The sequence below is a fragment of the Staurois parvus genome, unplaced genomic scaffold (genome assembly GCF_062004578.1).
Source record: "Staurois parvus isolate SC_StPar_1 unplaced genomic scaffold, SC_StPar_1.0 ptg000287l, whole genome shotgun sequence".
Classification (NCBI taxonomy): Eukaryota; Metazoa; Chordata; class Amphibia; order Anura; family Ranidae; genus Staurois; species Staurois parvus.
In genome coordinates, this window is record NW_028318083.1 from 7,914,356 (window position 1) to 7,986,444 (window position 72,089).

General features: G+C 39.5%; 1 protein-coding gene across 1 annotated transcript; it reads right to left on the bottom strand.

Moving 5' to 3' along the window:
* Positions 1-34,735: 34,735 nt before the first annotated feature.
* LOC149458355 (uncharacterized) lies at positions 34,736-47,372 on the bottom strand. Its single transcript, XM_089682148.1, has 5 exons — positions 47,196-47,372; positions 41,350-41,626; positions 37,864-38,085; positions 36,079-36,227; positions 34,736-34,993 (listed from the first exon to the last, which is right to left on the bottom strand). The coding sequence occupies exons 1-5, from the start codon at positions 47,370-47,372 to the stop codon at positions 34,736-34,738; spliced, it is 1,083 nt and encodes a 360-aa protein (XP_089538274.1).
* Positions 47,373-72,089: the final 24,717 nt, after the last annotated feature.

Consider the following 72,089-nt stretch of genomic DNA (forward strand, 5'->3'; position numbering starts at 1 on the left):
ATATAAGTCACAATAGAAGTCTGTTGAACATAATACTACACAAAAATTAGATGTTGCCATGGTTTAATTGCACATAACATGTAAACATTCACAGTGCAGGGAGATAAAAGTATGTGAACCTTTGGACTTAATAACTGGTTGACCCTCCTTTGGCAGCAATAACTTCAACCAAACATTTCCTGTAGTTGCAGATCAGACCTGCACAATGATCTGGAGTAATTTTGGACCACTCCTCTTCACAAAACTGTTTCAGTGTAGCAATATTCTTGGGATGTCTGTTGTGAATCGCTCTCTTAAGGTCATGCCACAGCATTTCAATCGGGTTGAGGTCGGGACTCTGACTGGGCCACTCCAGAAGGCATATTCTGTGCTGTTGCAGCCATTGTTTTGTTGAATTACTTGTATGCTTTGGGTCATTGTCCTGTTGCATCACCCATCCTCTGCGGAGCTTCAGTTGGCGGACAGATGGTCGTACGTTTTCCTGCAAAATGTCTTGATAAACTCTGGAATTCATTTTCCCATCAATGACAACAATCCGTCCAGGCCCTGAGGCAGCAATGCAGCCCCAAACCATGATCTCCCTCCGCCATGTTTTACAGTGGGGATGAGGTTTTGATGTTGGTGTGCTGATTTGGCCAGTATGGGAGGAAAAATTGACTAAGATTTATGGAATTTTGGGAAGTGTATGTAGAAAGTTTATGTACCTGTTTTGGAATATATATTGTAACACTTCATCATCCTTTCAATGTGTTTTACAATGCAGAAACATTTTTAGGAACTACAAAATAAATATGTAATTTTTATTTGATATAATTGGTTTCAAACATTGTTCTGTGCCTGAAAAGTTCCACACATTATAAATGTTTTGGTCCGAGTGTTGGATATAGAGATGTTGGTACTCCGTTTAATAAGTTTGGTACCTCCTACCATTTATATTAATATTATAAATCTTTAAATAAAATACTGGGAATTGGGTTTGGGGAATGTAGGACTGTGGTTTTTGAATGTTTTTTACACTCTCTTTTTACATTTTAATAAATTTTTACATAAATTCAGCTTGGTACTGCAAAAAAGAAGTTCACAAACTATACTATAAAGTTAAAGGTCAAACGTTCCAGTGAGTGATTAAAGGATAGCACTGATGTGGAGGACACAAGGTGATTGTTGTTTTTTTTTTTTTTTTTCAAGAGGAACAAAGGGTACATCAAAGTCATTGTTGAAAAGGACTAATTAAGATACTTTTTTCTTTTGTTGAATTTTCATTTTGAATCATTGTAACAAGTGGGCTAAATGTTTATGTATATTTTTTTAATTAAAAATGTGTACTATATATAATAAGGTTTATGCACTTTTTAGTATTTAGATTTCCAACACTAACTGAGCTATAATTACTATTTTCATAGAATGGGATCAGCTCCACAAAATCATCATAATTTTTAATGATGATGTTATCATAATATTTACTTGGGGGTACTGATTAGTCTTCATATATATGTTATTAATTTGACATTAAAGGTGATTTTTTTCTCCTTAACTTGGAGTACCCTTAATACTTTTATGTTTTTTCTACTATATGTTCTTGAAGTCCTGGGCACCAAATGTTTTAAAGGTGAGTTGGAACTTGAAACAGTTATTTGTGAGTTGGACCTGCCTCCCTTAATCTTACTGTAGTGTTTTGTCTTGCTATAAAAATGTCTTGTTACAAAATATTTTTGATGCTTGGCTGTGTTGCTATCACAACCTAGGAAAAAAATTGTTAAGAAAAAAAGCTCACCTTTGGAACAGCGTTATGCTTTTCTGTGGTGATGTTGAAGCATAAATTTAGAAAAAGTGTTCTTTGAAATTGTCCACATCCACAAGTCTGAGAATCCATGATGTTTTAAAACCCTACTAAATATTAATGACAAGTAAAAAATAAATATCTAAATACATACTGTACAGTATATACAGTTGCAAGAAAAAGTATGTGAACCCCTTGGGATTACGTGGAGTTTTGCATGAATTGGGCATAAAATGTGCCCTGAACGTCATCTAAGTCACAACAATAGAAGAACACAATCTGCTGAACATAATACTACACAAACATTAGATGTTGCCATGGGTTAATTGCACATAACATGTAAACATTCACAGTGCAGGGAGGAAAAAGAATGTGAGGCCCTAGCTTAATGACTTCTCCCAGAGCTAATTGGAGCCAGGAGTGAGCCAACCTTGACTCCAATCAGTGTGATGATATTGGATGTGTTGCTGACAGCTGTCCTGCCTTTAAAAAACACACACCTGTTTTGGCTTTACTGGTTTCAAGAAGCACTGTCTGATGTGAACCATGCCTCACAGAAAAGAGCTCTCAGAAGACCTACGATCAAGAATTGTTGACTTGCATGAAGCTGGAAAGGGTTACAAAAGTATCTCCAAAAGCCTTGATGTTCATGTGTCCACGCTAAGACAGATTGTCTACAAATGGAGAGAGTTTAGCACTGTTGCTACTCTCCCTAGGCGTGGTCGTCCTGTAAAAATGACTGCAAGAGCACAGCTCAGAATGCTGCATGAGGTAAAGAAGAATCCCAGAGTGTCAGCTAAAGACCTACAGAAATCTCTGGCACATGCTAACATTTTTGTTGACACATCTACAATAAGGAAAACATTAAACAAGAATGGAGTACATGGGAGGACACCACGGAGGAAGCCATTGCTATCCAAAAAGAATATTGCAGCACGTTTGAAGTTTGCAAAAGAGCGCCTGGATTTTCCACAGCACTACTGGCAAAATATACTGTGGACAGATGAAACCAAGATTGAGTTGTTTGGGAAGAACACACAACACTATGTGTGGAGAAAAAAAGGCACAGCACACCAACATCAAAACCTCATCCCCACTGTAAAACATGGCGGAGGGAGCATCATGGTTTGGGGCTGCTTTGCTGCCTCAGGGCCTGGACGGATTGTTGTCATTGATGGGAAAATGAATTCCAGAGTTTATCAAGACTTTTGCAGGAAAACGTACGACCATCTGTCCGCCAACTGAAGCTCCGCAGAGGATGGGTGATGCAACAGGACAATGACCCAAAGCATACAAGTAATTCAATAAAACAATGGCTGCAACGGCACAGAATATGCCTTCTGGAGTGGCCCAGTCAGAGTCCTGACCTCAACCCGATTGAAATGCTGTGGCATGACCTTAAGAGAGAAATTCAAACCAGACATCCCAAGACTACTGCTACACTGAAACAGTTTTGTGAAGAGGAGTGGTCCAAAATTACTCCAGATCGTTGTGCGGGTCTGATCTGCAACTACAGGAAACGTTTGGTTGAGGTTATTGCTGCCAAAGGAGGGTCAACCAGTTATTAAGTCCAAAGGTTCACATACTTTTTCCTCCCTGCACTGTGAATGTTTACATGTTATGTGCAATTAAACCATGGCAACATCTAATGTTTGTGTAGTATTATGTTCAGCAGACTGTGTTCTTCTATTGTTGTGACTCAGATGACGTTCAGAGCACATTTTATGCCCAACTCATGCAAAACTCCACATAATCTCAAGGGGTTCACATACTTTTTCTTGCAACTGTACATATTTAATCAAATCAAACAGAAGTGAATATATATAAGAACTTGATAAGAAGTATTTTAATCAGCTCTTCCAAAATTCAACCGTATAACAGTCATGCAAATTCATCAAAATTAATTTGTAAAAAAAAAAATAATTGTGTGAATATTCTGTAATGACAGCAGTAGCTTGGTTGTCCATCAAGCCCTCAGCTTGTCATTGCGTTTACCTAAATACGGATATTCACTGAGTCAGAGAAGTGGGTCCCAAATAACAGTGGAGATCTGGCAAGGGACCATGTTCCAATTCAACCACAACTGCCAAATAAATTGTAGGTAGAATTGCTCTTCAATATATATTGAAAATATTTTTTCATAAAGCTGAACAAATATAAATATCGCATGTAACACAAAAATGCAATTTTGCTTTATGTTAAACTGTGGCAAGACGAAGCCAATACTTAATGTACTAATGTTGAAAGAAAATGAGTTATGATACAAGGAAGAACTTGTTAAAGATGTTCTTGTGTGTAAACCCACCAGATACAAGAATAATAGTATTGTCTTCTCGAGTCTCAAGTAGCCCATTTATCTATGTTTTGCAAATTAACAAAATGACTCTGGCTCTCAAGCTGTGATAATGGAAGCTATATAGGTTTTTTTACACAATGTGCCAATGCAATTTTCATAAATACTTAGTCCTTTCTGTTTTACAAGCAGCAGGGGTTTTTATTAGTCATCACAGGTGCCAGCTTTGGCACTAGACAAAACACAGATCTCTTCTGTTAAGCTGTCTGTAGCCATTGTACTTTCAGTATTAATCTGCTTATGATACTGCATTAGGTGTTTTGGAAAATACTTGTTTTAGTTCAAGAAAAGAAAACAAATATAATACAAAATATAAGTGTTATGATACCATAAAAATGTATATGGTATCATATAAATAAAATTTATTTAGATATTTCATTAACAGTTTACCATTTTTTTTATGTTTCAGCAAAATTTTCTTTCTTGTCATGGATTGTAGGATTGCAAAATGTACTAAAATGTGCACTTTAAAAAGCAACGTCAAACTTTTTTTTTTTAAATTCTGTCTATAAAACACAAATGACAATTATCTACACCACATGTGTCAAACACAAAGCCCACGGTCCGAATCCAGCCCACCAGGGCACTTCATGTGGCTCTTGCACCTCTCCTGCAGCTGTGGCACCCCCATTGTCTCCACCCACATCTTGTCTCAGCAGTCGGCAGCAGAAAGGAGGACAGAACTCTTACAGATCCTGTGCATCTCTCTGCTGCTTCAGCACCTGCTCACCTCCGCCTCCCCTGGTCTCAGCATTCAGCAGACGCTGGCAGCTGGCTCCAGCCCTCCTCTGGTCCCCCTCCAGAACCTGCACTTTCTGTTCCCCAGCTTCTTCCTGGCAGCAGCACAAGGTAAGGGGGATGCATTGTGACATAAGGGTGAGTGGGGGACTCTTGACTTCTGATGGTGGGGTGGGGTTATTAACATCTGATGTAAGGTGGGGTGGGGTGCTCTGAACATCTGCTTATAATCATTATGAGAATAATACAATTCCATGGGAGTTGAAAGGAGGGTCATACACCACAAGAAAATTTATTGAAGACTGCTCAGACAGAACACCATGGCAGAACCATGTTTTATCTGGCTCCAACAGAGTTTCTTGTGGATGATACCAGCCGTGTGCAAACTTCCTTTTCAGACTCGTATCATCTGCTACATGAGTGTAAGTGGGCTTTGTGCTGGTCTGCACCTGACTTTCACAGCTTAAGTCTTAAAGCGATTCTAAAGGTTTTTTGTTTTTATTTGTAAAATAACAAATATCTCTATACTTACCTGCTGTGTGTAGTGGACTTGCACAGAGCAGTCTGGATCCTCCTCTTGTCCTTCTCTCTTGTTGGGTGCCCCCACAGCAAGCAGCTTGCTGTGGGGGCACCCTCTGCTCTGTGTGACCATTCACACACGGAGCCATAGCTTGGCCCCACCCCCTATCTCTACTCACTGGCTGTGATTGACAGCAGAAAGAGCCAATGGCTCCTGCTTGCTGTCTCAGCCAATGAGGAGGCAGAGACCCGGGACAGCCAAGGCTGTCGTTCACATTGCTGGATCGCGATGAGGCTCAGGTAAGTATTGAAGGGGCTGGGGGCACTGCTGCACACAGAAGGTTTTTTACATTCATGCCTTTACAATCACTTTTAAGTTACTACTAAAACCACTAATGATTGAATACAGAGGTAATTATTTAATATGATAAAGAGTAGTTACATTTACAGTATATAGTCTTACAAATACAACCAGTCGTTTGAGGGCAACCATAGTGCTGATGTGGCCTGTAATGAAATTGAGTTTGACACCCCTAATCTACACATTACAGCTTGTCATTTGCCAATTGTCATTATGGGCTGTCAGAATCTGTGAAAACTGATATGAGATCTCATTTGTAATGCTTTTTGCAAATTGACACACCTTTTCTATTTTTACTGTAATATATATTGCACTTTTGTTACTCATGTAAACAGAAAATCCAATTACAACGTGAAGTTGCTATGAATAAAGAAATAGTGTTTTTCTGATGTTTTCACATACTAGGTTTCTGAACTCTATCTTTTACTGTTATTACCTGACAGTTTAAAGTGAACTTTTAGATAAAAAGTAGTTTGGTGAATCTATGCCATTCCTTTAAGTGTGAGGATTATTTTCATGAGGAGTCTCAGAACATGAGCTTTGGGGTCCTTTAGTCATACACAAAAGACTTTGCTTATAACTACATGGAGATGCATAATCATGTTAGCTTGGGACATTATTTTACATCACAGGCTTGCTTTGACTCTGTTAGGGGTTAGCAAAGGCTGAATTGGGGCTAGTGTACCCAAACATTTGTGGCTTTTATCTTACATTTGTTTGTAAACTATTTCTGACCAATTGGCAATGGGGGTTTTTGTTGTTTTTTTTTTAATTTTTTCAGTTCTCTTTATATTTCATGTGCATATTATTTATGACCCAATTGTGCTTAAAACTTTGTTTCCTGAAAGTTTACATGATATTATTTTGGTGTCTGACCTCTCCAAGCAGAGGTCTAGCTTATCACTCTCTCTTCCCATCTGTCTTTGTACTTTTTCAACTTAATTTTTACCAAGTCACAACAGGCTAAGCTTTAACTGTAACATTCAGGACGAATGTGTGCTTAAATTGTTAGTGTGTGTGAGCCAGATGTAAAAGTAACCTAACTGAAGAAATAGGAACAGTTATATGATTGCTAAACTCAGGCTTTACTCCATCACTCCTACATTTTGCAGTTATACAGTCTCCTTTCTTGTTCTGTGCTTTCACTGCACACTGTGAGCTCCTCACAGTTTGCATTAAAGTCTGCAGCAAGTTAGACAGAGTTTGTCTAGTTTCCTGGCTGGAGAATTCCAGGCATCATTTTGCCCTGTCCTTTCCAGCCTAACTGTCCCTGGCCCACCCCATTCATTCATTGGATTTCTGCCTAGGAACTCCCACTACACCAGACTGACATCTACCCATCAAGGCATTTAGATATTATCGTAACACCTCCCAACTAACAGCCCACTGCTTGCATCAGAGAGAAAGACAGGTGAGAGGCGTGATGAGACAGAGTGCACTGATGTTTTTAGGAAGCTACGTACAACACCCTGACAGCTCCTCACACTAGTCATAATCTGCATGCATTGCATAGAAAAGCACATAGAGCCATTGATGAAGTCACTAGGTCTAAAATAGGTATTTCCTGAAAAGAGAAAGGTTGTTTATACAAATTTAATTAAAATATTGAGGAGGGAAATGAGGAACCAAGGAAAGCAAAATATAAGCAGATTAAGTTTCAGCTTTAGTTGGAAGAGCACCAAACTCTATGTATTAAATGTGTGCACAAAAGCAAAAATCAAGCAATCTATTGCTCTGTTTTGAGTTTGCACCTCCTCTGAGTACAGGGACAAGGACAGAGCTGTTATAGCTCTGACCAGCATCTCCCAGGAGCAATTAATCACTTCTATAGTGATCTCTTGCAGGCTGATTGCAGCCAGAATATATTCAATGAAAATGATCTGCACAGGATAGTCCAAGAAAAATAGCAAAATAAAAATTATTACAAAAAATGAAAAATAAATGTAAAAATATAGGTTTTGTATATCCTAAAAGTATTCCCTCCCAAGATTAATCCCCAGGTTGCAAAAATGGCATCTAATGATCTGGAAGACTTTCACATTAACTGTGCAAGCATCAAGTAACAAAAATAAACACACTGTCATTCAAATTTTTTAGTGATTGCAAACCTATGAAAAAGTCACCATCATGCTAATTCATGCTCTTGTCAACCTGATGCTTTTTTTTTCTTGTGCTGCGTACATCACCATGTAGAGTCGAAGGGGGGAAAAAATCTCTCCTGAAGCAAAAACAGATACATTTACTTTCAACTTTAGCATTCCACTACTTTAAATAAAGACACACTAATGATATGGCATTATAATCAGCAGACTTTTGTGGGAAAATTTACAGGAATTTTGTTTTACTATTTAGTCCCAATTAAATACAAGGAAATAATATATACTGTATACTGTGTATATCTGTGTATGTATGTATGTATATATATATATATATATATATATATATATATATATATATATATATATATATATATATATATACAGGGCTTTCTTTCTGCCGGAACGCGGCGGTACTGCGTTCCGCCACCTTTTTCTTCTTGTCCCCGCTCACCGACTGCCTCTGCAGAGCTGACAAGCTATGCAGAGCAGCGAAAGTGACAGGTGCCGGACGCGGCTTGTTTATGTCATGCTTGCGCGTGCCCGGCACCTGTCACTGCCGCTGCTCACAGCCGGTGAGCGGGGACATGCACGCTTCACCCCCCCCCCCCTCTACCGCCAGCGTGTAAACATCGGGGGCGCGGACGATGGGCGAGGACACTATGCACGCTTCACCGCCCCCCCCCGCCGGCGTGTAAACATCGGGGGCGGCGCGGCGACATCAACGGCAGTGACAGCGTGGACGCAGGGGCCGTACAGCTTGGAGTAGGTAAGCTGCGCTCGGCTCCCTGTCACTGACTGCAGTATCATGTATTGCTCTAAATTTTTACTCTCTCCCCAGCCTGTGCCCACCTAAACTATCCCAACCACCTGTGCCCACCTAAACTATCTGAGCCCACCTAAACTATCCTCACCCACCTGAGCCCACCTAAACTATTTCAGAACGCAATTGCTCAGCGCTCAGCGGCGCCGATCGAGAGCGCCCCTCCTGTGCATGAGGAACAGGAAAGATAAATTCAGTGATGGACGGTATTTTTTGGAGGAAAAGGTGGCAACCCTAGGGGAGCCTGTAGGAGCAGGCACATCTACCAGACAGGGTACACATGCATGCTAGACTGATTTTATATCTATGCTGGACGTTTACAAACGGCCTGCCATGATTTTATATCTATGCATGTGTTCCTGGTGTCAGTACGGTACTGATTTTATATCTATGCGTGTGTTTCTGGTGTCAGTACGGTACTGATTTTATATCTATGCATGTGTTTCTGGTGTCAGTACGGTACTGATTTTATATCTATGCGTGTGTTTCTGGTGTCAGTACGGTACTGATTTTATATCTATGCATGTGTTTCTGGTGTCAGTACATTAGTCATTTTATATCTATGCATGTGTTTCTGGTGTCAGTACGGTACTGATTTTATATCTATGCGTGTGTTTCTGGTGTCAGTACGGTATTCATTTTATATCTATGCATGTGTTTCTGGTGTCAGTACATTAGTCATTTTATATCTATGCATGTGTTTCTGGTGTCAGTACATTAGTCATTTTATATCTATGCATGTGTTTCATGCAGATCATGCAAGAGGCAGCCGGGGGTCCGATGACATCATTTCCCTTATATGGTATGTACGGGAAATGATGTCATCGGAAGCCCCTCCCAAATTTTACTTGCATTCCTGTTCTCTAAAGGGGTGGTCCTAGGGTTTGATGGGGGCGTGGCCAGGTTTGGGTGGGGGAGTTCCACCACCTTTCCTCTGAGAAAAAAAGCCCTGTATATATATATTTGTATTTTTTTATATATATTTTATATATATATATATATATATATATATATATATATATAATGTACTGTGTATATATATATATATATATATATGTGTGTGTGTATATGTATGTTTATATATATATATATATCTCCAGTCTAAATCTCTATCTGTCACAAAAAACAATGTCATCATCTTCAAAGCAAAATTAAAAAAAAATTCTCTGGAACTCAAGGGACTTGGGGAGAAAAAAGCAAAGAAGGCCTGGTGACTAAATCGGTTAAAAATAAAATATAATGATTTTGAGTTTATTTTTGTAATTTTGTTTTAATGTTTATAAACATTTAAAATGATGTTTTATATGTTTATTTTAGCTGATTAATCTTTGTTTTAAATATATTTATTACAGGTACTTCTATAGTGCTGTCTATTTACGCAGAGCTTTTTTCACATACATATTATACATTCACATCAATCCCTGCCCTTAAGGAGCTTACATTCTAAGGTCCCTAACTCTCATTCATTCATACAGTACACATATTAGGGCCATTTATACAGGAGTTAACCTACCAGCATTTCTTTGGAGTGTGAGAGGAAACCGGAGTACACAGGGAGAACATGCAAACTCCAGGCAGAGAGATTGAGCTTGGTAGATAAGGAGCTGTTTTCCAATAAGGAGCTTAACTGGCTAGAGACCTGGGGCGTATATTCTAAAAGACCTGTGGTTTACATCGTAACAAAAATTAAAATAAGTAAAGCCAAACTTTTTTTGGCAATGCTTCTCTTTTTGGTCACAGGAGTACATGTGCTAATGTACTCTTGTGGCCCAAATGCCCCCTTATTGTTGACAGGGCAGAGCAACGTGTGGTCAAGAAGAAACCACACAATATTGTCAGGAATTATCCTGGCTGCCTAATTAACAACTGGTTCTGCCTCTCTGCACATGGCTCAAAGGCATCCTCACTTGTCACCTCCCTGGCCCTTAACTCCAGACAGCACTTAAGGAGCAGAGGGGAGGGGGTATTTCTGTTGGGGCAATGATTGAGAGATACTGTCCTCCACTGGGAGCAGAGACAGAGAGCAGACTGATCAGGTCCTCAGATGATGTGATCAGTCTGCTCTTGGTCTTGGAATGGGTATAGAAAAACTGCAGCACTACAAAGACACTAAACCATCAGGGTGAGTATGAATGTTTATTATTTTATATACACCAAAGTTGTCTAAACCAAGTCATTCTCCAACACAGTGATAGTTCTGCTGCTATAACCACCAAAACCCAGTTGGAATTTTGATAGCAGAGTCTTGCTTCATATCTTAGGTGCTGTTGTAACAGAGTTTGTAGACATCATTGAGAAGCATATTGGAATATTTATGTTACAACATATTTAATTATGTTTAATGTGTAGGTCAAAGGTCTGCACATAACATAAGCTAAAGCAATCTCACAATAGAAAATTGTTTCTATTTAACATCTTATTAACCATTAATTAAGCTTTGTCAGCCCTAATGAATCCCCTGCTTTCCTTACCCCATAAGTATCTTTTATTTTATGTTTTTACTTTTTACCATTCATTTTACCTTTTTTTGTATGTTTGTTGATTGTTCTTTTTTTGTAGTGTTTTATTTTTTAAAAAATGCATTAAATACCCACTGTGCACTTTATAACTGCAATTACATTAGTTTTAAAACTATAACTGGTCAAACTGGAAACATTTAATTTTTTTTCCTTTCAGTTATGTATTTTTGGTCCTATATTACAAAAAAATGAAATATTTTTGCAAGACTTTGTTGCCAAAAGAAAAGCTTTTCTGTCCTAAAAATATTTACTTTAGCCCTGGTCAGAGAAAAAAAAAAAGAAAATAAGGAATATATATGCACTATATTGCCAAAAGTATTGGGACATTCCTCAAAATCATTGGATTCAGGTGTTCCAATCACCTCCATGGCCACAGGTGTATTAAATCAAGCACCTAAGCATGCAGACTGTTTCTACAAACATTTGTGAAAGAATGGGTTGCTCTCAGGAGCTCAGTGAATTCAAACGTGGTACTATGATAGGTTGCCACGTGTGCAATAAGTCCATCGGTGAATTTTCCTTGCTACTGAATATTCCACGGTCAACTGTTAGCGGTATTATAACAAAGTGGAAGCAACTGGGAACAACAACAACTCAGCCACAAAGTGGTAGGCTACGTAAAATGCCAGAGCGGGGTCAGCGCATGCTGAAGAGCACAGTGTGCAGAAGTCACCTACTGTCTGCAGAGTCAATAGCTACAGACCTCCAAACTGTGTGTGCAGAGAGCTTCATGGAATGGGTTTCCATTTCTGAGCAGCTGCATCCAAGCCTTACATCACTAAGTGCAATGCAAGGCTTCGGATGCATTGGTGTAAAGCATGCCACCACTGGACTCTAGAGCAGTGGAGACGTGTTCTCTGGAGTGACAAATCACACTTCTCTGTCTGGCATTCCGATGGACATGTCTGGGTTTGGCGGTTGCCAGGAGAAATGTACTTGCCTGACTGCATTGTTCCAAGTGTAAAGTTTGGTGGAGGGGGGATTATGGTGTGGGGCTCTTTTTCAGTGGTTGGGCTTGGTCCCTTAGTTCCAGTTAAGGGATCTCTTAAGGCATCAGCATACCAAGACATTTTGGACAATTTCATGCTCCCAACTTTGTGGGAACAGTTTGGGGATGGCCCCTTCCTGTTCCAACATGACTGCACACAAGTGCACAAAGCAAGGTCCATAAAGACATGGATGAGTGAGTTTGGGGTGGAGGAACTTGACTTGCTGCACAGAGTTCTGACTTCAACCCAATAGAACACCTTTGGGATGAATGAGAGCGGAGACTGCGAGCCAGGCCTTCTCGTCCAATATCAGTGCCTGACCTCACAAATGTGCTTCTGGAAGAATGGTCAAACTTTACAATAGACACACTCCTAAACCTTGTGGACAGCCTTCCCAGAAAAGTTGAACATATTATAGCTGCAAAGGGTGGGTCAACTCAATATTGAACCCTACGGACTAAGACTGGGATGCCATTAAAGTTCATGTGTGTTAAAAAGGCAGTTGCCCCAATACTTTTGGCAATATAACGTGTGTGCGTGTAAATATATATATATATATATATATATATATATATATATACAGTTGTGTCCAAAATTATTCAACCCCCACTGAAATTGAGTGTTTTGGCCAGTTTGACATTGCTTTTGATCATTCAGTCATCTTGCTTACATTTACATTAAAGAGGCACTTGTAGGTCAGACAAATATAACATAACAGTTATAATGAAATAACCACAAATGTCTTTTCTGTGCTCACAGCATTATCAGTTTTATTCAACCCCCAAGTGACATTCAATCTTAGTACTTAGTACAGCATCCTTTTACAGTTATAACAGCTTTTAAACGTGAAGCATAGCTTGACACAAGTGTCTTGCAGCGATCTACGGGTATCTTCGCCCATTCTTCATGGGCAAAGGCCTCCAGTTCAGTCACATTCTTAGGCTTGCGCACTGCAACTGCTTTCTTTAAGTCCCACCAGAGGTTCTCAATCGGATTTAAGTCTGGTGACTGCGATGGCCACTCCAAAATGTTCCAGCCTTTCCTCTGCAACCATGCTCTAGTGGACTTGGAGGTATGCTTGGGATCATTGTCCTGTTGAAAGGTCCAACGTCTCCCAAGCCTCAGGTGTGTGACGGACTGCATCACGTTTCCATCCAATATCTCCTGGTACTGAAGAGAATTCATGGTACCTTGCACACGCTGAAGCTTCCCTGTACCTGCAGAAGCAAAACAGCCCCAAAGCATGATTGACCCTCCACCATGCTTCACAGTAGGCAAGGTGTTCTTTTCATCATAGGCCTTGTTCTTCCTCCTCCAAACATAGCGTTGATCCATGGGCCCAAACAGTTCTAATTTTGTTTCATCAGTCCACAGAACACTATCCCACAACTTTTGTGGTTTGTCCACATGGCTTTTGGCATACTGCAGTCGACTCTTCTTATTCTTTGGAGACAGCAAGGGGGTACGCCTGGGAGTTCTGGCACGGAGGCCTTCATTACGCAGTGTGCGTCTTATTGTCTGGGCTGAAACTTCTGTACCCACATCTGACAAATCTTTTCTCAGTTCCTCAGCAGTCACACGGGGACTTCTCTCCACTCTACGCTTCAGGTAGCGCACAGCAGTCGAAGTCAGCATCTTCTTTCTGCCACGACCAGGTAGCGTTTCAACAGTGCCCTTTGCCTTGAATTTGCGAATGATGCTTCCTAAGGTGTCTCTTGGTATGTTTAACATCTTTGCAATCTTCTTATAGCCATTGCCCTTCCTGTGAAGAGAAATCACCTCTTCTCTTGTCTTCCTGGACCATTCTCTTGCCTTCACCATGTTTGTAACCACACCAGTAAATGTCTAGAAGGAGCTGAGTATCACAGTCATTTTAAAGCTGCCTAATTGGTGCTTATTATGCTTGATTGCTGCTCGGTGACATCCACAGGTGTTTTCAATACCTGATGGAAAGCACCTGTATGAACCTCTGTTCTTCAGAGTGGTAGTCTTTAAGGGGTTGAATAATTGTGGCAATGAAGAAACCACATAAGAACCATTTACTACTGTATTACATAAACAATTGATGTCATTTTAGTTGCATTTGGGTAGTTACAACGTCCTTGTAGGATTTGATTCTGAATACAATTCCAAATGTACACTATAGTCCCTAAACCCCTTTACAGCATTGGGGGTTGAATAATTTTGGACACAACTGTATATATATATATATATATATACACATAGGTATACATATAAACAGTATATGCCATTATACATTAATTTTAAACATTTCATCCTCTTTACATGATATGTGTATTAACTACCTAAGGGAAGGCAGCACCCAAATGTAAATTACAAATTGTAAAAATTACACTCAAAGACACCAACAGAAAATAAGAAATTATATTGACCATTTTAAAAGTTAAATGTGTTACCATAGTCTAGAAAATGCATTTCTGTCCTATAAAAATAAACACATATTACGGGTCTTTCCCAAAACCTCACGCTCTCTCCCATTGTCACCCTCTTCCATGCTCATATTCAGCATTTTTCTGGAGCCTCTCTTCTCCTCTGGAACTCCCTACCTCAAGCTGTATGGATATAGCCTATTTTGTCTCCCTTAAAATAATCTCTAAAAACGCATCTCTTTAGGAATGCCCATCCCACCTCTACCTAACAGCTGGAGTTTTAATTCTTGAACAGCTCATCCCCACACCTTTGTGACCCTTTGTTTCACTTGCGCTTTCCCTTTTAGATTGTAAGCTGTCATGATCAAGTCACTCGTAACCCTCTTGTCTTGAACTGTATAGTAGATGTACTGTCTCCTGTTGATGCTAAATAAATGTATAATAATAATAATACAATGTACAAATAAATACAGTCATGCAATCATATATGATTAAATAAATAAATGGGAGGTTGATTTTTAAATACTCACAAATTATTTTTAAAGATGCAGAATAATAGAAGATTAAACGCCAGTTAACACATTACATATATTGATTAATCCCACAGACTGTGAAGGAAGAAATTACAAAAAAAGAAAGATTGTGACACTTTTCATTTGCCTGAACCAAAATATAGACGTCACAGCTAAGCAGACAGCATAAACTTTTTCTAGAAGTGGATTTTTTCATGAAATCCAGTATGAAAATTTGAAGTTCCATGTGTGATACAATGGTGTTGCTAAGATTGTAACAGAACAGCACCTCAGGGCACAAGGAAGACGTTTAGTGGAGGGACACATATACTGCAATAGTAAAATGTGTGTGTGGTCAAAATGTCAATTCAAAAGCTCAAATCTCTGATTTAAGCATGAATTGCTGGCTGGGACCTGTTGATTGACATGTACAGGAGGCAAAAACAATGCAAGCAGGCGGGCACACGCATGCCCTACCTGGAGATGCAGAATCACACACACACACACACATATATATATAAGGAAAGAAATGTCAAGCGAGCGCTACCTGGAAAAGAGGGCAGCTGCTAGAACACCAAAAGGCAACCAAAAAAACCTTCCACGATAAATGTCAAAGAATAGGTGTAGCGCTAAGACATAATATGCAACATAATATGTAATGAATAAAATATTAAAAATAAATATTAAAAATTAAAAATAAATTAAAAGTTAAAACACAATACACATAATGTGTATAATAAAGTCCTTAGTGTATATCAGGTGCAAAAGGTGATATCCCCATGTGGTGACCATAGTGAAATAGATGTCCTAGATAGATCTGTAAACGTGAGGATCCTGAAAGATCACAATTCTTGTGTATGGATATCTAATCCAGGGGTGACAGATGATGTGTCTCAATAAGTAAAATGCGCACTCACCAGAAGTGCGCTTAAAACAAGCATTTGAGATTAATCCTGTCTCATCAGGTACCAACCAGGTCATCTATTCCCAGGTCAGACCAGGTTCCATAACACCGTCTGGTCACATCTGTATTGAGGTTCCAGGGTCCCTTGGTACGTATCACCATCTAGGGTCACCTTTAGAGCGGGCTCTGCGAATGATGGCACTCACAGGGAGAGCCCTCTCCTCTCTCCTCCTCCTATATGAGGCTGTGCTGTCAGGAGGACTTTATTATACACATTATGTGTATTGTGTTTTAACTTTTAATTTATTTTTAATTTTTAATATTTATGTTTAATATTTTATTCATTACGTATTATGTTGCATATTATGTCTTAGCGCTGCACCTATTCTTTGACATATATATATATATATATATATATATATATATATATATATATATATGGGCAGACTGACCATTTGGAAACTCAGGCACTGCCCGAGGTCAGTAGGGGGCCTCATGAGATGCCCCTGGTACCTTTTTCATAGGCTTTTTTGAGTTTGGGCAAGGACACAGTGTGCCACCCTGTAGCAGTAAAGCTGCTATAGGGTGGATGAATAGTGGATAACTAAAGAGCATTAAGATTTAAATACCTTTTTCTATCACATAAAGGGATATTTAAAAGTAATAATATCAAGTGCCTTATTTGCAAATGAATTTCCTAAAGCCAAAAATGTGTTCTACAATATCAAAGGGAAAGGATATGCTATAAATTAACTCATATCATGCTCCACTATTTTCAGAGTCTATAGTTCAAGCCCATATAATCTTTTTTATATACGGTAGGTAGAACAAAAAGAGCCACTAAAGGGGACAAAGAGCCGCTAAAGGGAAACATGGGTTGTTAACTGAAGAAAAAGCAGTGACCACAATGTTCCTAGGTACTATGGCAGTACAGCCGGTTTAAAAGTCTTTCATCTCTAAGCTATGCCTTCAACACTACCAGGAAATGAAAGAATCAAAATTTATATTGCCTAGAAACATATTTGATCTTTTTAATTTCCGAACACTGGTACAGAGTGGGTTAAATGAGGCGTTTGAAATTACACTATTTCATCATGACAATTTTTTAATGAGGGACATATCCTCTCCTTCTATGTTAAATGTCTCCCTCCTCCCCCTCCATTAAGTAATACTTCTGGGTTATAAAATATAAATATATATATTTTATCTTCAATTTTATTCATTTTATGCAGAGGTCTTCGTTAATTATTTCAATTTTTTTCCCGTACTATGTGTTTCAAGTAATGCTATAAGGCTCACAAATTATCCCTGTGATCACCTACATCCTGAAGTTACAAAAAATACAACTACCTGTCCATTGTTTCTCTCTCTCTCTCTCTCTCTCTCTATATATATATATATATATATATATATATATATATATATATATATCTGTATATAATACTGTATATCATGACATTGCAACAAATTTATTATACCATGTTGTATTAATTTTTATATAATTTTGTATAATATAATATTTAATATTTTTAATAAGCACTTTAAGCTAATTTTTTTATCCATAAATAATTTTTTAGATTTTTTTTTTCTTACAGAAACATCTTTTATAGATGTAGCTTGATTTATGCATATATTTATTTTATCAACTGTTTTTGCTGTTTAGAAGACCAAATTAACAGTTTTTTTAAATTTGCTTTTATATTTATATTTTTTATCATATATGTTGCTGCTAGTCAAATAAATATATATTGTTTTTTTTCAAAGGTCTGTCAACATAGCCATTTAGCATTTAGGCACAAAATCATACAAATTTGCAATGTTGGGTAAATGACGCTACTTAAACACATATCCATCACCAAGTAGCAACTTTAGAATGTAAAAAGTGGGCACAATTTAGGGATCTGTTTTCATGGGAATGCAGCCGCCTTTTCCTTGCTTTTAAGTGAGGTTTAAATCAAATTTAAAGCAGTTATCTTAAATGTTAATTTTTTGAGGTTACTGCCTCTTTAAGAAAATTTGAATTTGTTTTGTGCAGGAAAATTTGCTCCCCACGTGACCTGTTAGAAGTTTCTATAACTCAAACGGCTTATTATATAAGCAGCTGTTCTGTGAGCTAATTTGCCAGTTGGTCAGCATCGCCCAGTATCTACTGAGATACAATACAGCTTGGTGCTCCTTGGCGAAACACTGACCATGAAGACCCTGATGCGCCAAGTTTTGGAGCTGGCCGGGAACAGTGGCGGGGAAGATTGGCTCCGGCGCTGCCTAGAACTGGCCAAAGAGGAGGAAGATCAGCAGGATCAAGCCACTGAGAGCCAGAGGACTCACCGGGCCAGCACTAGTGAAAAAGCAGAGCCCAAGAGTGGATCCCTCAGTCCCAGCACCTTCAGTGCTGCCAAACTCCGGAGCATCAGGAATCAACTCCTGTTGAAGAGGTGGAGTGGCTGGCTTCTCCGGAAGAAGAAGCGATGTTAGCAAAGGAGGGTGGTCAAGCCAGAGAGCGAAGAAGAGGAGGAGGGTCAACTCACCATTGCCACCTAGAGGCAGAAGTCGGCCATCTGGGAATCGAAGAAGCACAGTCTCCAGGTCAGCTTCACCTCTTGCTGAGAGGGAGTTTGCTGGGCAACAGCTACCAATGGATCCAGCGGTGACAGAGTTGACAGCAGCGACAGAGCCTGTGCCTGTCATCTCTGCACTTTTCAGTGGAGGCAGCAGCAAGAAGCACAGGGCTTCTTCTATAACCAGTGCACCTATGGCTCCTAGCAGCAGTTGTGAGTTTCATCAAATATTATTTAACTTTATGGATTCTGTGTGGAAACTGGCTAATACTATTTCATCTATAGCAACTACTAATAATAATCCTAACTGTACTTATGCTATTGTTTGGTCTAATTCATCAGCCCCTTCTACTGGCATTAGTACCCCAGATATGCAGTTAGCAACACATAGTATTATTTCAGATACCCAGAACAGTGTTAATGCCTAATTTAAGTAATAGTATTTCTTCGGTACCAGAAACATGTTTTAAAGAGGTTTTAGCATGTGAAATCTCGCCACTGGGTTATCATTTATCTATACAGATTAAAGGAAAAAGTCTGGAAAGGTGAATTTCTTTACATACTATCATTATTCCCTTCTGCCAAGGAATTTTAGACTAAAATATAAAAGAAATCTGTGGAGAAATCTGAGGAGGATAGATGTAGAACAGTGGTGAGATCTTTTTATAATTGGTTGCCGGTATTTACCATCTTCTCTAGTGTACTTGGGAAAAGCATCCAGAATATTGTAGTGGCCTCTTCCAGCATCTTGAGCATATCTTGGAAGCATATAAAAATTTTGGTGAGCTGAATGTTTTAGTTTTTTTTATGATGACAAAAATTAGCAATATACCCCAAGTTAAAGTGGAGGATGAAATATGTGGGGTTGTGGATAAATTTAATCTTACCACAAAAATCCTCTTTTGTTAAACAACAGCCTTCATCTGCAATTTCTCTTTATAAAAGGGGCTTTTGCTTTGCATATAACAAAAGCCAGTGTAAATGTGCTGCATCATGCAAATACAAGTAGGAATGCTCATATTGCTCAGGAGCTCACCCAGTACTTAAATGTTTCAAAAGAAACAAAACTCCACACCAAAATGCTAGAGAAATCTTTTCCAAAAGCTCACACACCAGTGAGGCTGGCAAACATGCAACAGTGGCTGAAAATTTACCCAAACAAGGAGAGAGACAGGTTTTTAATTGAAGACTTTACTAACAGTTTCTCTTGCCTATATTTGTTAGTGTTGTCATCTGTCTCTTATTGCTGTATTGAAGAAGCCATTCATAATATCAAGAAATTTGGTCTTGATGTGTTGCTTGCAAAACTGGACATAAAAGCAGCATTTCACTTATTACCTATTTCTTCTTCTTTTAGTTCACTGGGAATTTATTTTGAAGGTCAGTATTACTATGATATGTGCCTGCCCATGGGCTGTTCATTGTCATGTGCATATTTTGTATCATTTGCAACCTTCTTGCAGTGGGTAATTTCATTTAAATCAGTTTTAGATATAGAGGTATTATACACTATCTACAGTAGACAATTTTTAATTTATAGGCCCCCTGATTCGCCTCTATGTTTATATATGCTTCAGTTATTTGGTCTTAACACACCACACATTGGCATTCTGCTAGCAAAGATAAAACTTTTACCAACGACATCTATTGACTTTTTAGGTATAAACATCAATACAGCACTGATGGAATTTAAGTTACCCTTATCAAAAATAGAAAACTTCTCACATCTTCCTGGCAAACACGGATACAAAGAAAAGAGGCGTATTAACAGCTATAAGAGACTCTGCCACTTTTACATTACATAGAGAAGTCTCAGATCCAAAGGGTCGTTAACCACATTTTGGTTTATGACATCAATTCTACCACATACACTCTGGCCAATATCTATGCCCTAAACAGGCACCAGATCAAATTTTTTAATAAAGTCTTAAAGAAGATTCGTACAATACAACGAGGCTCTCTACTACTCTGTGGAAATGTTAATCTCACACCGGAGCCAAAGATTGACACCACCACAGCTACCCAAAGGCACCAAGCATCACTACAACCATTACTACACACCCACGAGCTATTTGATGTTTGGAGGTGCTTATACAACAATGAAAGAGACTACTCCTCCTTCTCCACGAGACATAATACGTATACCAGAATAGATATATTTATTGTTGATAAGTGGCTCTTACCTAAAATCAAAACTGCTGAGAGTAACGCCATAACTTGGTCGGACAATACCTCGGTGATGCTGTTGGTTGGAGATAAATTGTCTTTCAGCTCTATCCATATTTGGAGATCCAACTTGTTCCAGGCTGCTCCGTCCAAGCTCATGCTAGAAAGCAGTTTAACTGAATTTTTTTATATTAATGTCCCATCTGTTGAAGATCCATCTGTCATGTGGAATGCTCATAAATCCTTTGTGAGAGGTATACTTATTAAACTAGGAGCAGGGGTTAAGAGGTGGAGGGAGCGGCTCTTTTGCAAAAATACATACGTAAAAAAACAAACAACAAAACCTCTCCCTCCAAATCACTCTCTGACCAACTGACAAAACTACGACATGATCTTAGACTAATTTTATTAGAGGATTTTGAAAAAGCCTCTAGAAGGCTAAAAATGTCATATACGGGAGTGGTAACAAAGCAGGTAAAGTCTTAACTTATCGTCTTAGAGGCCATAGATATAAAATCAAAATACATTTTATCCTTCACCCAAACAAACAAGATAAATTATATCATCCTCAAGCTATAGCTTTAGCTGATACTACAGCTCTCTCTATAATCTTAGCCAGAACCCTAACACCTCCCAGCCCACAGTTGAAAACATTAGCAAATTTTTAAAAACAATTCATCTTCCCAAGTTATCATGGGATCAATTAAATAACCTTAATCTCCCCTTTACTAATGATGAAAGAATACGTACTATTGAATCTCTGCCTAACAACAAATCACCAGGCCCAGATGGCTTGATGGGGGAATACTATAAAACCTTTAAACATATCCTTACTTCACATCTGAAGAAGGTGTATGGCCATGCTGCTACCTCTGCATCTTTCCCTTCCAAAATGCTCAGGGTAATAATAGTTGCACTACCAAAACTGTGGAAGGAACCTACCGCACTGCAGAATTTTCGCCCCATTTCGTTGCTAAATAATGATTTAAAGATCTATGCAAAATTGGTGGCTTATAGGCTGGTTGATATATTACCCTCACTCATCCATTCAGACCAATCTGGGTTTACAAACTGCAGACACAATTAGACGCCTGATTAATATTATACATCTAACTACTAAGAACAGAACGCCTTCTCTGCTCCTGGCTTCAGACGCGGAGAAGGTGTTCGATAGAATACATTGGGCATATCTGACAAAGGTACTTACTAAGTTTGGATTTAAAGGCCCAATTTACTCAGCCATAATGGCATTGTATACTAAACCCTCAGCTCAGATCTATGTATCCGGTATTTTGTCAACTCAATTTAATATATCCAACGGAATTCGACAAGGATGCCCTCTCTCCCCGCTTATTTTTTCTGGTACAATAATTTTTATTAGTTTTTCTCTTTTTTCTTGTTTGAAATAATAACCAGTCCGCCCCTGGTTAGCATAAGACCACCAAGGGTTCCAAATTTTCAGGACCCGAGGATGAGAATCATTGAGAATACTCGACATTTTATCCTGAATCATGAGGGTGGTCATAATATTCCTCACTTCCACAACCTGAACAGTTGGTTTCTTCCAGGCCCTAGCAATGGCCCTTTTAGCTGCTATGAAAAGATAGGTAGCCAATTTCTGCTGATGGGACAAGAGGCCACAAAGTGGACAATGGAGGAGTGCATGACAGGGATCTCTACGGAAGGTAGAGTGAAAAAGGGTCAACAAAAGGCCATAGACTCTGGACCAAAAGCCCACCAATCGCTGGCAAGTCCACCATACGTGTATCTCATCTCCACGGATTCCGCAACATCTAAAACATCGATCACCACAAGACGGGTTTGCATGGGCTATCCATGCCGGGACCCAGTACCATTGGAGAAGGACCTTATACACCACCTCCATAGTGGTGGTGTTAAAATAACATTTGGCCACAGCCAACTAGGCACTACTCCAAACCTCTGGGGACAATTGGACAGCAAGATAGCGTTCCCATTCTCCCCGCTTATTTTTAACTTACTGATGGAACTACATATATACGCACACATCCACAGATAAGGGGCTTCATGATAGGGAATAGGATGCACACCATTAGCCTTTTTGCAGATGATGTCATAATTATGCTCACAGATGTCAAAACTTCATTGGCTTTGGTGCATTTAGCATTAACACTCTTTAATAAAGTATCTTATTATAAGGTAAATGAGACAAAATCATATACAGTCATGGCCGAAATTGTTGGCACCCTTGATATTTTTCCTGAAAATCAAGTATTTCACACAAAAAAGGTATTGCATTAACACATGTTTTGCTATACACATGTTTATTCCCTTTGTATGTATTGGAACAAATATAAAACAGAGGCAGAAAAGCAAATATGACATAATGTCACACAAAACCCCAAAAATGGGCTGGACAAAAGTATTGGCACCCTTAACTTAATATTTGGTTGCACACCCTTTGGAAAACATAACTGAAATCAGTCGCTTCCTATAACCATCAATAAGCTTCTGACACCTCTCACCCGGAATTTTGGACCACTCTTCCTTTGCAAACAGCTCCAGGTCTCTCTTATTGGAAGGACACCTTTTCCCAACAGCAATTTTAAGATCTCTCCACAGGTGTTCAATGGGATTTAGATCTGGGCTCATTGCTGGCCACTTCAGAACTCTCCAGCGCTTCTTTGCCATCCATTTCTGAGTGCTTTTTGACGTATGTTTGGGGTCATTGTCCTGCTGGAAGACCCAGGATCTTGGACGCAAACCCAGCTTTCTGACACTGGGCCCTACAGTGCGACCCAAAATCCTTTGGTAATCCTCAGATTTCATGATGCCTTGCACACAGTCAAGGCACCCAGTGCCAGAGGCAGCAAAACAACCCCAAAACATCATTGAACCTCCACCATATTTTACCGTAGGTACTGTGTTTTGTTCTTTGTAGGCCTCATTCCGTTTTCGGTAAACAGTAGAATGATGTGCTTTACCGAAAAGCTCTATCTTGGTCTCATCTGTCCACAAGACGTTTTCCCAGAAGGCTTTTGGCTTACTCAAGTACATTTTGGCAAACTGTAGTCTTGCTTTTTTATGTCTCTGTGTCAGCAGTGGGGTCCTCCTGGGTCTCCTGCCATAGCGTTTCATTTCATTTAAATGTCGACGGATAGTTCGCGCTGACACTGATGCTCCCTGAGCCTGCAGGACAGCTTGAATGTCTTTGGAACATGTTTGGGGCTGCTTATCCACCATCCGGACTATTCTGCGTTGCAATCTTTCATCAATTTTCCTCATCCGTCCACGACCAGGGAGATTAGCTACAGTGCCATGGGTTGCAAACTTCTTGATAATGTTGCGCACTGTGGACAAAGGCAAATCTAGTTCTCTGGAGATGGACTTGTAACCTTGAGATTGTTGATATTTTGCCACAATTTTGGTTCTCAGGTCCTCAGACAGTTCTCGTCTCCTCTTTCTGTTGTCCATGCTTAGTGTGGCACAGACAGACACACAATGCAAAGGTTAAGTGAACGTCTCTCCTTTTTATCTGCTTTCAGGTGTGATTTCTATATTGCCCACACCTGTTACTTGCCCCAGGTGAGTTTACAGGAGCATCACATGCTTGTAACATTCTTATTTATCCGCAGTTGTGAAAGGGTGCCAATACTTTTGTCCAGCCCATTTTTGGAGGTTTGTGTGACATTATGTCGAATTTGCTTTCTTTCCTCCCTTTTTTTGTTTTGTCCCAATACACACAAAGGGAATAAACATGTGTATAGCAAAACATGTGTTAATGCAATACGTTTCGTGAGAAATACATGATTTCCTGGAGAAATATCAAGGGTGCCAACAATTTCGGCCATGACTGTATTTTAGACTTGGGGATACCAGCTAAAACTAAACAGGTCCTCAAATCTAATTTCCCTTATTTATGGAAGGATAGAGGGATTGCCTATTTAAGTATTACCCTTACCCCTAGAAGTAATAATCTTGTTAAGGAAAATTATAATACCTTCCTAGACTCTTTTTGTCACAAATGAGATAAATTAGCCCTCTGCAAAATGTCTTGGTCAGGAAGGTTGGCAGCCTTCAAAATGCAGATTCTCCCACAATTACTCTACCTATTTAGAACTCTACCCTTAACTGCACACAATTCTTATTTCTCATCCTTAAAGTCTATACTAAATAAGTATCTTTGGTAAGGCAAGAAGGCACGCTGTGCCTTCAGCAAACTTATTAAATCTAAACAAGCAGGCGGCATGGGTCATGCTCTCTTGAGCGATTATTATTTGGCTTCCATTCTTGCTCAACTTAACAAGTGGTTTGCTTCTCAATCGGATACTCAATCATATACAGCTACTAAGAGTGTAAACCTATGGGAAATGACACAAAAAATATTGCTGTGCTAGTACTTGACTCCCTATAGGATATCTAAGTTTTCCTCTGAAGTGTCTTCAACTTGCTGGAAGAGTTGTGTTTGTACGGGAACCCTAAGTGTTTGAAAAATGACAAAACATTTTTTTTTTTTTTACACAAAGTTGTTACTTAAATGATATATCGCTCACATATGCCATGGCTATATGTGGAATTACACCCCAAAATACATTTAGCTACTTCTACCAAGTATGGGGATACCACATATGTGAGACTTTTTGGGGGCCTAGCCACATACAGGAGCCAAAAATTGAATGACCACTGTGAAAACCTGAAGGTGCGTAGCATTCTCATTTCACTTCTTCATTATTACAGTTTTGGAGGCCCTGAAATGCCAGAATAACACAAACAAAATGACCCCTTTTTAGAACAGAGACACCCCAAGGAATTTAATAGGAGGCATGATGAACATTTTGCAGACCTCATTTTTTTTTCTCAAGGTTTTTACAAATAAAAAAAGAAAAGAAAAAATATGTTTTTGTTTTATTTCTTCACCTTCACTTTCCAAAAAGGGGTCATGAGGGGGGGGGGGGTGTACTATTCTGGCATTTCAGGGCCACCGAAACTGTGATAGGTAGTCAGGAAGCAGATATAAAGCTGTTTAAAAGCCTGAAGGTGCTTATTGGATTTTGGGGTCATGTAAGCGGCTTGACTGCCAAAAAGTCTTTCATATGTGGTATCCCCATACTCGGAGCAATAAATAATTTAAGTGACAACTTTGTGTAAACAGAAAAAAAAAATTTCATTGTGCAAAAACTTGTGCTAAAAAATAAATTCTTCTATTGACTCAACATGCCTCTCAGCAAATAGTTTGGGGTATCTACTTTCCAAAAAGGGAGCATTTGTGGGGCATTATCTTGGCATTTTATGCCCAGCATTAGAAGCTTATGCCACACATCACTCACTCTTCTAATCGCTTGAAGATCACAGCCTTTTCTGACACTTTTTGTTCCATGAAAAAATCTGTATTTTTTGCTAGAAAATTACTTTGAGCCCCAAACATTATTTTTTCTAGCAGACGCCTTAGAGATTAAAATGGTGGGTGTTGCAATTTTTATGTCACATAGTACTTACAATATATATACATTTTTAATATCAATAGGGGATGCTTTAAAAGCCTTTACAGGCTACCATTTTAGATTTACATAGGAAGCCTACTGCTAGAATTACTGCCCTCGATCTGACGTTCACGGCAATAGCTCACATGCATGGTGCAACCGCTGTTTGCATACCAATATGGGGCCAACGTTAGCGTATGCCTTTGCACACACACATGGAGGGACGAGGGTGCTTTTTTTTATTATTATTTTTACACTGTCCCTTTAATTTTTTTTATCACTTTTATAGTTATCACAGGGAATGTAAATATCCCCTGTGATAGCAATAGGCAGTGACAGGTATTCTTTTCAGAGTAATCTGGGGTCCCTTAGACTCTAGATATCTCCACTGCCCTTAAATCATCTGATATCAACAAGATCGGTGTTATCAGATGCTTTCCCAATTTAAAAATGGTGCTGTTTATATCAGGCGAAAATGAAGTGATGAAATGATGGTAGCTTCCGGTTTCTTAGACTATAGAGATGATTGGCCCCATTCCGGTCACCAATCAGCTGGTGAAAATGCCTGCTGCATTCTCAGGTTCCCCGATGGCAGGGGATTGCCTGAGAAAGTTATGGAAGGCAGCGTGGGGGGGGGGGAGCATTTCCTCCAACTGCTTTAAAAAAGAAATTGGCCTTACGATTACTTTTACATGAAAGCCAATTGCTGGCTGAAGAAAAACTATACCAGGATGATGCCCAGGCATCGTCCTGGTATAACCACTCAAAGTCCAGTGAGGTACCAGTACGTCGCTGGTCCTAGTTGGGCATATATATTATTAACCACTTCCATACTGGGCACTTTTACCCCCTTCTTGCCCAGGCCATTTTTCAGGTTTCAGCGCTCTCACACTTTGAATGACAATTGCGCGGTCATACAACATTGTACCCAAACTAAAATTTTATTTTCTTCACACAACTAGAGCTTTCTTTTGGTGGTATTTAATCACTGCCAGGGTTTTTATTTTTTGCTAAATTAACAAAAAAAGACCGAAAATTTTGAAAAAAAAACACGTTTTTCTTTGTTTCTGTTATAAAGGTTTGCAAATAAATAATTGTTCTTCATAAATTTAGGCCAAGATGTGTTCTGCTACATGTCTTTGGTGAAAATAACCCAAATTAGGATATATTTTTTAGTTTGTAGGAAAGTTATAGAGTTCACAAACTATGGTATAGATCTGAATATTGATCAATCCTGAAGTACTGACAGCCAATCTAATTTCTTGAGGTCCAAGAATGTCAGAATAGTACAGATATCCCCCGAATTACCCCTTTTTGCAAAGTAGACAGTCCGGCGTACTTCATAAGAGGAATGGCAAGTTTTTTTAAGTTGTATTTTTTTTTGTCATATTTGTTTGGAAAATTAAAAAATTAAAAAAATTATTTTCACTATTTTTTTTTTACATACTGTCACCAGTGCAGTACAGCATCATCATATAACTGGCATGGCGGTGATCAGTGACACTGACTGATGACAGTATGAAAAAAAAAATATATATATATATATTTTTTTTTTTTATTATTTTTAATTTTTATTACATTTTTTTCTTTTTTGTAAGATTTTTTTTTCATACTTCACTATGACCAAAGTAGTACAATGTTACCATAGTAAGATTGTACTACTTTGGGGAAGTGATCAGTATTTTTTTTTTTTTTTTTTTACACAATTTGCTTATAGCAAAGAACTGCTTTGCTATAAGCAAGCATTTACCTGAATGACATCGATTCATTCAGGGTTTTTTTTTTTTGTGCTTAGCTGTGATTTGGCCACAGCTAATCACATGTGCATGTGATCGCTGTGACCATTCGCAGCTAGACACTAGTATACAATGGATGGCATGAATAAAGCTATCCATTGTATACAACTGTCATGTGACCTGCTGTGATTGGTCACAGCAGGTCACATGGTACCAGCAACGGGGTACTCAGATCTATCATCCGCCGTGTCCGAGGTACACGGCCGGTGACAGATCGCGCCACTGCGTGGCTCTGCAAGCGCACAAACTGCATATGCCCGGGAGTATACCAAAAGGCGTCCACCCAGAAATCGAAAGCATTTTTCCTGCCCGCCAAACGGCTATTGGCCGGGCGGCTAATGGTTAAGAACAGATTCCTCTATTCACATCAATCAATGTGGATGAAGAAATCTCTGCCAAAAATGTTTTTCTTAAATATATGCCTAAGCATGGGACGATCCACCAGCTGACCACCCCAGGCCCCTATGCTTGGGCATATATGCTCTTTTTTAACTGCGGATGAAAAATCTCATCCAACAGCGCTGCACACACTTCTGTATATTCTGAGAGCAAGACTCTGTTGCTGTCAAAATAAAACAGATCGGTGCTGCAGCTGAATGGCATTCCTGAAAAGAAAACATCAATGGTTAAAAATAAAACCGTAACAATAAAACAGTAACTCAATAAAATAACTTTTTATTGAAATCTATGCCAACAAATATTGTAAAATATATATGCCGAAGCATAGGGGTGATCCACCCGCTGACCACCCCAGGCCCTCATGCTTGGGCTTATATATTCTTTTTTTCACTGTGTATGAAAAATCTCATCCAACAGCGCTGCACACACTTATGTATATTCTGAGAGCAAGACTGTTGCTGTCAGAATAAGCAGATCGGTGCTGCAGCTGAATGGCATTTCTGCAAAGAAAACAGCAATGGTTAACAATAAAACAGTAATCCAATAAAACAAATATTTTGGTTTTTTTTATTTGTATGTTTTTTTTTTACTTTCTTTTACTTTTATTTTTTAAACTGTAACAAGCAGATATTAGGGTCTCCCAAAATGTGATAGCTAGTTTCCTGACTTCCTAACATCTTTCGAGATCCTGTGTATATATGTGCCCTGGACTATGCCATGCTGTACCCTATACTAATACTCCACTAAGGTATGGTAGTGACAGAAGCAGTTCTTGAGGCAGAGACCAGGTTGGCCAGGACAGGAGGAACAACAAAAGCAAATGTCCCGCCTAATTCCATGTCTGCTACAGACATGACATCTTTTTTGGGGTGGCTTTTGGGTTGGGGTACTAGGAATGGCATCAGAAAAATGCCTCTCATGCAGCCAGCTCACTGCATCTAGGTGGGGGGTTCAGGCCACAGTACCTTCTTGATAAAAAAGGACCATGATGATCTCTTCCTGGAATTTTAGGAAGGATCCACTTCTTCCACTGCCAGCTTTGTAAAGCACAAAAGCGTTGTACAGAGCTGATTGAAATAATTTTACAGACACTTTTTTGGACCAGCGTCTGGCTTTATGGGAGACTAAATACAGCTTCATCATCTGGTCGTTGATGTCCACCCCTCCCATGTTAAGGTTATAGTCGAGGACACAGAGGGGCTTCTCAACAACACCAGCTGCTATGGAAATTTAGATGGTCATGTCTGCATGAATGGAAGACAGGACAAAAATATCCAGTTTGTCCTTCCACTTCAATGCAAGCAAGTCATCATTTTTCATGCAGACTTTCTCCCCCTTTCTAAGATGGGTATTTACAAGCCATTGGGGGAAGTCCAGGCAATTAGGTCGTACGGTGTCATACGTGCCAATTCCAAGATTGTACAAATGTCTAAATAGTGGCACACTTGTATAAAAATTGTCAACGTATAAGTGGTACCCCATGTGGTAAAAGGGTGACACCAAGTCCCAAACTACCTTGTCACTGCTCTCCATGTAGTCAGGGCATCCGGGTGCTCCAAAATAAAGTCCCTCGTAAATCTGAAAATTACATGTATAGCCTGTTGCCCTCTCACAAGTCTTATACATTTTGACTCCATATCTGGCATGCTTGCTGGGGAGAAATGATTTTAAATGCAAGGAGGCCAGAAAAATGAATGAGGGACTCATAAACACAGATGTTTTGCTGGAGAGTATACACATCTGCAAATGTCTGGTTAAGGGGATTTGCAAGGGACTGAATATTGTGGAGCCAGTCATATTCAGGGTCACACAGAGGACAACAGAGTGTATTGTCGTTGAAATGCATAAATCACATTATATTCTGATATATATGTCTGGCCATGGCAGCAGAGAGCACAGACCAATGATGAATCGGGTCTGTGGACCCATACAACCGCAATTCATTTTTTTTAGTAATGCCCATGTTGAGGGTTAGGCCCAAAAAAACTTTAAATTCGGAAACCGTAATAGGTTTACATGCAAATGGTCTGGCAAGGTTTGAATCTTGGTTGGCAGCGATAAATTGTTGTGCATATAAATTGCTTTGATCTACAATCAATCCATACAGATCTTCCATGTAAAGCAGCTCCAAAAAATCAAGGGGAGTAGTTACATTTGCTGTTTCCACCTGAATTTCAGGTTGGGCAGTGAATGAGGGATGTACGGGTGCTGCAGAAATTGTGGGTTGCCAATCAGGATTTGCAAGTACATCTGGAAGGACACTATGGGGTCTACGGGCCTGTGTTCAAATTCTTGATGGCTGAAGGACACTACTTGTGCTAGCCACCGCACCAGTTTGTACTTCACTTATGGGACTCGCCACATCACCAAGTGATACTGCAGTGCTGGTATGTAAAAGACCAGGATGTACTAGGCCGCTGGTGCTCGCCAGTTCACCAAAGGTAGAGCGGCACAAGAACTGGCACTCTGCTACATATGAGAATCACCATGCAATTGTAACACCTCAGCAACCTGGGTTTGAGATTGGGTATGCCTGATCTTAGCAGGGACCTCTACTCCAGCTCTGAGCTATCTGTCAGGGTGCCACTGCTGTCTACTGGTTCGTATTCTGAGCCTGATTCTGACAGTGAGGCTTCCTCTTCGCTCTTATCTGACATGCTCAGAATCCTGTAGGCCTCTTCACTAGAGTACCTTTTGCTGGACATTTTGGTCACTAAATTTATAGGTACCTAGTGTAACTCATGGGAAAAAGAGCACCTGGCTGTCAGGGACTGCTTGAACTGCTACAAAAAAATTACCTGCTAGAGCTAACAGAGATCAGGCTTGACCTTGCTAACCCTGCAGTTTTATGTGCAATGTATCAAGTGGCAGTAATCTACTGACACTGCACTTGCTGGGGGAGGGCGTTAAGTGCCCCCTCCTCACAAATATGGCGGGGTTTATATATGTAATTTTGCACAGGGAGTCCACCCTATAGCAATAAACCTGCTATAGGCCAGAGCTTAAGTGATAAATATATTAAATAAATGTTTCAAATTTTTATATCATTTTTTTATTTAATTATACCAATAAAGGTGCTAAGGCCAATTTTATGCCAATTAAAACTTGTTTGTCTTATTTTATTAGCTAGTAGTATTAAGGGGAAGAGAGTATGTCTGCATTCCCATGTAAAAAATGGGCAAAATTTAAGGGGTCCGCTTTCATGGGCATTCGGACGCCTCTCCCTCACTTTTAAGCAAGGTTAAAAAGTCACCACCACTGTATTGACAGGTCCATGAGGAGGATAAGATTCCCCAAGCAACAGTACCCTGCAAATGCACAGCTGTGAATGAGGTGTCTATAAAAGGCAGGAAATAGAAGGCCAGGAGAGTGTTGTGTGCTCCAACACCAGTTTGCTTTCCAAACACAGGACCCTCAGCTCCACTCCGAGCAGACACCCATACTGGTGGTTTCAGCGGCAGTTCCATGTTGACGCTTACTGTGCAAGGATTAAATCTGTGAGTGTATTCCTCTTTACTTTTCACATTAAAGAAGACATACTACACAATGCCGGTGCACTCTTCCTTGTGCATTGATTACTTTTACATTATCTGCCTGGAACTGCAGACCAATACCTTTCCTAATGATAGTCACTGGTCAGAAAATGGATATCATTAATAAAATAATAGTGGCGATTGCATGCATTACATTAATTTTAATCTCATAGCTGAATGACCCCTTTTATGATAGTAATTACTGAAAACAAACAAGCATCTTATGTTGAGTAATCATAAGAAAATGGCCACATTTCAATAACGATGTACTGTTATATGATGCAAATAAGATGATTAAACTTACAATACCTTAGAAAAATGTCAGTACAGGAGCATTGTAAATTCACAAGCACCCTCTTTCATCTTCTAGATTGCTTTTAACCATTAGCCGCCCGGCCAATAGCCGTTTGGCGGCTTGAAAAGCGCTGCAGCTTTCCGGGTCCACGCCATTTGGCGTGCTCCCGCACATGCGCCGTTTGCGCTATTGCAGAGCGGCGCAGCAGCGGGATCTGTCACCGCCCGTGCACCTCGGACACGGCCGATGACAGATCCGAGTACCGGCTCCCGTTGCCGGTACCATGTGACCTGCCGCGACCAATCACAGCAGGTCACATGACAGTTGTATACAATGGATGGCTTCATTCATGATGCCATCCATTGTATACTAGTGCCTAGCTGTGAATGGTCACAGCTAATCACATGCACATGTCATGTGATTAGCTGTGACCAAATCACAGCTAAGCACAAAAAAAAAAAAAAAAAAAAACTGAATGAATCGATTTCATTCAGCTAAATGCTTGCTTATAGCAAAGTAATTCTTTGCTATAAGCAAATTGTGTAAAAAAAAAAAAAAAAAAAAATACTGATCACTTCCCCAAAGTAGTACAATGTTACTATGGTAACATTGTACTATTTTGGTCATAGTAAAATATGAAAAAAAATCTTAAAAAAAATAAAAAAAAAATGTAATAAAAAATTAAATATAATAAAAAAATAAAAAAAAATTAAAAAAAAATATAATTTTTTTTTTTTTTCATACTGTCACCAGTCAGTGTCCCTGTTCACCGCCATGCCAGTTATATGATGACGCTGTACTGCACTGGTGACAGTATGTAAAAAAAAAAATAGTGAAAATAATATTTTTCATTTTTTCATTTTCGGAAAAATTATGACAAAAAAATACAACTTCAAAAAACTCGCCATGCCTCTTATGAAGTACGTCCGACTGTCTACTCAGCAAAAAGGGGTCATTTGGGGATATCTGTACTATTCTGACATTCTTGGACCTCAAGAAATTAGATTGGCTGTCAGTACTTCAGGATTGATCAATATTCAGATCTATACCATAGTTTGTGAACTCTATAACTTTCCTACAAACTAAATAATACATCCTAATTTGGGTTATTTTCACCAAAGACATGTAGCAGAATACATCTCGGCCTAAATTTATGAAGAACAATTATTTATTTGTAAACTTTTATAACAGAAACAAAGAAAAATGTGTTTTTTTTTCAAAATTTTTGGTCTTTTTTTGTTAATTTAGCAAAAAATAAAAACCCCAGCGGTGATTAAATACCACCAAAAGAAAGCTCTAGTTGTGTGAAGAAAATGATAAAATTTTAGTTTGGGTACAATGTTGTATGACTGCGCAATTGTCATTCAAAGTGTGAGAGCGCTGAAACCTGAAAAATGGCCTGGGCAGGAAGGTGTAAAATTGCACGGTATTGAAACGGTTAACAAGCGCTCTCATAGCTGTATATTATTTTCATGACATTTATGGTTTGGAACAAGTAAATGAGGAACATGAAGTTTCATTTGTTGTGCTTAAGTATAATCAATTCTTTTCAATTTTCTGCATGCCAAATAGCATAATGCTACATACTTCCTAAAGTGCTATTCAAAACCTTTTTTGAATAAACCCTGCAGAGTAAACAAAGGTTTGGGTGACTGGGTGCCTTTCCTGGCAGTCCTGATACCCTCGACCATTGCAATTTTAAATGGCTTTGTTTAAAGGAAAGAAAATAAATGCTGAAACACTGACATGAAGACAATTTGGTTTGTCAAGTGATACTTTATATAAATATGTCTTACTTGGTTTTCGTATTATAGCCAGATAATTGGATGCCTGCACTGAACTGTGTGATCTACAGTAATGCCCTATGACCCTCATTAAAAACATCATATCGATGACAAGATGACAATAATTTTCATCAAGCCTCCTACCATTATCACATTAGGAAAAAAACAGTTCAAAACTATTTACTTTTAGTTGGAGAATTAATTTTAATTACACTACTTTGCAACTTACATCCCTTCTGGAAATGCAAATTCTCCCAGTCTCCACAATAAATAAGTGTTAGACATGGGACTTTTTTTTGTTCTTTTAGCCAGTGGGCTGAATGAAACAAAAAATGAACAGATTCCTCCATCACCACAAACGAGGTAGATGGAGGCATCCCCCACACAGGGACATTGTGTTTTTACAGCAATACTCTCTGCTGTCAGAATACACTGAACAGCAGCTGCAGCCAATTGGCTGATCATCAAATGTTTTCCAACATCCTAGGACAGCAGGCCGCATAAACTCATAAAATTACATATCAAATAAATCAAAACCAGAACACATTAAATGGCATTTTAAAAGGCCACAGCACTTTATTAGTATTATCATAAATCAGTCAAATAAATTCACCAAAAACAAATTATGTGTTTATTATAAAATATAACAATACACTTCAATTATTAATAACCAATAGCTCAGTTAGTTGAACTCAAGCCTAAATTACACAGCAATTACAAACACCCCAAATGCCAGTACTTGTTCATAGAACAAGTCTGGCCTACCCCAAAACCGCAGCCTTTTCAATGCAGTTCTGGAGGTCTAGGTTAAAGATATCTAGAGCAACATCTGATATATGTATCCCATCTTGGCAATACAATCCTGAAATGCCTCCTTCTAAACCAACATGCCTGTAAGAGAATCCATCTATCAGAGGTAAGTATTTTTGCATCGCCCTATTAATCCTCTTTCTGATTTTTTCCATCATTCTACACTGAGGAGAGCAAATCCATGGGAATGCAGGCCGCACTTTATCCCTCTTCCCCGAATAACTATACTTAAATAATTTAATTTCAAATAATGACACACACACAACATTTCTTTTTTTTCTTGGCATAAAATTTTTGGCTACGGCACTTTTATTGGTAATTACAAATAACATAAATTAAATTTGCAATATAATTTATTTAAACATCTTACAATTTAATTATCAACCATGAATAAACTTGCTCAGTCTTTAAGGACTCACCCTATCTGAAATAATTCAATCAGTAATCAATAAGTCCCCCTTTTCTATAGAAAAGGTGACACAAACCACATAAATAGTGCCTTGTGACAAGGGAGGGAGGGTAGGGAGCCTGTTGGCCAACTCTGACCGACTGTGGAGAATTCATTCACGGAGTGCCTTTATATTATGAGCCCCCAATATTCCAGAATGTTCCATGGTCACATGGTTTTCCCGCTTTTTTCCATGGTCATGTGCTTACTCTCTTCCCGCTTTTTTCCTTATCTGATTTCTTAAAGGGACCCTAACCTAATTCCTACCTATTTCTGAGGATAATTTTTTTTAAATTTATTTTAAATATAGAGGTATGGCGTCCGCATGCCCATGCTTTCGGGCTCTTATGTTTGAGTCCTCATTTTTAATGGGAATGCAGGATGCACTTTATCCCTCTTCCCCGAATAACTATACTTAAATAATTTAATTTCAAATAATGACAAACACACATTTGGCTTTTTTTTTGCATAAAACTTTTGGACTCTGCACTTTTATTGGTAATTACAACTAACATAAATTAAATTTGCAATATAATTTTTTCAAACATCTTACACTTTAATTATCAACCATGAATAAACTTGCACCAGCCGGATTTGTCCCACAATGTCCGGCCTACCCAAGAGCCGCAGGCCAATTCTATAGTATTTTGTAATCCTAAATTAAAGATATCTATACCCACTTCAGATAGATGCACACCATCTGAATGATAAATACCGCTAAATCCTCCTTCTAGATCCATGTGACGGTATGAAAATCCACCTATTAGAAGCATGAATTTTTCCATAGACTTGTTTAGTCGTCTCCTAATTTTAAAAATTTTTAAATTGAGGATTAACTAACCATACAAGTCTAGGGACTACTTCTGAAAAGATAATAGTAGTTTTTGGGGATGATAAGTGGAAACAGTGTAAATCCCGTTTCATCATGAACATTAGTTCTAAAGTTTTAACGTTGCCTATATCATTTCCTCCAAGGTGTATAGTTAATACAGTTGTGTTCAAAATAATAGCAGTGTGTTGAAAAAAGTGAATAAAGCTCAAAATCCTTCTAATAGCTTTTATTTCCATACACACAAATGCATTGGGAACACTACACATTCTATTCCAAATCAACACATGAAGAAAAATATATCAAATTTGTGTTGTTCCTTTAAAAAAAATGAAGAAAAGTGAATATTAGACTGTTCAAAAAAAATAGCAGTGTTTGTATTCTTCTTTACAAACTCAAACATTCACTATATAAACTGAAAAATATTTGAAGATTTTGCTTTCCTTTGAATCACTTAATTAATATTTAGTTGTATAAGCACTGTTTCTGAGAACTGCTCTACATCTGTGTTGCATGGAGTCAACCAACTTCTGGCACCTGTGAACAGGTATTCCAGCCCAGGATGATTAGACTACATTCCACAGTTCTTCCCTATTTCTTGGTTTTGCCTCAGAAACTGCATTTGTGATGTCACCCCACAAGTTTTCTATTGGATTAAGATCCGGGGATTGGGCTGGCCACTCCATAACGTCAATCTTGTTGGTCTGGAATCAAGATGTTGCACGTTTACTGGTGTGTTTGGGGTCGTTGTCTTGTTGGAACACCCATTTCAAGGGCATTTCTTCTTCAGGATAAGGCAGCATGACCTCTTCAAGTATTCTGATGTATTCAAACTGATCCATGATCCCTGGGATGCGATAAATAGGCCCAACACCGTAGTATGAGAAACATCCCCATATCATGATGCTTGCGCAACCATGCTTCACTGTCTTCACAGTGTACTGTGGCTTGAATTCAGTGTTTGGGGGTCGTCTGACAAACTGTCTCCGGCCACTAGAGCCAAAAAGAACAATCTTACTTTCATCAGTCCACAAAATGTTGTGCCATTTCTCTTTAAGCCAGTCAATGTGCTCTTTGGCAAATTGTAACCTCTTCAGCACGTCTTTTTTTCAGCAGTGGGACTTTGCGGGGGCTTCTTGCAGATAGCTTGGCTTCATATAGGCGTCTTCTAGTTGTAACAGTACTCACATGTAACTCTAGACCTTCTTTGATCTTCCAGGAGCTGATTGTTGGCTGAGTCCTTGCCATTTTGGATTTTCATCTATCCATTCGAATGGTAGTTTTTCGCTTTCTTCCACGTCTTTCAAGTTTTGGTTGCCATTTTAAAGCATTTGCGCTCATTTTAGCTGAGCAGCCTATCATTTTCTGCACTTCTATATATGTTTTCCCTCTCCAATCAACTTTTTAATCAAGGTACGCTGTTCTTCTGAACAATGTCTGGAACGACCCATTTTCCTCAGAATTTCAGAGAGAAATGCACTGTAACCAGCGTGTACAACATTTGCTGCGTTCCTTCCTTAAATAAGGGCAATAATTGCCACCTGTTTTTCAAAGAATGAATGACCTCACTAATAGAACTCCACATTACTATTATTTTGAACATGCCCCTTTCAATTAGTGATTCAATTACACAGAATCAGCAGCATGCATGTCATGACTGTTGGGTCTGTTGGATTTCTATTACTCTACTACACCTGCTAGTAAATTGTTTGCCATGTAGAAATATCATTTCTACCAAAAACAGTGATTGACCAGGTTAGTGATGTCTGACTGCTATTATTTTGAACACAACTGTATATCCAGAGAAGGCCAAACTTCAAACAACCTAGAAAGATGAAAAAACATGCTAAACCATTTGAGATCACGTATCCCTTTCCATAAAATTAGAATTTTAGCAGGATCCATTGCTAAATTAGATGAATATGAACGTTGAGCCACTCTTTTCAAAGCCCAGTAGACAAATGAATGTCCCAATATCCATATATATCGTCTATCACCTAAGGAATTAAAAAGACAGGTTAGGTCTAACATATAATTGGAAACTCTGTGACTCCCATCTACCTAATTTTTTTATTATTTCATCATCCAAGCCCATTTTTGCAGCTTCTGTAGCTGCACCAATTCAAAATGAATGAGATGTAAATTTAAATTGTATAAGACCTAATTTTTTTATGCATTCCTTAAATATGACATTAAATTGATACCTAGCTAAAGGTGATGCATCAACATGTACCAGAAAAAGACCAGTCTAATATTCAAATACTTTTTTACCATGACAAAAGGGCAAATATCCTTGTCTACACAAGTATAAAGATTAATCCATTTTCCTCTTCCAGCCTGATCTGCTTTTGAAAATGGAATAAACTAACTCCATTTTCCAAAACAATCACATTTTGTAGTAATAAAGCAGAAATTGCTTTTTTATTTGGGGGCAATAGTTCTGATATGCGTAATGCTCCAAAAAATGCTAAAATAAATGCCACATTAAAGAGTATAAATTAAAATTCTGAAAAGCAAATTTCTTTGGTAATCATACGTAACTTTTATTAACAATTCAATAAATATAGGATGTCTTGAGTCTGGAAAATAATTATGTTTTTTATATCCCTTAAGCGATTGTTTCACAGAAAAGAATGATGTAATTGCGGGAAAATTAATTAACTTAAGGAAAAATGAAACACCTGCTAAAATTTTTACTATATGGCTATAAGCAAAATTCATGTGCATTAACAAGCACAAAAAGGAAAGAATTGCATTCTCAGACAGGGAATCAAATTGAAAACCCAATTCTCTGGAAAACTGCTTCCATGTATTCCATGCATGTGAATATTCAACCCATGTGTTGTTAGATACCAAATTTTTTTATGGCCTTTATCACTAAAATAATTTAAATCAGGTTCCACAGGTGATCTGGACACTCAAAACCTTTTAAATCTGATGTCGGAAGTAATTGTCTGAATCTTGATATCTGGAATTGAGATAAAGTGTCAGCTATTTGATTTTCTTTTCCTGGGACATATGTTGCTTTAATCCAAACATTAAGCTTTAAACATTTCAAAATTAAATATCTAAGCAATTGTGCCACAAAAATGGACCTAGATGATAAACAATTTACTGCAGACATAACCCCTTTGTTATCTGTCTGTAACAATAGTCATTTGTTGGAAAAGTGCTCTCCATATAATTCCAACGCTACTATTAAAGGAAATAGTTCTAGCAAAACTATGTTCTTTGTTGCGTTCATTTGAATCCATTTTGACGGCCATTTACCACAACTCCAATGCGTTTTCCATATTGCAGCAAAACCAAATGAGCCAGCTGAATCAGTGAATAATTCAAAATCAGTTGCAAAGATAAATTTATCTTAAAAAAATTAACGACCGTTATATTCTTAAAAAATTTTAACCACACTCCTAAACCCTCCTTTAATTTATAAATTAATCTTACATGTGAGAAAGGAGATTTTAATCCAGAAATCACTAAATAAAACCTGCGTGAAAATATTTTTCCCACTGGCATTATTCTAGATGCAAATGCTAGAATACCTAATAATGACTGTAATTCTTTTAATAATACTTTTTTTCTTCTTAAAAAGTCTGTTATCATTGTTGTCAATTTTTCTATTTTTTCTCTTAGCAGTCGAAATTCAAATTTTTCTGTGTCTATCAATAATTCCTAAAAATTCCAATTTTGTGGTTAGAGAAATCATTTTTTAATTTGCTAATGGTATAATGAAATGTTGCATTACTGTACTAAACATTTGCAGCATATATAAATATATTGGCAAAAATGCAGGGTCTATAAACAAAAAATCATCCAGGTAATGAGTTATCCCATTCTGGCCTGATTCTTTTTCAACCGCCTATTGTAAAAATTTTGAAAGTTTTTCAAAATACACACAAGACAGTGAAACCCATGGGTAAACTTTTATCGTAGTAAAATTGACCTTCAAAATTAATACCCAATGAGTTAAATGCTTCTGGATAATAGGTAATAGCCTAAATGCCGCCTTTATATCTGCCTTGGCCAGCAATGCTACTTTTCCAAATTTTCTTATTTTATGAATGGCTTCCTCAAATGTGCAATATGATACTGACGCTAATCCGTCATCTGTTTCATCATTTAGCGAAAAGCCTTTTGGGAATGATAGGTGGTGTATAAACCGATACATATTCGGTTCTTTTTTAGGAATAATACCCAATGGATTTCGAAATGGTGGATCCCTAAAAGGACCAGCCATGCATCCTTCTTTTATTTCTGTTTCTAATTTTTTTCTAAAAATATGTGAAAATTGAACTACAGACTTTAAATTATCTACAATATTGCATCCATAACCTGAAAATATTGGTAAAGGAAAACCATTCATAAAACCATCAGTTAAGAACGCATGTTTTCCAAATTCACTGGTGTGCTGGTTTTTTGATAAATTATCTCTATTTCCTTGAAAGACCATGTTTCTTTTGAAACATTTAAGAATTGGATGTGGTCCTGAACAATGTGAACATTCGTGTTTGTACCTACATGACCCTGCCCACTTACATTGACTTTCATTGAATGTGTAACAATATCCCCTTTTATAAGGGGATACTGTAACTGAAGATTGTGGTTTTTGAAATATCTGTTTTTGTGGTAATATTAAATTTAGCCACAAGCCTACATCTTTCATACCCCATTTTAGTGATGGATATATAGATAGTTTCTGCCGGAATGATTCGTCGTAATGATACCATCCTAATCCTCCAAAATTTTTATAGGCCTCCAAAACTTGTTCCAAATGTTGGAATAAACCACTGAAATATTCTGGGTGTTTTTCCCGTAGCACACTAGAATATATTGCAAAAGCTTGTAGCCAATTATGAAATGATCTCGCTATTGGTCTACGCCTATCCTCATCTATTGTTTCTTCAGATTTCTTATCTGTTTTGCCTGTGAAATCTTTTGCTGAGGGTAACAATGACTGGATTGCCAAAAATTCATCTTTCCATATTTTTTCTTTTAACTGAATTGAAAAATGATATCCCAAAGAGGATATTTCACATGGCAAAACTTCTTTTAAACACGTTCCTGGTACTGAAGAATTAATATTAATTCCCAAATTATTTTATCTATACTCAAGGCACATAAAGTATTAGGCATTTTATCATTAGCATTAACATTACTATCCTTATTAACCCAAACATTAGCATAACTATTATTTAATAAGTTAGTACTATTAACATTTTGGCTTAAATTATTAGTAAGTTTAGTAATGGAATCTAATATATTTTTTAATAAGCTGTTAAACTCACCATTTCCACTAGATGTCGCTGTTTCGATTTCTTGAGCCATTGGAGCCCTGTGCTGACCTCTGCTGCCACCACTGGAGAAAGCCGGGATTGCTCGCACAGGCTCATTTATTTCCAGACTTTCCCGAGTCAGATTGAGTTGAGGTTGTTGCCCAGCAACCGCTTCGGAAGCCATAGCCTCTCTTTCAACTCTGGGAGGGATGGTGTCCGCATGCCCATGCTTTCTGGCTCTTATGTTAGAGCCCTCGTTTTTCAAGTGATAATTTTGGAAAATATGATCCTAGTATTAGAAGAAGTGAACTTAAACCTATAAAAATCATTTTTATGGCGAATAACAAATCTAAAGTCCTCATTTTTCCTAAGTCATTGCTGTCACGACCCGCGGCCGCTGCCACCAACAGGCGACAATCGCACAGCCGCGACTAACAGTAATACGACACGCCCACGGCATCAGACCCCAGACCCTCTCACCAAACTCGTGACCGAAGGGCCGGCCGATGCAAAAACCGCGGTGTGACGTGCGTAACAAGGCCCCACCCAGCTGCACCCTACACAGCGATTGCCCAGCTAATGGACTACAATCGGTGCCTGCAGCCTGAATGCGCTTGTTATTGGGTCGGGTTAGTTACGCAACTAACCCTCTACTGACACCACCACTTTTGTCGGAGACTGGGAAACTCCTGTTATCAAATATACACTATAATGATTGAAATATTGATCTATATAGCACGGCCCGCGGACCTACTATACAGAAATATAACCACAGTAGCGTCTCTTCAAAGGCAGGGATTCGTGAATTGCAAGTAAGCGCTTAGAAACAGTTTAACACTTTCAGAAAGAAAGATTTATTACTAAAAGCGTTGGATGCAAATAAATATGTACAAAGAGATATCACAAAAATATATATATATGTATATAAAGACACAGCAAACATAGAATAGCGAGGAAATTACAGGGTAAGTTACTTGCCTTGCCTGGTTTTAGCAAATTCAAGATGCAGAGCAGAAAGGTTCTTTGATCTCCCCTTGTTACGATGTTGCTGGGAGATCTCTGTCAGTCTCTTTCTGTGACAAAAAACTTTTTACTCTCTTAAAGGTCCCTCTCAGGGAAAGGGAGGGGGGCTCTGACTTGGGAGTGGTCATTGGGAAACTCTACACTAAATTACCAGCTCATATCCCGTGATATGAACCATACAGTTGATCTGAGGAAAGTTCAGTTCTCGGGTCCCTTTGATAAGGTGTGGGCTTACATAGTATTGGGTGATAAAAGTGACACCTTTGTAGACAGCTTGTCTCCACTTCTAATATCTTAGAGTGTTCCACCTCATCTGCCAGGAGATAAAGTCTGCCTCACAGGAATGCAGGGGGGATGTGAGGATTCCAGGAAGACCTCAAATACACAGGCAGAACACGAAAAAGAGAGTGTAAAGGGGGACTCCGCTCCAACAAGGATGAGCAAGTTTGCCACAATTGCCACCTAAATATATTAATAAAATAGATGGAGAGGGCCAAATTTGATGCAAGTTAGATAAAATAAAAATGACACCATCTCTAATGCCCTTCCAAAAAACATTTAAATGTTCAGATGACATGGATATGTTTTCTGAATAACTCTGACTTGCTGCTCTTTTAAGTGCCCAAAAAATATAAGAGTGCCCAATGATCCAAATACAGCAAGGCACAACTAAGAAATTAAAGAAGAAGGTTAGGATGAATGTACAATTGAAATCACTTGGATTCCCACCTACCTAAAGACATGATGCTGTCTTCAGACAAACCCTTGCATGCAACTTCAGATGCAGCACCAATTCTAAAGGAGTGTGAGGTAAATTTAAATTTCTGCAAACCCGAATGTTTAAGACTTTAAAAGGAAATAAAACTGATATTTAGTAATGGGAGACCAATCCATATGAATAAGTAAATGACCTGGATGAGAAGGTCTACAAGAAAATTAATTCCGGACCGTCTTAACCAGACAAATACTCCTCTTTTCATCCACTGTCAGGGAAAGCCATTGACCTTTACCTAATTGATCTGTCTTGGACTGTTTAATAAAAATTTTTATTACTGATTCATCAAATACGATATGGTCAACATAAATACCAGACAAACCTAATTTATTATGGAAAGTAGTATTAAGTTCTGAAATTCTTAAAGCCCCAAAAATGCAAGAACAAGGGCTAATTCAAATAATAAGGCTTCATATTGAGAAAAACAAACAATAGAGGTTACTTGACATAGTCCAACTAAATTAGCCTTCGAAATGGGTCTTCTAACATCCAGGGCAAAATGCACTTTTTTATACCCTTTTTGTGCTTGTCTGACCGAAACATATTGCATATAGGACAAAAGCTTCCTTAACCTAAAAAAGAAAGAGATTCCCGCCATAGTCTTAACTATATGGCTATAAGAAAAATGACGTTGCATTAATGAACATAGAAATAATAAAATGGTACGTTCTGAAGGAACTTCAGAAAAACCTTTGTTCTTAGAGAAAGAAACCCATTTATTCCAGGAAGATGAATAGTCCACCCAAGTATGCGGTATGACCGAATCCTTAATAGCCTGCAAAACAGCCATAAAATTAGCCTCCACCAGTGTTCCGGACATAAATGACCCTCTGTATCTGCATTGGGAAGAAGCTGACGGAAAAGGTGAATCTGAAAATGAGATAATGCATCAACAGGGTGTTAGATTTACCTGGAATAAATTTTGCTTTCAGCCAGATATTAAATTTAAACACAAAAATACTAAATGTTTTAGAAATTGAATAACAAACAGAAACTTGGAGGATAAACAGTTGACTTCAAATAATACACCTTTATTGTCAGTGTGCAAAAGAATACACCTAGTAGCAAAGCTGGATCCCCATAACTCAAGGGCCACTACTACTGGGAATAGATCTAGTAAAATAATATTGTTGGTAGCTTTTTTAAGCACCCAATATTCAGGCCAGTTCCCACAACACCAGTGAGTCTCCCATATAACCGCGAACCCTCCTGATCCAGCTGCATCCGTAAACAAATGTAAAGCATCAGCTAATGCATCTATAAATTTTTGAAAACATTATGTGCCATTGAAATCTTCTAAAAATCTCGACCAAACCATTAAATCCTTTCAAAGACAGAGTAAGTCTAATATGCTTACAAGGAGATTTCAACCCTGACATAGCTATATATAGGCGCAAGGAAAAAACTCTTTCAGCCGGCGTGAGGTAAAAGCTACCAAACCCAACAAGGATTGCATTTCCTTTAAAATTACCTTTTTCTGTCTTAGATAAATGAAACATTAATTTTATCTTGTTAATTTCTTCTAAAGGTAAAGAAAATTCCATCAATTATGTGTCTATAAGAATTCCTGAGTATTCTAAAGGCACTGTCGGAAATACCGTTTTCTCAGATGCTAAGTGAACGCCAAAATATTTTGTTATTTGGAAAAATAAACTAAGCAAGTCAGAGCATTGATTTGAATCTGGGGGGGGGGGGGGGGGGGGCAATAAACAAAAAAAAGTAATGGATAACGCCAATACTGCCAGATTCAAAATATATCACCCAGTTTAAAAAAGAGAAAAATCTTCATGTAAGAGCAGGATAAAGCACAGCCCATTGGCAATCATTTATCATAAAAATAAAAACCATCAAAATAAAAACCTAACAAACTGAATGCCACTGGATCTATAGGAAAAAGTCTAAAAGGTGACTTTATGTCCACTTTGGCAAATAAAGCCCTTCTTCCAAAAGCTAGAATCACCGAAATAGCATCCACAAATTAGGAGTATGATATTGAGCATAGGTAATCATCAATATCATAATTTAAAGAGCTCCCTTTTGGAAATAATAGCTGATGAATCAATCTAAAAGAATTAGATTCTTTTCTGGGAACTACTCCAAGCAGTGTTATATGGAAATTCTCAAAAGGAGGCTCTGTAAAAGGGCCCACAACCCTATGTTCAGCAATTTAGCAATTTCTTTGAAAACATTTTCATGAACAATTTGAGGAAAATGATCAACTGATTTTAAATTAGGAACCACTTCACAACCAGTGCCTGAAAATTTAGGAAAATCAATTGTGAAACCATTAATTAGAAAAGTGGCTTTCTCCCTGTTTGGATATTGACCCAACCAGGAGCGCATTTTTTTTCTATTTTTTTAATAACATTTTAACACTGGATGTTGGCTCTGAGGAAGAGGCAAGTCCTCAAAACGCATCAGCCTGTTGGAGGTCCAGAGTTCCCATTATAGATGCACACGTAGTGTGGATCGGACTAAGCTGTTCCTATATGATGCGCCTTTGACTGTATTTTCATTTTGTGAGTACAATACCTACTTTTATCATTAATAAATACATTTTTAAAGTAATGCACTAGGCCAGTGTGCCCTCTTTTTGCTTTTCTCTACTCAGTATACTTGGACTTCCCCGGTCTTTTGAGAGCAGCAAGGCGTGCATATTCCAAGAAATTCTTGATGTGGTCTTATCCTTTTGTAGTCCATCCTTAAACGCAGGAGTATTTGGGTTTGCCATTTCTGTACTAGTGTCCCAGTGCAAAAAGAGCACTCATAATGCCTATAATGGCATGAAGTGTTTCACTTACACTGCAACTCATTGTATGGAAAGCATACTCCTCTCCAGGGGCGGACTGACAACTCATGGGGCCCCCGGGCAATAGAAGATCATGGGGCTCCTGTGTCCTTGCCCAAACTCAAAAAAGCCTATGAAAAAGGTATTTGGGGCATCTCATGGGGCCCCCTACTGACCCCGGGCCCTCGGGCAGTGCCCGAGTTTCCAAATGGTCAGTCCGCCCCTGCATTTTGGGGATTAGAAATCGATTTATTAATAGTTTTCTGTTGTAAAATAAGGTTTAGCCATAGGCCGACATCTTGCATACCCCATTTTAACGATGGATGAATTGCCAACTTTTGACTAAATAACGCATCATAATTGAACCACCAAAATTTTTATAAGCTTCTAAAACGTAGTTCACATGTTAAAATAAACCGCTTCGTAAGTGTGGGTGTTTTTCAGCTATTTTACTATTATTAAATGCAAAAACTTTGCAACCAATTACAAAAGGTTCTCGGGATATGCCTACACCTATCCTCATCTAATTTATCCTCAGATTTTTTTTTCGTATTTGAACATAAATTCCTTAGCTGATAGAAGAAGTGACAACACGTCTACAAAATCATCCTTCCATATTTTTTATTTAATGGAATTTGGTAAATGAAAACCAAGTGGGGAAACCTCACACGGTACGGCTTATTTAAAGCTTTTTTCTGGTACATACAACCTGTAGGAGCAGGAGGTACATTTTGGATCAATTCAGTAACAGAAGAACAAATTGGATTAACATTAATAGAATCATTAGCACTTGTATTGTTATTTAAATTAGATATTGATTTAGCTATTTCAGATAAAGAACTAACTAAATTAGACATCATAGCTAGCTCGTTACACTCACCCTGAGCATGAGACTGCTATACTTCAGGTACTGAATTAACACTGCATCTGTCTGAGTGGCTCCGGTATCAGCCTGTCTACCAGAGCTGGACAGCTATTCAATATTAGATGTGGCTGAGGTAAGGTTCTCTGTCATCTGCACTGAGGCAGCACGCTACTGTTACCTAGAAACCACAGTGGGGACGGTGGGGGGAGAACAAACTGTTCCCTGCCTACCATTTGTGACCTGCCTCACCTACCACGAAAGCTGGACCTGGAGACTGAAGGGGAGAGGGACTGCCTTTTCTTCCTATTACGGTGACTGGGGCCAGCCTCCATGCCGTAATCTTCAGGACCGCTGTCACTCAAGCGCTGCTACTCCTCATGCCTAGACGTGAGCTCCTTTCCTCTCACAGGTGGATTACTCCACCACACATGGTGGCGGTAAACCTGCTCTTCTTGTATGCCCAACTCTCCCGGCTCCATCCCAGCCAGACGCTGTGAGTTCGGGACCTCTTCCACAGCCACGATGCCTTCCACCTGCGCCTCTTCTTCTCTTCCCTTGGTAAGTGCTAAGCATGCTGGAGCCATGCTTCACCTCCACCTCTCTCCGCCCACTCCAACACTTGCCTAAGAAGCATCTTCATGACCGGCCGCAGTTCAGCTTTTTTGAATAGCAGGTTCGGTGTGAGGGAATTCTTTGCCTCCAAATTATTAAATAGGGTCTAGGAACCTTCCAGAAGATTCCAAGGATTCCCATTGGCTAGAATTCTTTACAGCAAATTACATTCCTTTTCTCTCAAAGTGCACTCCAAATATGTATATGCAAAAATTAAATTATAAACCATAGGAAACTCCTGTAAAACAGTGGCGGAGGGTGACCGCAGTCCCATGTAGGTGAGCCTAAAGAGCTGTGCCCCCCCCCCCCCCCCCCCCGTTTTCATTGTTCGACAGAAACAAGTGATTTCTGTTGAACAGGAACAGCTACACAAGGATAGAAATTCTGCCAGTCCCTGCTGAACCGACCAAGTCAGGTATTGGTCACTTTCTAGCAGATTAGAAACATCTGCTGTCTTTATTTTTGAGGACTGGTAGGCAGAAAGACTGTGGTGCATGAGAAAATGTTATGAAAAGAGCTAAGATTTCTGTGCCTCTGTTGTGAACTTTAACCAGTTCCCGTCCGGCCCATGTAGATAAACGGCACTGCTGAAGCGGGTGGACATTTCTAAAACATCCCCCCGCATCCTTTGCCTGTGCACGCTCAAAGATTTGGATGTATTTCCAAATTACTATTGTAATTTGTATTTCCAAATTACAATAGTAATGAATTTAAATAAATCTGAAATAACTAAACAAAATGATGTCCGAAATTCTAACCGAATTCAAAAATAAGAATAGAATAGAGTAAAACAGAACAGAATAAAATAGAAAATAGAAGACTAGACTAAAATAGAATAGAATAGAAAAGAATAGAGTACAGAACATAATAGTTTATAAAATAAAAGAGAACAGCAAAACAATAGAATAGAATAAGATAAAAAGAATATAACAATCTTCCAAAATTCAAATAGAATTAATTCAAATTCGAATAAAATAGATTGTAATAGAAAAAAATAGAATATATAAGAAAAGAACAGAATAGAAAATAAAGGAATAGAATAGAAAATAATAGAATAGAATAGACAGAATATAACCATCTTCCAAAATTCAAATATAATAGATTAGAATAGAAAATAATAGAGTAGAAAAGAATAATACAGAAAGTTAAATACAAGAAAAGAATGAAAAAACAATAGAATAAAATAGAAATAATCTAACCGTCTTCTGAATTTCAAATAGAATACATTAGAATAGAATAGAAAATAATAGAATAGAATAAAATAGAAAGAATATGACTGTCTTACAATATTAAAATTTTAAATAGATTACATTTAAAAAGATTATAATAGAAAAGAATATAATAGAATATAATAGAATAGAAAATAAAAGAATAGAACAGAAAAAAACAATATAACAGAATAAAATAAAATTTAACCGTTTTCTGAAATTCAAGTTTTGAATAGGGTAAATTTTAACAGAATAGAAAAAAATAAATAGAAAATAAAAGGACAGAATAGAAAATAATAGAACAGAATAGCAAAAAGAATAGCATAGAATAGAATAGGATAAAATAAAATAGAAAGAAATTTCAGATAGAATAGATTTGAATAGAATAGAAAAATAATAGAAAAGAATTTAAAAAAAAATAGAATAAAATAGAAATAATATAACCGTCTTCCGAATTTTAAATAGAATCGATTAGAATAGAAAAGAACAGAATAAAATAGAATATAACCGTCTTCTGACATTCAAATTATGAATAAAGTAAATTTGAGTTTGAATAGAATAGAATACATAGAAAAGAACAGAATAGAATAGAAAATGATAGAATAGACAAAAACAGTAGAATAGAATAAAATAGAAAAAACAATAGAATATAATAAAATAGAAAGAATATAACTGTCTTCCGAAATTCAAATTTTGAATAGAATAAATTCAAATTTGAATAGAATAAATTAGAACATAAAAGAATAGAATAGATCATAAAATAATAGAATAGAAAAAAATAGAATATAAACAACTGTCTTCCAATATTCGAATATCAAATAGAATAAATTAGAATTTGAAGAGAATAGAGAAAAACAAAATAGAATAGAAAAGAATAGAACAAAAAATAAAAGAATATTACAGAAAAAAAAATAGCAATATAATAGAAAGAATAGAACCATCTTCCAAAATTCAAGTTTCAAATAGAATAAATTTAAATTTGAATATATTAAATTAGAATAGAAATAATAGAATAGAATAGAGTAAAATAGAATAAGACTATAACCATTTTCTCAAATTTGAATTTGAAATAGAATAAAATAAAATAGAAAGCAACAGAATACAATAGATAAGAATAGAAAAAACAATAGAATAGAATAAAATAGAATATAACTGTCTTCCAAAATCTGAATTTCAAATAGAATAAATTTGAATTCGAATGGTGATTCAAATTTTCAGAATTCTGCTGTATTGAATTCAATTCAGCGAAATTCAGACAAATCTAATTCAAATAAACCAAATGAATTCTGGAAACAAATTAAACAAATTTAACTAAATGAAATTATTTAAATAACAAATTAAATGAAATGATTTTTTTCATTCTGCACGTCTAATTTTAAGTAAGGTAGATATTTGGGGTAGGCAAATATACACTATATTGCTGCCAAACGTATTGGGACATCTGCTTTTACATGAACATGAACTTTTGTGGCATCCCAGTCTTAGTCCGTAGGGTTGCATATTGAGTTGGCCCTCCCTTTGCAGCTATAACAGCTTCAACTGTTCTGGGATTTAGGAGTGTGTCTATGGGAATGTTTGACCGTTCTTCCAGAAAAGCATTTGTGAGGTCAGGCACTGATGTCGGACGAGAAGGCCTGGCTCGTAGTCTCCACTCTAATTCATCCCAAAAGTGTTCTGTTGGGTTGGGGTCAGGACTCTGTGTAGGCCAGTCAAGCTCCTCCACCCCAAACTCGCTCATCCATGTCTTTATGGACCTTGATTTGTGCACTGGTGCTCAGTCATGTTGGAACAGGCAGGGGCCATCCCCAAACTGTTCCCACATAGTTGGAAGCATGAAATTGTCCAAAATGTCTTTGTATGCTGATGTCTTAAGAGTTCTCTTCACTGGAACTAAGGGACCAAGCTCAACCCCTGAAAAACAACCCCACACCATAATCCCCCCTCCACCAAACTTTACACTTGGCACAATGCAGTCAGGCAAGTATAGTTCTCCTGGCAACCGCAAACTCAGGCATTTCCATCGGAATGCCAGACAGAGAAGTATGATTTGTCACTCCAGAGAACACATCTCCACTGCTCTAGAGTCCAGTTGCGGCGTACTTTACACCACTACATCCAATGCTTTGCATTGCACTTGGTGATTTAAGGTATGGATGCAGCTGCTCAGAGATGGAAACCCATTCCATGAAGCTCTCTACACACTGTTGAGCTAATTTGAAGGCCACAAGAAAATTGGAGGCATGTAGCTATTGACTCTGCAGACAGTTGGCGGCTTCTGGCTAGCACTTTGTGACTGAGTTGCTATTGTTCCCAGTTGCTTCCACTTTGTTATAATCCCACTAACAGTTGACCGTGGAATATTTAGTAGCAAGCAAACTTCACTGATGGACTTATTGCACAGATGGCAACCTATCACAGTACCACGCTTGAATTCACTGAGCTCCTGAGAGCGACCCATTCTTTCAAAAATGTTTGTAGAAGCAGTCTGCATGCCTAGATACTTGATTGTATACACCTGTGGTCATGGAGGTGATTGGAACACCTGAATCCAATGATTTGGAGGGGTGTCCCAATACTTTTGCCAATATAGTGTATTTCAAAACTCTATAATTGTGTTTTGATGCAAGTATGTCACACCCAGTGTTATGGTTTAGCTATAACAGTTTAGCTGTCTACCAGTCCCACCTTTTCAAGGCCTCTTATACAATCAAATGTGCTCACTATACAAAAAGAAGGGAGCTAACTATTATGTAAATTGTAGCTTGCAGTTAAAGGTTGGCATCCAATACATGTATTATAGGGAAAACTATTTAGCAACATTGCAATATAATTATTCACTTACATTGCTCCATTATAAAAGTCTAAAAATGAGATCTAGTTTTGCTAAAGCATGAAGAGAGGTGAAATATGAAGTGGGCACAAATATCTAGACATGTCCATTGCATTATAAAAAAAATAAGCTGTTAGTAAATAATATTTATTATTAATGTGGCTCTGAAATTGTCAAACAGCAACCCATTTTTCACATAGGAAGAGACACTTATCGAGGAGTTGCAGACTGGACTAGAAAGCTAATTAAAGCCCAATTACAATTTCAGTTTAAATCAATTAAAACAATTCCAGGTGCATCAAATGAAAAGTTTGCAAAGTCTTACAGCTTTTTTAAGCAGCTACAGCCTGAAAAGCCTGGTACCTGGCAGCACACTGCAGATAAGGATTCCTGCCCCTGTGGAAGCAGTGGTCTCTCTGAGGGAGAGCTCTAGCTCTGACTCAGCAATGAATATGTCAGCATTCTGCAGCAAACCATCACTTCCAACTTGTAACTTGTATACTCATAACAGTTCTAATAGCTGGGAATTAAGTTGGCACACATAGGTTAATTCTAATATTCTTAAGGGTAATTGTTTACTGCCATCTAGTGGTTGTTCAGATTGTTACATTCTTCTAATGTAGCACAGGACAGCATCTATAATATACTGTATTTTATTGCCATATTGTTTCCATAAGTGATATGATCTCTCCTAAGACCCATTACGTACAGTATTGTGCACGTTGTACAACAATTATATGATACTTGCTAACCTAGTACTGTCATCTAAGATAAAAATATATATTGTCATACAATGAGGGATTAATACTTCATTACTGAGACATAAAAAAAAACTTACCTAAAAACCAATTAAATTACTGATAAAACAAAATTAAGTCAAAATCTACATTGAGTCCATAAGGTATTAGTGTTTTTGCCTCAAAAATCCATATGGACTCCTTTATTTAGTTCTCTTTTTATAGTAGAACCCCCTATGCTTCTGTGATATTACCCTAAAAATGTAATCCTTCTGGATTTTTATTGTGATTTTGAGAAAAATGTCTGGATACATAATATTTTTTAAAAACTGTTGAGATATTGTACACATGCTCCCTACTTTTTTTCACCAGGGTTCTAGTGGTGCGTCCAATATACTGCAGTCCACATGGGCACTGCAACATGTATGCCATCCCTTCTGTATTTTTTTAGCTTTGACTATATGTTTATGTGAGCATAATTTGACCTTACTGAGCTTCTCCTTAGTAAAATGGGCTTTATGCATCATCATCATCAACAACATGAAGTAAAATGGCATTATGAATGTAGTACAGGGGCGGACTGACAACTCATGGGGCCCCCGGGCAATAGGGGATCATGGGGCCCCTGTGTCCTTGCCCACACTCAAAAAAGCCTATGAAAAAGGTACCAAGGGCATCTCATGGGGCCCCTACTGACCCTGGGCCCTCGGGCAGTGCCCGAGTTTCCAAATGGTCAGTCCGCCCCTGATGTAGTATATATGTGATTGACAACACAGTGATCTGTAATGTAAACAAAAGCCTGTGTTACACCCTTACAATCATTTCTTTTTAGCAAGGGAATACTGGGAACCTTTGGCCTAGGTGGAAAGCACGACCCACTGGTTATTTCATAGTAGGAACAATTTCCTGTGAATTAAAATGGCAACCACAAAGTGTACTGCAGTGAATGGTGGCCATGGTAATAGTTGGGGTTTCATGAACAAACTGGATAGTAGGCCCTTTGTGCTATCTGGATGTTTGGAGAAGGTTTGAGCCCTAAAAAGGCCTGAGGCTTAGAGTCTAAGTACATGCCATTAGACCTTCACCAGAGTACCATGCAAGGAGCAATGGACTCTCCTGGTGGGTGAACCAGGTTGCAGCGCTGAGGTAAGCTGCTGGAGATGACGGCTGAGCAGGGAAAGATTCAGAGCTTGGTTCAGAAACAGGGATAGGACAAAGATCAGGGTGGGAAGTAATCAAGCACAGTCATTACCCGGTCTCTGTACGGCACACTCCCAACACAAAGGCAGGAACGCAAATTGGCAGCCCCACGGAAAAAAGCCCAGTCCAGTGGGGCCCCTAATTTGCGTGCAATTGGCATGAAGGGGTTAATATTTCTGCCCTATGAGAATGTCCTTTCTTTTTGTATCATTGAATTCACCATGCCAATTATCCTTTAATGGAGGAATCATTCAGAATACACATTATAATGCATTATAATCATGCATGTATAATTAAATAGACTGTGATATAATTCCGAATTAATTACCAATACATTCATTATGGACTTCCTTTAACTGAATTTTATTTGTGTCTTTGATGGTCATTTTGACTTGGCTAGGCAATCTTTCAAATTATGTTCATATTAGCAGTTATGTTTAGTTAATGTGTTCGAACTTCAGCAGGGTGACCTTATCTTAGTTTTTGATTAAATTAATATTTATGGTATTTAAAATTTTTAGAGTGAATGCACAGGGTCCTGGTATTTACAGAAGCATAATCTTGTATTGCATTTCCTCCCCAGTTGGGGTCTATTAATATGTTATTATTCATTCTGTACTGTGCAGTCAGTGAGTATTAATGTTTGTATTTATTATAAAGCCAACATGAAAAAGTAATTTTCAAAATGTAGGTCATTTAGTTCTCCCGTTGAGTCATTGAGTTGTTTCATTAAGTGTCATTTCAAGTGTATCTAAACCCAAGAACAAAAATGTTTTATATTGCAGTTTACAAGTTTTTAGATGTGGTGACCATATTAGATTTTTAAACTTTTGTACAAGTGCAGAAAAATACCTCTTATCAATGTCAGAGATTGTGGGTCCTTGTAACTTCCTGTGGACCAAACGAAAATTTCAAATAATATTAGCAGCTTTCTCCGCTGTCTTCTATGTACCACAGAGCAATCCCCCTCTGTGGTAGAGATGAGGAGAGGGAGCAGGTGTTTGTAGTCCAATTTAGAAGTATACCCTAGGGTGGCAATACTGCTTCTTCATAGATACAGAACATTGTCATTTTAGGACAGGGTTATTGTTAGAATCATCAGGTAAGCTTACTGAAAGAAACCTGAGAAAAGTAAACTAGTGTAGCCTTCACATCTAAAAATGGTAAACTGCAATTGTTTGGATACAAGGGTTTGGATGCACTTTAATACTTTAGTGAATATATCATAGCCTTTCTTCATGCTATATGGTAGTACATGTAATTCCAGATATTATCAGTGTGTGATTTTGTTATTTAACGCTGAACTCTGGACAGTAATAAAATACATGTACAGGTCATTTTCTATCTGCTGTGCATTGTGCTGTCCATGTTAACTGATTAATAGTTGTTAAGGCAATTAGAGTATATTAGGAATTGCTGTGATATCATCTAGTGCTTCTTAAGCTGTTCTCCTGCTGCACCATCTTGGAAGAAGAATTTTCAGAAGAATTACGTCACAAAGGACAGAAAGACAGAAGAATCACATCAGACAGTATGCAATGCTTAGAAAACTATCTCACCCAAGACCCGATGGGTGGAAAAAAAAAGAGGTAGTTTTCAACTGCAGGATCCTCCTAAAGCAGGTGGGAACTGAGTTATCAATGGACAGTTTGGTGACTAGTTACCTAGCACACCAGCAACTGGTGGAATGAACAGTCTCCTTTACAGGATTAAACTTCTTTAAAACTCTTTCCAGTCCCCATTTACAGAGACTTTTCTACATATTGGCATTCCATCTGAATGTAAAATATCCTTTTTTAATTATTGTGCTGTTTTTTCTTTCTTTCTGTCTTACTTTTTTTTTATATTGAATTCACATAACTGGAATTCATGTTTATTTAAGCACAATCGGGTTTTATGAATTCATTTGTGTTTAATACTTCTAACTCATAACAATTCATTCTTTAACAATGATGCCTGGAGACTTCAAGGTACATTTTGTACCCATATACAATAACTGTATTGTTAAAGCTGCTCTTTCTCCTCGCAGGAAGAAAAGAATTACAGTGTTGTCTTCAAGAATCTATTTCAGTCATTGCAATAAATGTGGCTATTAACTGGCCTCTAGCAAATATGTTATTTTATGTAATAAAATCAGTTATAGTTAAGTAGATAGGAAAGCTAAAGCATTAAAAGGAACATTTCTAGCACTGAATAACAGTTTTTTTTTCAATACCAACTGATTGCAAGTTTCAGTACAGAAATAATGGTGCTTTTGAAAGGATATAGGTGACATAGCCACCCTGGGTTCTTCCAGCAATGACATGTCGCTATTATCTTAAACTATTGTTTTATAAAGTACAAAATCCCCATGATTAGATTTATTCAGACACAGATCAAGCTTCTAAACCCATGTTTGCTTTAAAAATCTACCAGGTTGAAAAAATAAACAATCTCCTGACTGGCTATTTAAATCAAATATAGGTTCAGTGACCAACCTTTAATACAGCATTGTCACACCACATTAACCCCCTAAAACAAATCTTAATGTCTATGTAGCACACCCTTGGGTGATGCTTGGCTAGATATATAGGTTCAGCTCCCACCTGAATCTGGTGACACCTCCGATTATACCCAGAACACTTCGACACTCTGAGAATATTTTTTATGGGTTTTATTGAAGAAGACAAAGCCTGAAAAAGAACTAGTTGATTTAACACAGGTAATGTACATAAAACACAGATACCACTTTGCATAACACAGTTAGTAAGAAGTCACAATTCACTCGCCAAAGACTCAAAAAAACTGACTAGTATCACACTGACTAGGGTGACATATGCAAGTGACATTGACACATGAAACAATAACTGTTAATGAGATTTAGCAGCTTATTGACATTTGCTATAGCAGTACTATCTAAAGCAGAAATGTCCTACCTAACCACTGGCCAGTGAGATGAAACTTAAAGTCTCTCAACGTTGGGGCCCTTTAATCAATGGAAGAGCGCTCACTCTCTGCATGGGAGAGTATTTGTAATCCAGGGGTAGCAGGATAGCACAGTCTCCTTTAAGCAGAATCTTCCAGTGAACATTGCAATAGGAAACAACAACACTTCAACAAATCTTTACCATACAGGTGAAATCCTGATGTACTGACACTTGCTCAGTATATTTAAAGCAGCAAGCTTCTGTGGGGATTTGGAACTAAAACACACTCTTCAGCTGCAGCACAAGTTTTGAGGAGACAATCACCAGTAATATACAGAGACAGAGTTCTCTCATCAATCATCAGCAGGAATAGCTAATTCTGAGCAGCTTGGGCTTTCCAAGATCTGTGTCACTCTAAGAATTAGAGAGCAGGCTTTCTCATGACCATTCTCCAGAGATGAACAGCAAATGCAGCTATATCAAAATCTCCTTTCATCACAGAATACTCACTGTTTCTGGATTGTCCTCTAGATAGCATTAGACAGTAGTAGAAATCCTCTCTCTTTCAGCAGCTCCAGACTTTGAGAGACACATGCACTTTAGTGGCTGTAATCCTGAGTGTCAGGCAGGACAATCCTTGATTTGCACACTGTCCTCCTGCAACAATTCCTCTGCTACACACTCCCAGCCCAGCCCAGGGGCTCTAGCAGCACAGAGAGTGAGACTCTTGTGACTTTACACCAGGAGCCCTTGCTCCATGCGGTCCCCTGAAAATGTCTCCCTCCCCACATGTGTTTCTTCTTCCTTTTCCCTCCCTCCTTTTCCTCCACAGCCAATCATAAGTTCAGCTACAACAGTGCTGCTATGGGTGGATCCTTCTCAGCTGCAGCAACCACCAATCAGAGCACAGTCCTGCTTTTCCTGTCTGTCACTCACAACGAGGAAAAAGAAAAAAATGCTTTGCAACTGCTGTTTAAGATTTAAAGCAACCAGCACATCTCTACATCTAAATACAATTTGGCAACTTTGGCATCTGTTGGTAAAACCATACATATCATCATAACTACTTAGTGTATCCAGGTAAATGATAACCTGTTTTCTTCAGGACAGATTGGGCCTTCATCTAACCTTAAATGTTTTTCTTCTCAAAGGAAAACTGGCCCAGAATCTCTGACTTTTGACCTTGACCATAACCTTGATACTAACAATGACACTAACCTAGATTCAGAATATAGAAAGGAGTGCCAGACCAAAGTCCAGGATAATTTTTATTGTTGATAAAAAAGTAATTAAAAAAGCCAAATGTGTTTCGGGGGCAACACCACTCCTCTGTCATTAGGGCTACAAGATTAAGCAAACAACACAATCATAATGATGAACTCTTATGTCTAGATATGCTTATGAGTATATACCACAAAATCTAGAACATCACATAATAACATATAATACTATGTGAGTGCTGCCCCACCAGAGCTATTGAGATTGTTTGAAGTTTTCCTTCATCTACAGTAGCTACACTTGCAAGTCTAAAACTTCCCAGCTTCTCTTTGAGTATGCTGTTCTGGAGTACTAACCTAGATCAAGCCCTGATCTAGCTGATATATATATATATATATATATATATATATATATATATATATATATATATATATATATATATACTGTAAATATTGTGCCATTATGAAAAGCGAGGTGATTGATGGACGCTATGGGGGAGATTTACTAAAGCTGGAGAGTGCAAAGTCAGGCTCACTTATGCATAGAAACCAATCGGCTTTCAGGTTTTATTATCAAAGCTTATATGAACAAGCTGAGGTAACAAGCTGATTGGTTTCTATGCAGAAGTGAGCCTGATTTTGCACTCTCCAGCTTTAGTAAATAAACCTATATGTGTCACCTTGCATGCGTTCATATCTGGGAGACTAAAGTGGAGTCTAGTCCGGGTTTTCCAGGCCACTTTGGCAGAGGTGGTTCTGGATTTTGTGGTCCACTGATGACCACCAACAGGTGGTATAAATCAAGCAGGACTGGAGCAAGAAGTTGCACTTGGCCTGGGACTCAGAGAGCCATACCTTAGAAGGCTGTGGATGAAAGTTTGTGCTGTACAAGAAAGGAAAAGGTTTGCATACTGTTTTGTTTTTGTTGATGACAGGGAAAAGCCCTTCACCTGTGAGATAGGAATCTCTTCTGGTTAGTTAGTGCCTGGATGGTCAGGGTTTATTTTCTGTTCTGTTTTATTTATGATGCTTGCAACCTTTTAAATAAAACTGGCTACAAGTCAGATTTTAAGGAAGTCCTGCCCTTTGGACTACCTTTTTCCCAGAGAAGGTGATCCCCCACCTGAGCTAACCCGCAAAATATATATATATGTATATACACACACTATATTGCAAAAAGTATTGGGATGCCTGCTTTTACATGCACATGAATGTAATGGCATCCCAGTCTTAGTCCTTAGGGTTCAATGTTGAGTTGGCCCACCCTTTGCAGCTATAACAGCTTCAACTCTTCTGGGAAGGTTGTCCACAAGGTTTAGGAGTGTGTCAATGGGAATGTTTGACCGATCTTCCAGGAGCACGTTTGTGAGGTCAGGCACTGATGTCGGACGAAAAGACCTGGCTTGCAGTCTCCGCTCTAATTCATCCTAAAGGTGTTCTGTCAGCTTGAGGTCAGGCCAGTCAGGTTCCTCCACCCCAAACTCATTGTTCCATGTCTTTATACACTTTGCTTTGTGCACTGGTGCACAGTCATATTGGAACAGAAAGGGGCCATCCACAAACTGTTCCCACAAAGTTGGAAGCATGAAATTGCTCAAAATGTCTTGGTATGCTGGCGTCTTAAGTGTTCCCTTCACTGGACCTAAGTGGCCAAGCCCAACCTCCGAAAAACAACCCCACATCATAATTCCCGCTTCACCAAACTTTACACTTGGCACAATGCAGTCAGGCAAGTACCGTTCTCCTGGCAACCGCCAAACCCAGACATGTCCATCGGATTGCCAGAGAAGTGCGATTTGTCAATCCAGAGAACACATCTCCATTGCGCTAGAGTCCAGAGACGGTGTGATTTACACCACTGCATCCAACGCTTTGCATTGCACTTGGTGGTGTAAGGCTTGGATGCATGTGCTTGGCCATGGAAACCTATTCCATGAAGCTCTCTACACACTGTTGTGCTAATCTGAAGGCCACACCAAAGTTTGGAGGTCTTTAGCAATTGACTCTGCAGACAGTTGGCGACATACACACTGTGTGCTTTGGTATGCACTGACCCCACAATGTCATCTTACATGGCCTACTACTTCATGGTTGAGTTGCTGTTGTTCCCAATTGTTTCCACTTTGTTATAATACCGCTAACAGTTGCCTGTGGAATTTTTAGTAGCAAGGAAATTTCACGGACGGACTCATTGCACGGGTGGCAATCTATCACGGTACCACTCTTGAATTCACTGAGCTCCTGAGAGAGACCCATTCTTTCACAAATGTTTGTAGAAGCAGTCTGCATTCCTAGGTGCTTTATTTTATACACCTATGGCCACGGAGGTGATTGGAACACCTGAATCCAATGATTTGTTACACTGAGTTCAGGCCAAACAGGAAATATATTTAAGGGCTCGTTGGGCAACTTTTACACAGTTCAAACAAAACAGCTGCCTTTGCAGGGGGAGCAGGCTGTCAGTATTGCATCAGTTCAACAAATTATTCAGCCTCCTGGCAAACAAAACTTTATCAGCTCGGTCTCTGCCCAGACTCACCCTGCAGTCTCCATTCGCTTTCAAGCTTTTTCAAGTGATAATACCAAAATGCATCCTTCAGGAACTCAACTCTCTTCTCCTTCATATGGAGTACTACAAGACCTAACTCAAAACTGACCTCACTGCAAAGGTCTAAAGTGAACGCCAGAATGGCTCTGCCAGATGTTTTTTTCAAATTACTTGGTAGGACAAATTAAACATTCATTCACATGGGTTCTCCCTGATGTTGCCCATACCCCAGAGGAACACTTGGTACATAGGATGGAGACAAGATTGTTAATTTTCCAAGAGGCCCCGAAATTATCCCTTCACAAACATCAGCTGCCCATTTTCAAACAAACTATATCAGGGTGGTCTGAAATTAAACACTTAGAGGTTGATTTACTAAAACTGGAGAGTGCAAAATGTGGTGTAGCTCTGCATAGAAACCAATCGGCTTCCAGTTTTTGTCATGCTTAATTGAGCAAGCTGAAGTTAGAAGTTGACTGGCTATCATGCACAGCTGCACCAGGTTTTGCATTCTCAAGTTTTAGTAAATCAACTTAGTCTCATTTCAGGCTCTTTCAGATACAGTCTGTTAGTGTGGAACAACCTTATATCAGAACAGCTTGGTACTGTTCTGACACGACTTTATGGTGATCCCATTGCATTTTTACCCACTCAGATGTTTATCAGGAGGACACAATGCACTCATTCAAACAATTACAAGAAACATGAACTGCCCTGCATTTTTGTCTATTGATTTATACTTTATGGTATTGAAGCACTATTTAGAGACCATAATAAGCCCATCTATAACTGGCTAAATGGCAAACCCTAATCCAAACTATCTATTGTGAAATGGGATGATATTTGTTCCTCATAAACTCCTTTTCAATCTGTAGCGCAGTAATTTTCTGTGCAATCCAATATGGCAACCTGGGGTGTTTAGTATGCAGTTGGTGTACGGAATCCCACTGCTTGTGTGATTGGCTCACTGATTTTCCCAGAAGTCTGAACTAAGATACAAGTCTGATTATAGGTATCCTCTGCAACAAAAATGTCAATTTTGGTGAGATGCTACTAAAGAGTTTATCACAAAAGGAATGCAAACCCAGCCACTCTCCCCATTAGAGCCCTGAAAACGCATCAGCTGATCAAAAATGAAAAAGTCACTCCTATTCAGAATCAGTCCTACACAATACATGATCTAACAAAGAGCTATTCCTTCAGAGAAGGTAGGAATCTGCAACAGTTTGTTAAAATCCTTGTAATGTACATTGCTCTCCCAGAGGTGAATGTTTTTTTTGGTTTTTTTGTTCAACAAAAGTGGATTTACTCTTTAAGCAACAGTTTGATAAAAAGTTTAAACCAATAAGAAAAAAAGCTGATTGATGTAAGCACCTTGGCAGTGTAATATGGTTTGCCCCATCCATAACTAAAACGTTTGCTGGAAGTAGAAAAATAATTGATCTACAGGCAGGACCAGCAAGTAATAAAAATGTGTTTTGGGGGAACTACTTTGTTAGTCCTAGACACAGGCTGCATCATATATTGCATTTTCTTTTATTAGGGCGATAGTTCCACTTCCAAAATAAGAGGTTGATTTATTACCACACTGTGTCTGCATGTTATTGTTCATAAACAGCAGAGCATACTGTAGAGTTGTGTGATGAGGTCCCTGTCCACAACTCCCTATTTGCCTTGCATACACCTGCCATGACTGGCGCAAGGCGGTTCTCTTGTTCTGGGAGGACGTCATATGACGTCCTCCCACTCTAACCGCACATGTGCAGCTCCGGGAGCGCGCAGTGCAGCGATCATTGGTGTGCTGTGTCCTTCGGACACAGAGGATCACCGATTAACGGAAAGAGCCGAAGATGTCGGCTCAGTCATGTGATCAGCTGTGTCCAATCACAGCTGATCGCATGTACTGTAAATAGGGAAATGCCAGTTATTGGCATTTCTCTCCTCACGAGCTGTCACGCTGACAGCTCCAGAGGAGAGGAGAGCCGGTAATCGGCATTCCTCAGAGGGGACAGTGTGCCCTGATGATCAGTGTAGCCCCAGCAATGCCACCTGTCAGTGCCCATCAATGCCAGCTGTCAGTGCTCATCAATGCCACCTGCCAGTGCCCATCAGTGCCTTATCAATGCCACATATCAGTGCCTACCAGTGCACATCAATGCCACCTATCAGTGTCCATCTGAGCTGCTTTTCAGTGTCACCTATCAATGCCAGTCAGTGCCACTTATCAGTGCTGCAAATCAGTGCCACCTATCAGTGCCAGTTAGTGCCGCCTATCAGTGCACATCAGTGCCATCTATCAGTGCCTGTCAGTGCTGCCTATCAGTGCCGCCTAACAGTGTCAGTCAGTGCCACCTAACAGTGCCAGTCAGTTCTGCCTATCAGTGCCACCTATCAGTGCCGCCTATCAGTGCCATATATGAGTGCCCAACAGTGATGCCTGTCAATGCCCATCAGTGCCACCTACTAGTGCCTCTTCATCAGTGTCCATCAGTGCCACCTATCAGTGCCCATCACTGCAGCCTAATTAGCGCACATCAGTGAAGGAGAAAAATCACTTATTTACAAAATGTTATAACAAAAACTAAGAAACTTTTTTTTTCAACATTTTCAGTTGTTTTTGGTTTGTTTAGCAAAAAAAAAACCCAGAGGTGATTAAACACCACCAAAATAAAGCACTATCTGTCTCAAAAAAATTATAAAAATTTCATATAGTTACAGTGTTGCATGACTGCGCAATTGTCCTTCAAAGTGTGACAGCACTGAAAGCTGAAAACTGGCCTGGGCAGGAAGGGGGTATAAGTGCCCTGTAGGCAAGTGGTGAAAGACCAAGTCCCCACTTCAATCCATTGTTGTTACATGTCTTGGCAGGGTGCTCTAATTCTGATTGCTGCCCTAAAGTTCCGGCTCTGACATGATTAGTCATAGCCGGCAGACAGACGTTTGCGACTGGAGGTACCTACTTGCCATTAACTATGTTGAAGGACCCAGTGAAAAGGGGGGGGGGGCTGGGGAGGTAATAATTGTGCACTCTACCACTACTGAATCTGGAGGGGATTTATAATGGTTAACATAGTCACCAATGAAGCTGAGCAAAGGAGAGGGCTTGTAATTATACTGTACTGGCATCAATGAAAATGGGGAAAGGGGTGTTATAATTACACTGCCACCAGAGAAAAAGAGGGAGAAACCATTACAGCAAATGCAAGAAGAAACTTTGTTCTTAAATCCCACAATTGGGAAAAAACTTTTGCTTTGGAATTCCTACCAGGGGTTTGTTTTGCTCTCTGCCAGCTAGGCCTTGGCCTACAACACTGTGCTTTTTTGCACCCATGCTCAGGGGCGGACTGACCATTTGGAAACTAGGGCACTGCCTGAGGGCCTGGGGTCTGTAGGGAGCCCCATGAGATGCCCCTGGTACCTTTTTCATAGGCTTTTTTTAGTTTGGGCAAGGACACAGGGGCCCCATGATCCCCTATTGCTCGGGGGCCCCATGAGTTGTCAGTCCGCCCCTGATCATGCTGTTAAAACTTGTTCACCTGCGGAATAGGTTCCTGATCATGGCCCTCCCACCTCTACTAGTTCAAAACTTGATATTCCTGTTACTTGTTCTGAGCCAGTAAACCAGAAGGTGCTGTATCCAAACAAAACAAAAGGAAACTCCTGCGCTACCTCAGTGAGATTTGAAAATAAATAATAAAATAATAAAGTGAAGAGCTGCTGCTAGCATTAGAAATTGTGTTCCCACAATCAAACCATAAAAATACATAAACTCAATGCTGCACTGCTAGTGTACAGGATTCAAATCTAAATCATCAATACAATTGAGTGAAAATATAACATACACAAATCATAATAATAAAGTGTCCATAAAAGCAAGTCCATGTAAAAAAAGTGATTCAACAGTAAAATTCTTCACAACTTTATAAGCTTCTTCACGTGCTCATTTAACCAACACCATCAATTGAAGTGCTGTAAAACATGCAGGTTCTGTCACCTTGGTGGTCACAGAACTCTCACCTTAGAGCACTTAGATTGCGCTTTATAATAACAAGTACGCAAAGGTTCTTCCACTCTCCCAGACACCCTTTTTCCTTACAATAAATCACCAAACCAAAGAAAAGAATGGTCCCTTTAAAGATGATTTGAGGTCAGAGATGCCTACTCTTATGCATAGGAAATAAAGGACACTCCGATGGTGCAGTATGTACTAACAAGTAGACTTTATTAACCATTTGCCAACCGCAGATAGCCAAATGACAGCTTCACCATGGCCAGCCAGTTCTGGGAGGGCATCATATGACGCGCTTCCAGAATGCTCCCTATCGCACTGCCCCGGGGGCGCGCACCTGGCGATATCCATGATCGCGTGATGTGGAAAAAGGGCAATCACAGCAGCCTTTTGCCACATGATCAGCTGTGTCCAATGACACAGCAAATCACCGGTAAATGCAGTTGCCGTTTATCGGTTGCACTTTCCTCACGCTGTCACAGAGTGAGGAAAGTACTGCCGATAACTGCCAATTGTCAGAGGACTGATCAGCACCAATCATCAGGGCACTGATGATCAGTGACCTGATAAGTGCCCAGCAGTGTCACCCACCAGTGCTGCCCATCTGTGCCCAGCAGTGTCACCCACCAGTGCCGCCCATCAGTGCTCCCAAGCAGTGCCACCATTCAGTGCTTAGCAGTGCCGCCAGTCAGTGCTGCCCATCAGTGCCGCCTATTAGTGCCCATCAGTGCCACCTATCAGTGTCCATCATTGTTGCATATCAGTGCACCATCATCAGTGCCGCCTCATCAGTGCCAGCTTATCAGTGCTGCCCATCTGTGCCACCTCATCAGTGCCACCTATCAGTGCCCATCAGTGCAGCCTCATCAACACACATCAGCGAAGGAGAAAAATTACCTGTTTGCAAAATTTTATAATAGAAACAAAGAAAAACGCTTTTTTTTAAATATTTTGTTTATAGCGCAAAAATAAAACACCCAATGGTGAGTACATACCACCAAAAGAAAGCTCTATTTGTGACAAAAATTCTAAAAATTTTCTATGGGTACAAAGTTGCATGACCACGTAATTGTCATTCAAAGTGCGACAGCGCTGAAAGCTGCCTCGGCACGAAGGGGGTGTAAGTACCCGGTAGGCAAGTGGTTAAATGGTAATACACTCACATGTATATAAAGGTAAAAAAACACCATTAAAATGGTTTGGAATCACCAAATCCAGGCTGAGCTTCCGCATGCATCACATCTGGTTCATGTCTGCCTAAGGCCACGCCCTTACGCATTACATCACGCCCACATGACTTCATCAGAGGTATCAAAGTATCTGTATGATAGCCAGGTAATGAGAATTTGAGGAAATTGAGGTTACCAATGGCAACCTATTTGTTTCCGCCTGTCACGTACCTGGTTGGGGAGCCTGATGTGGAGAGAGGGCGTCCTCTTACAACTCCCGCTCGAAACCCCTGAAAGTGGGAACAGGGGCGCGGAGCCAGGAGTGGCAGGAGTGCCGTGTAGATCTTGCAGCTGTCAGCAGGTAGCTGGAGACCCAGGAGATCTGGACACAAGCCAGGTGCGGGTGCAGGAATGTAGGTACAGCAGCAAGCAGATGTGGTGGCAGTCAGGGTGCGGGTCTTGGGACCGAGCACCAGTGCAGAATGCGGTGGCTGACAGGTATGGCGGTGATCCGGATGCAGGCCAGATGCAGAGCCGTGGGTGCAGCGGTAGGTGGATATGGTAGCTGACAAGATGCAGGTCAGGTGCAGGTGTAGGCAGAATAATACAGCAGGCAGGCCAAATCGGTAACAAGCGAGCAGATAAGTACAAGAGGAGCAGGCAAGAGAATGGTCAGGGATAGCCGGGGTCAGTGCAGGCGGAGTTCTTTCTTAATCGAGTAATACAGAATACAGGTATCAGGATCAGGAATGTATGCAGGAACGTAGTAGACCAGAAGGCAGTGATTTTACTATGAAGCAGGTTTAAATAGCCCGCCAGACGTGACGTGTGCGCTTACTGCACATGCACGAGTTTTCCGCGCTATCGCGCATGCACGGCTGCACGCTCCCACGCCTGCGCCTGCGCACCGACAGGATCCCTGACACCGCCATGACAGTTGTATTTTAAAGCTATTGTCAGAAATGTATTTTCTGTGATTTGTTTTGCATTTAAAGCAATTTTTTCATAAAAATAAGTGTAGCACTTTCATATAAATACATTCCATTAGATCGTTTTGGAACAATGAATAAGTGTTTAAAGCGGTTGTAAACCTTTACATATACACAGTGAAGTGATTGGACTCAGGTGATACACAGAGATGAAACAAATCCTCCTACATAGGTTTTAACTGTCAATCTGCAGTCTTCACTTCTCTACATCCGTAAGAAGAGCTGAATTTATAACACTTTTCCACAGTATAAAAGAAGGGGCAGAGAGCAGGTGTTACACTCTGCAGAGCTCAGTGAGGAGAGCTCTGAGAGCTGATTGGAGGGAACTGACGCAGCCCCCTTCACACAGCACACAAGAACAGAGCTGAGAATGTCAATCTGCTGGAGCTCCCTCGCCGTCAACATTTTTTCTTAGTGTCAGTAAAATTTGTCAAAAGTGATTCATGCTGATAACAGAGGAATGAAGAAGCAGATAGAAATGAGATGTAGTGCTCTTAACTGAGACAAGTACACACTATTGAGGGATATGCTTTTTTCATATTTCATGCCTGGGGTTTGCAACCACTACAAGGTATCTGTAAACTGTGACAGGAAGCCAGGAAAAACTATGAGTTGCATCCAGGATGGAAGATACATTTGTTTTGGGTTCAAGCAGGAGCGGACTGACAACTCATGGGGCCCCCGGACAATAGGAGATCATGGGCCCCCTGTGTCCTTGCCCAAACTCAAAAAAGCCTATGAAAAAGGTACCAGGGGCATCTCATGGGGCCCCCTACTGACCCCGGGCAGTGCCCGAGTTTCCAAATGGTCAGTCCTCCCCTGGATTCAAGCAATACACAGATCCTTTATTGTGCTGTGTGATGAGCCTGTTTGGCTCACTGAGGGGTTAACAAGCTCAGCTGAAACAGGTTGAGCACTCTGAGCTCTATAAAACTACCAGGCTGCTTAGGGAGAATGTTCCACCCTGTGCAGGACAGACTGGGGAGCAGCCATGTACTTGTATGGTGAGAGTAAGTACTCATGCACACTGGGTGGTTTAACCATTTCAATACCGTGCAATTTTACACCTTCCTGCCCAGGCCATTTTTCAGGTTTCAGCGCTCTCACACTTTGAATGACAATTGCGCGGTCATACAACATTGTACCCAAACTAAAATTTTATCATTTTCTTCACACAACTAGAGCTTTCTTTTGGTGGTATTTAATCACCGCTGGGGTTTTTATTTTTTGCTAAATTAACAAAAAAAGACAGAAAATTTTGAAAAAAAAACACATTTTTCTTTGTTTCTGTTATAAAAGTTTACAAATAAATAATTGTTCTTCATAAATTTAGGCCGAGATGTATTCTGCTACATGTCTTTGGTGAAAATATCTGTCAAGGTCCTACCTTTTCCCTGTGGTTATGTTACTTCATGTGCTGGTGTCCATCTTGGATTCTGCTGTGCATGATGGGAGCCCTTTTATGCCTTCAGGTTTCTGTGGTCCATCCTCCAGAGGGGTGTGGCTGATGACATATAAGCCTGTGGCCCGCACATGCTCTTTGCACTTGTGTCTTGTGTCGCTGTTACTCTGTTCTGACTCTCGTGGCTCTCCTGGTATCTGATTCGGCTTGTCTTGACTATTCTTTGTATTCTCCTTTGATCTGATCCTCTGTTGCTGAACCCGGCTCGTGACCTGTGATTCTCGTCTGCTGTCCTGTACTGTTCTGTCCTGTTGTTGTTGACCCCGGCTTGTCTGACTACTCTTTTGTCTCTTCCACCAGCTACACGCCATTGGCGGCGGCCATTACCGCAGCTGAGGTGTCTCGGGGGCCGCGACCTGGTTCCTGGCTGCGTCAAGTCCATCCCCACCATCAGGGGCCCTGGTGAAGGGCAGCCTGGGACTTAGACTCCGCGCCCTGAGGGACTTCGGTCTGTGGGTGGTGGTTGTCGTCAGCCAGTGCGTTACATTGTTAGGCCTGCCTGTCCGTTCCTCAGCTCCTGCCCTGACAATATCCCAAATTAGGATGTATTTTTTAGTTTGTAGGAAAGTTATAGAGTTCACAAACTATGGTATAGATCTGAATATTGATCAATCCTGAAGTACTGACAGCCAATCTAATTTCTTGAGGTCCAAGAATGTCAGAATAGTACAGATCCCCCAAATGACCCCTTTTTGCAGAGTAGACAGTCCGACGTACTTCATAAGAGGCATGGCGAGTTTTTTGAAGTTGTATTTTTTTGTCATAATTTTTCGGAAAATGAAAAAATTGAAAAAATTATTTTCACTATTTTTTTTTTTTACACACTGTCACCAGTGCAGTACAGCATCATCATATAACTGGCATGGCGGTGAACAGGGACACTGACTGGTGACAGTATGAAAAAAAAAAAATATATATATATATTTTTTTTTTTTTTATTAAATTTGTTTTTATTTTTTTTTAAGATTTATTTTTCATATTTTACTATGACCAAAGTAGTACAATGTTACCATAGTAACATTGTACTACTTTGGGGAAGTGGTCAGTATTTTTTATTTTTTTTTTACACAATTTGCTTATAGCAAAGAATTACTTTGCTATAAGCAAGCATTTACCTGAATGAAATCCATTCATTCAGCTTTTTTTTTTTTTTTTTTTTTTTTTTTTTTTTGTGCTTAGCTGTGATTTGGTCACAGCTAATCACATGACATGTGCATGTGATTAGCTGTGACCATTCACAGCCAGGCACTAGTATACAATGGATGGCATCATGAATGAAGCCTTCCATTGTATACAACTGTCATGTGACCTGCTGTGATTGGTCACAGCAGGTCACATGGTACCAGCAACGGGAGCCGGTACTCGGATCTGTCATCAGCCGTGTCCGAGGTGCACGGCCGGTGACCGAGGTGCACAGCCGGTGACAGATCGCACTGCTGCGCCGCTCTGCATTAGCGCAAACTGCGCATGTGCGGGAGCACGCCAAATGGCGTGCACCCGGAGTGCAGAGACACTTCTGAAGCCACCAAACAGCCATTGGCCGGGCGGCTAATGGTTAAAAATGCCGGTAGCATTATAAAGTTACATTAAAAACATGAGTTTTTCTGCATTTTTTACCGTTTAGGCCACGTTTTTCTGCATTTGTGGTTTTTGGTGTTTTTTTACAGTTTTGCTAAAAAAAAAAAAAAATACCCAAAAATGCTGGTTTGCCATGTTTTACTGTATTTTTTTTTTGCATTTACCAGCATTAGAGTGTTTTTACAGCTAAAAAAAACTTCTCTAGAAACCCACTAGTTCTGAGTTTTTTTCCAGCCAAAAAACACCCCAGCCAAAAACTGCTGATTAAAGTGTATGTAAGCATGAACACATAGGATAACATGCTGGGGAGTTTACTAGCTGTAGAAAAAATGCCAAAAGCAGCAGCTGTATAAATGTCCAGTGTGCATGAGGACTATAGGATAAGTTCACCTTTCCACAAAAAATAAATGCACATATTATTTTTTATTTTTTTTTTTGCAGGTAAAAAATGTGCATTTATTATTTTTTTGTGTTAGGAGCGTGTAAAGCATTGCACCAGTGATCAGCAGATTGCTGATGCCATGCAGGTCTCCTGCACACTGTCAGTGTATCTGCCTGTACAGGCAAGCCACTACATGCTGACAGGAAGACTCAACAGCGTACCACGGCGCTCACAGTGCCTTAGTAGTTCATTGAGGACAACAAGCCGACAGTCGCTAAGGCTGCTGGGATTTGTAGTCCATTCATGTTCACAGAACACTGAATGAATGATGTGGCTGTGTGGGTGGAGCCCCTCACAGCCATGCTGTTTCAGCTGGTACAGGGAACGTTTTAGAGTGGAACATGTAACATGTACCCAAAGGTGAATTTATCCTTTAAGTCTGTGTGACTATGGACCGCTGATATCTTCTATGTGAAAGCCAAGTGTCTGGGCAGCAGTAGGCTGTTTCAGGGCAAGTAGTGAGGTTACTTTGTAGTTAGACACCCCAAGCAACAAGGATTTATTTACTGGTTTTGTTTTATTTTGCTGTTTTCATTCCTGCACTGTGTGAATACTGACTTGTAAATAAACCACACTTGTTTTTCACCAAGATCCTGCTGTCTTGCTGTGCCTTTTTCACCGTGCTGCGATTCATCCAGGGAGTCACATACAACCCGCTACTAAGCAAATTTCTCACAAAACCCAAACACTAAAATCTGATGTAATCTTTCACAATGAAAATTTTTTTTATATTTTTATTAATTTTCAGCTTTTAATAGAAATAATGCCTAGTGGTCCTGCCATGACATTTCTTACTCAGGCACTTTCTGCTATAAGGACACTCAGTCCCTGTCTTCCAATTGTTCTCTGTGGCTGTTTGAAAGGATGTTACTCAGGCTTGGCTGATTGTTGTCACCATCAGGCCCTGAGAAATTATATTCAACTAATGCTGGACTGAATACTTGTAGACTGGAAGCGACTGCAAAGAGGCTGCAGGAGATCATCAGCACTGGGATGCAAAAAAAAGCTAACAACAAAAGTGTAAACTGTATTTTAATGAAAAAAAAAATTGTTTATGATAATATGGTGCTTTAGCAAACTAAATATTAATTAGTTAGGGTTTACGTCTACTTTAACCAAAAGAGGGCTACAGCATGGTCGGCTAGTTGTAACAGGGTGTCTATAGATGTCCTACCAGAATCCCACCCCTTGCGCATGGGGCATGATCAATGCCCTGATTATCAGTGCAGCCCCATCAGTACTGCCTATCAGTGCTGCAAATTGGTGCCCATCAGTGCAGCCTATCAGTGCCCAACAGTGCAGCCTCATTGGCACACATCAGTGAAAAAGAAAAAATACTTAATAGCAAACTTTTATCACAGAAACTAAGAGAAATATTTTTCCCCTTTTTCATCTTTCAGGACAGCACCTTGAGAGACGTCGGCTCCTCCCCACCTGAGGAAACACCTCCACCCTAAATAAAAAGTCTATCACTCCCCTCCGACCTCAGTTCTGGTGTTTCCTCCGGTGGGGAGACATCTTGAGGAAGCTCGCAAGGTGCTGTTAGGGGACAGTGTGCCTGAAGCCTTGAGTGGGTCCGGGGCCGGAGAGCCGGCTGTGGGGCTCGATGCAACGGGGAGTGAAGGCTGGCGTGCCAGCTTCAATCCTCCCCTGGTGTGCTGCAGGGCAGAAGTGTGAACCCTGGGTGACAGGGCAGGAACACTAACCTGCCGGCCGCCCCCAACCCCCTCCGGTAAGTTGCGGGTGTCGGGGCGGCCTCAGTGGGATCCGACGAGGATCAAGGAGGAGTTCCACTCCTTCCCACGCTGGCGATCAGTGGAGCTTGCCGGGCCAGATGTCGGGGGATGGCAATTCTGGCAGAAGGGGTGGGGCGTCTCCCGGGGTCACGGCTTCCGGCCGTGACCCTATACACCGGGGCTGGCGGAGAAGATGGCGGTGCATGGCGGGACAGAGCCTGGGGGACAGGCTACTGCTGAAGGCGACCACCCTCCTGGGAAATGTCGGGCGCAGAGGCACCAGGACCAGGTGAGGCCTGCACCAGCCAGACCCAGGTAAGGTGACTCAGAGGAGTCCTCCCCTACCTGTGGGCCCCTAGCTCCTGGTGTCAGGGATCCCCTCGATCCCCGCCGCGATGGTCCCGGCGCAGGCGCAGTATGCCGCCCTGTGCAGGGACGCGGGCTCTAGGTCCGGGCCGGCCGCGGCGCGTGAGTTCGCGCATGCGCAATAGGAGCCGCGGCCGCCCGCTGGGCACCAATGGCAGCGCAGGGCGCGATATTTAAACGGCCCTGAGCTGTCATTCAGTGCCTTCTGGTCTTGTCCTTGCCCTGTATCCTGTATCCTGTATCTGAACCTGAACCTGTAAGTTGCTGACCCGGATTGTACCTGACCACTGCT

Coding starts and splice junctions, on each gene's coding strand:
- LOC149458355 (XM_089682148.1), bottom strand. CDS start 47,372: ATGGCTCCAGCATGCTTAGCACTTACCAAGGGAAGAGAAGAAGAGGCG. Junction 38,086..41,349: donor AGCGACATCTAGTGGAAATG/GTGAGTTTAACA, acceptor ATTATATGTTAG/ACCTAACCTGTCTTTTTAAT. Junction 34,994..36,078: donor CAGAAGTAGTCCCTAGACTT/GTATGGTTAGTT, acceptor TATTCGGGGAAG/AGGGATAAAGTGCGGCCTGC.